Genomic DNA, 71,719 nt, shown 5'->3' with positions numbered 1-71,719 from the left:
GTTTAACACCTGGAGAGGAGTCTGTGGTAATGTACTTCAGAGGAAGACAGTCCTTCAAAAAGCTTGCCTGGCTGGATTTCTCCATCTGGTCTTTAATATCTGTCTTTTGGCTAAGAATAAGTCAACCTCCCATCTGCTCATTAAGCTGCTACCCCATTGGGCCTATTAGCCTGGCAAATGAAAAAAATATGGAAAAGAGTTTATAAACATGTTATTGAATAGCTTTGTGGTGCTATACACATTTGGGGTGTGAAATGCATCATTGACATCCTGGGTCCAGACTTGCTTTTGCTGCCAACTGCAGTCAGGATGCTGTTAGAGGCTGGGTATGGGAATAGGTTCCTGAGTTGGGCATGGAAATGGACCTGGTGATGATGGCTTCAGGGTGACTGGGTGCATCTTCAAAGGCACAGACTGTGCAGAGCTGATGTGACAGGTATCTGAAGGAAACTGAGGCAAGACCGAGGCAAGACCAAGGCATGGAGAGATTAATTCATTATATGGATGTATCAGGGGAGGCTAAAACATAAACCTGTGCAAGCAAGCCTTTAGGCTGCTTCCTTTCAGAAATAAGGGAAAGAGCTGTGCATTTTGGCCCGTGGGGTAAGGCTGGTTGTGGCTCTTGTCCTAAGAACCTCAGCCACAAGGGGTGATACCAAGCCGCAGGGTTACCCCTGTTCACTCCCAGAGGCAGAGCGGAAGCCTTGGTTTTCCTATTTCTCACATTTGTCACCTGTGTGCCTTGTGGGTATTAGGCAACCAGGAGTTTGCATTTGTACTAGGTCTGTGTCCTCATGCATTACCATCTACAGCTGGGTTGCAAATTACTCTCTAAAGAGAGCAGTTTCCCTTTGGCACCCTGCATATTTCAGACTGAAGGGTCAGGAACATGGAAATCGCATGGATAAGTAAGTGCATGACCACCTTTAATGACCTCCGGTCATTACATGCAGCTACAGCCTGGAGTATGGATAATTTTTGGAAAATGGGAATTTGGAGATCAGATATGTGATATAGGCAGTGTTGGTCCTACACATTTTCTGGTCTCTCAGAGAGGTTTGCACAGTGATGGGCAGATGGCCAATGACTCCAGTGGGCCACGGTGTGGGAAAAAGTATTTGAGGGTAGGAAGCATACGAACTGAGTGCACCCTCAGCAAGTTCGCTGATGACACAAAACTGGGAGGAGTGGCTGACACACCAGAGGACTGTGCTGCCATTCAGCGAGACCTGGACAGGCTGGAGAGTTGGGCGGGGAGAAACTTGATGAAATTTAACAAGGGCAAGTGTAGAGTCTTGCATCTGGGGAAGAACAACCCCATGTACCAGTACAGGTTGGGGGTTGACCTGCTGGAAAGTAGTGAAGGGGAAAGGGACCTGGGGGTCCTGGTGGATAGGAGGATGACCATGAGCCAGCAATGTGCTCTTGTGGCCAAGAAGGCAAATGGCATCTTAGGGTGCATTAGAAAGGGAGTGGTTAGTAGGTCAAGAGAGGTTCTCCTCCCCCTCTACTCAGCCTTGGTGAGGCCGCATCTGGAATATTGTGTCCAGTTCTGGGCCCCTCTGTTCAAGAAGGACAGGGAATTGCTTGAAGGAGTCCAGCGCAGAGCCACAAAGATGATTAAGGGAGTGGAACATCTCCCTTATGAGGAGAGGCTGAGGGAGCTGGGTCTCTTTAGCTTGCAAAAGAGGAGACTGAGGGGTGACCTCATCAATGTTTACAAATATGTGAAGGGTAGGTGTCAGGATGATGGAGCTAGGCTTTTTTCAGTGATATCCAGTGATAGGACAAGGGGCAATGGGTGTAAACTGGAACATAGGAAGTTCCACGTTAACATCAGGAAGAACTTCTTTACTGTAAGAGTGACAGAGCACTGGAACAGGTTGCCCAGGGGGGTTGTGGAGTCTCCTACACTGGAGATATTCAAGGCCCGCCTGGACAAGTTCCTGTGTGATGTACTGTAGGTTACCCTGCTCTTGCAGGGGGGTTGGACTAGATGATCTTTTGAGGTCCCTTCCAACCCTTGGGATTCTGTGATTCTGTGATTCTGTGTGATTCTGTAGTCAGTGCTTTTCGGTCTGGTGCAGTGTTTGGGTCTGACCACTGCTGTATTCCAGTGAGCATCAGCAGAGCACCAGTTATTTGCTGCAAGCTTAATAGCTGGACCTTAAGACCTTAAGGGTCTTTTCCAATCTAAATGTTTCTATGATTCTATGAACAAAAAATTATATAAATTACGTTACCTGTTGTAAAATTGCCAATCCAGTTAGTGTGGTACAATTGGGACAGGATGCTCAAACCCATACAGTTCTCAGATATTTTTATGCAAGAGAATTCAGGATTCCTGTCCCGGTAAAAGCCCCTGCTTTGCCCTGCATTAAGATTTGGTTTATTTTATAAGAAATTGAAGATTCTAATGGCCTTGCAGTTGTATTTGTGGGTTTTGTAGTGGTTAGGTAGTTCTCAGAAGAGGATACTGGAAAGCAAGAGAGCTGCTGATGTCATTTTTATTTACCACCACTACGCGAAAAAAAAAGGCTGAGAGAGATGCTGGTGGCCCTATATAAGGTGCACCTCACCTCCTGCAGAGCACATCAAGAATCACTGCAAAGGTAAGGTTTGCAGCCTTTGTGCCTCTCTCACTTTGCCTTGCCCAATCTCCCTGATGCTAACGCTGCTCTCTCTCATCAGTGCTGAGCACTGTAGCTGAACCCTGCTGCGACGGAGGACTTTGGATTGTGAGACATGGCCTCACTGCAGACCTTGACCAAGAGCTTCTTAGGATGGGTCTTCTGCTGCTGCTGTTGCTTTCTCCCTCTTCTTCTCACCAGCCCTCTGCCTCCAAAAGGGGCAGGGGTGGCTTCTACCACCCATCATACCTGCAGGCTCAGGAAGTTCAACTTTCAGCCCTACATCAGGAATCGCACCTACACCTTGGCTAAAATGGTACAGTAACTTGGGCAACCTTCATGTGGGATCTGAGGACCTCCTTCTCCACCAGTGCCCTCACTTCTCACCTTCAGCATTCCTCTCTTTCTCATGCCTTTCTCCAGAAAAAACATGCACTTGCAGTAAGGCAAAGCTTGAGCGTGTGGAGTGGGTCTGCTGCCCACTGGTTATGTAGGCAGGGGAAGCTGCTGACTCTGCCTCTTCCTCTCCTGCTCCTCAAGGGAAAGTCAGTCCCTGGCACAGCATAGCTCCTTCTCTCAAGCGGCTGGTGCTAGACTGGGACAATTGTGAAACCTGAGCTTAAATTTCTCTCTTTGCCCAGGGTGTTTGGAGCTGGACCTGTCCATGATTCCAGCCATGGCCAGGCAGCTCCTCAGGCATCGTACAGTGCGTTGCTTGGGCAGGTTTCTTGGCTGCTCTTATCGTGGGTGGGTCCCGCCTTGGTGTATGCTCCTGAGTGCTGCAGCATCTCCCAGCAGTGCTGTGGGCCACTGTGAGGTTGGCCACCCGCGGTGTCTGGTTTAGTCATCATAGCCACTACGACATCTGATGTTGAAAAGTGGGACAGGAATTCAGACTTCTGCTTATTTATTTTCTGGTGATATTGACCTTAAATCTCACCCAGCTCAGAAGCAGACAAAACATCCAAGCTTATCTACCTGTAAGAAAATGTCTCTGGTGTCATTTCCCTCCTTTCACCTGCTCTATTAATGATGAAAACCTTAGGGTTTATTGTTACTTTTCACGTAAGGTTCCCATCCCTGCCTGACGTTTCCCTTTTCTCATCTCAGGCCAGGGCCTCAGACGAGGACACGGACAACAGGCTGATTGGGCAGCAGCTGTATGTTAACATCAGGGTAAGCCTTACACTCTTATGTGTGAAGACTGATCTTTGCAGACTTCTCTGGCACTTGCTGATCTGTTGCCATGAGTTAACATGACCTCTTACTTGCATACATAGGAAAACAACCGCTGCTACATGATGAAGAGGATTGTGGAGATTGTAGTGAAAGATGTCCTCCTCACCGAGGTCAAGGACCAGTACCCGTACGCTGCAGAGGTGGTACAGTTCTTTGCATCCCTGACCTCGGAGCTCAGCAGATGTGTGAGTAGTGTTGTGTTTCTTTCCCTGACTCTGAGTTGTGACTCTTGTCACTGCTCCTGAATCTCAGAATGCTGCAAACAGTGGTAGGAGGCACTGATATGAAAGGAAACCTCAGATCAAAGATATCAAACTCGAGGTTGATAGAAAGGTGTGCATGTGGGGAAAAAAAAGCAGCGCATTGTTGCATACAGCTGCCACTGTTACATCTGGATTTTGTCTTTTTTTAGAAATTCTCCGGACACAGAGAGCACATTGAAAAGAACCTGGAAGAAATGAAGACCAAACTGAAAGAGGTACCTTTTCCCCTAAAATTTAAAAAGAGCTGTGACGAACTCCAGTGTTTTAGTTGGATTAAGGCTGACCCAATTATGAAACAAACTGCAGAGATTATTTGGGATATGAAGCCTTCATGGGCATTAAAGAGGAGATTAGTGATGTTTCCACTTCAAACTCTCCTTCAGTTGTTAACTCTCTACACACGTTACGGTAATTTAAAGATTCAGAAATCAGGTTGCAGGCAATTCTGTATGCTAGACTAGATTAGAATGATCTAGTTTATATTTTATGGTATAATGACTCTAACAGAACTACTTGAGAGAATAAGGAAAGTAAGTTCTTGATTCAGTTTCTGTGACAAGCCTAATTTCAATTTTCTAAGAAATAACGAGATGCTAAAACTTATATTCTGCTCTTTTCTAGTTGGGAGAGAATGGAAAGACTAAAGCCATCGGAGAGCTGGATTTACTGTTTGACTACATAGAAAATGCCTGTACTGATATCCCAAAGAAGGCAGGGAAAAAGAAGAAAAACTGAAAGAATTTCAGGTCTTCAGTCTTTGAGAGATGTCTCCAAAAAGCTCTTGCTATAATACTACAGACACCCTTCCTTTCCCCTACTTCCCCTCACTGCAGTAATTTTTCACCCATGCCAATAATAGCAAACTAAGTGGGCACAGACAGGATGCATATTGCTGCCTGCTTTGAAAGGAAGACTCCAGGACAGTGTTTGTGGCTCCATTTCAACACAGGACATTAGTTATTTTCAAAAGCACGCCCCTGTGCTCCTCATCTCCATAGGAATAAACCAATTGTTTCTGTATTTTATATGCTGAGATTTCACACATGTGAATCAGCTTTGATCAAGGTAGGCAGTGATACTTAGCCAGGATGTTTTGAGCCTTTTACTTGGAAATCTCTCTTGCATATGTTGCCCCCTTCTGACCTTCACCTGAAAGGTTCAGAGTAATTCAGAAATATTTCTTGTCATTCCTATTTAATAGTAACTTATTTTAAGGTAATAATTATACAGTACTTTTATTTATATATATTAATTGAAAATTATGCAAGGAAATGTATTTATGAAGCTGTACCAGAGGCTTTTAAGTGAACTATGAAATTAAAACTACCGTGTGATATTTATATTATATTCCGATAGATTGTTTTATAAATGCTTATTCTTTAATTTATTATAATAAATATTTTGGTCCCCAAAGGTTGCCATTTACAGAGCTTTGTCTCTTTTCCTCAAACACAAGGGAGATGACATATATTGTGCCTGTGGGGCTGTTGGGCCAGTGGCTATATTCTTGTACCCAGAAAGGATGCAAGCTTGGTCTGAGGACATGCTTCTTTTCCATAAGGCTGCAATTTCAGGGCTTTACCAGGGTTTAACAAGGAGCATATTGGTCAGTCCTTCTTCTGGGGGGTGGTAGGAAAAATAGCATCATTTATGAGAATCATGTGTTTCATTTACTGATTCTGCTTCAGTATGCCTGTAGACAAGATCCCATCTTGAACAGCTGCTGGTGAAAAGTCCCAGACTCTGTCTCCTGAGATGAGATGGAGACAAACAGTCAGTCAGTCAGCAGTTGCTACTGAAAACTCAGAGCACTGTGTTCTGGCTGCCGCATGGGCATGCTGAGCACAGTGCTCTGCAGCATCAGGGATTTGAGAGTGCTTGAGAAGTGCTTGGTGCCTACTCCTGACACAAGCTCCCAGGCAGGAAAAAAAAAGAAAAAAACTCACCGGAGAGAGTTTAATCCATCATTACCATGTCCTACCGCAATGTCCCTGGGCAAAGACAGAGGAGTTGCTTTGGTGCAGCAAGGGACACTGGTAGCTGGACCGAAGTTAAAGAGGTGAAAAGCATCCAAATAGTGAAAAAAGCATTCATATATCGAGAAAGCCAGAGGAAATGTGTAATAACATTGTCAGCAACTGGTGAAGACTTCTTGAGCAAGGCTTTGCTGCTTTTTCATCAGGGAAACATGAATCCGATCCAAATTAAAACAGAACGAAACCAGAACACCATGAATATCCTCAAATAAAGGACTAAGGGTGGCAGTGCAGATAAGGAGGGCAAAGTTTGTAAACACAGCATATCAGGGACATAAATGTAAAAATGCTTGCTGAAAGGATATCAAAAAGACATCCCATAAATAGATACTATAATATGGGAAAAATGTTGACAGGAAATCTACCTTGATCTACCTTGGTGGGTTCATCAATTAAATGCAAAGAGAAACGAAAGTTGGTCCATAAACAGTTAGTTTCAACTTGTATCAGCTGTTGGGGTTAGATGACACTGAAATGGAATTAAACTATCTCATACTGCTCTCAAACAAAAAGGATTTCAAGATAAAAGCATCCCTTCACATCTAATTTGAACAAAGTTTCCATGAGCTGAAATGACAACACTTTCTTGCAGGAGCTCACATACTGGAATGGCATATGACCCATCTGGGTGATGGATGTCTCTTACTGGTCAAACTAGGTGCAATCAACATGGTTTACTTTGTTCCACACTCTCCTTTGCATATCACAACATAGGAATTACATACCTGCTCACAGTCAAAGCAGAAGTGGGCCAACAGTGACAGCCAGCCAGAATTTGGTACATAACAGTGTAGGGGGTGTAACCTTTTGATATATTCAGTAGGATATTTATTTTCTTTCTTGTGGGATAAGAAATAATGTTGTCAAGAGCTGTTGGCTAGCATCCTTTCTCTTATCACTTGAGCTTGTGACAGCTGAAAGCAAAGTGAGGGAATTAAAGCACCAAGTGGAAAGCTCATCTCACTGATCTTTGACAGACACAGTCTATCCCGAAGCTACACCCAGCTTCTTTTACAGTCAGTGAAGGGTAATAGGTATTCTCTAGGTGCCATTAGAGATTTAAAAAGATTGTGCCTTTGGACAGAATAACATGACTTTTCTCTAAAAGTACATGTTTTCTTCCTTGACTATAAATAGAGATTAGACCATGAATCACACATGCTGGTTCTCATTGATATAAACACTTCACAAAAGGATAATCAACTTATTTCCTTCTTCCACTTCCTTTAGGCCTCTTCCACACCATCCTTCTTGAGCTGCCCTACTCAGAAACGTCAAATCAATCTCTCAAGCTTTCCACACTGGGGCTAAACCCAGATAAAAACCCGTTTGTCCACAAAAGTGTAAAAGTGAAGTCAACTATTTATTAGCTTCTCTAACCCTGAAAACCATTCCCTGGAAAACTCTCCCATGGAAACCTCACAAGCTGGAACCCTGAAACTGCGACACAGAGGATTTTGCAAAATTTGCTTCCTAGATTTAGTTGCAGGGCACCTGTGACTTGTGGGTGTGCAAAGGATGGCGGGTGATGGTCAGTTTTGAACAAAAGAAGTAGAAGTTGGAGGAGGTTTCCCTTACAGACAAGGGAAATGTGTGAGACAAGCAACTGCTGACCAGAAGTAAGGTGTAGTTTCAGTTAGGCAAGTTGGGTTTCAATTTAGTCAATAGTTATAGCTCAGAAAAGGAAAACCATACTGAAATATTTTCTGACATTTTCTCAATGAAATATTTGAGGTTTACACTTCAAAGTAGTGTTTTGGTTTAGAATTTTGCGTACATTTTCTTTCAAAGGTTGAAAAGAGATTTGAAAGCAAAAAGAACTGTTTCATTTTGAGTTGGACAAGTGCTTTGGGCTGGCCCCAAATGAATTTTTTTTGGTTTAATTTTTCAGTTGGGTAGCCAAAAAGAAACTCAATTGTTCATGCAATTCTAATTTCTGTTGCCCTATTTTCCTTTCCTTAGCCCACCTCCAAGTTGTGGATTATTTGTAATTCCCAGAGGTCTTCAACCTACCGCTGTTAGGGAAGGCACCTGCTCTACATCCTTCACTGAGGACACCTCCATTGTAGAATCTGGAGGACCTCTTCCCAAGCAAAAAATTGATGGAGCTGTCTACTGTCTGATTGGCATTCTGGTGGTTCTTCCCTTCACTTACATTAGCTGATGTTTTTGCTACATGGATAATTATAAAACATTAAACTACCTCTGAAACTTCATATTGTGAAGACAGAGGAACCCAAAGCATGAACAGAAGTTTCCACATCCTGCTGAGTAAGTATTGCGACAGTTTAAGAAACATCTCTTAAATACATTGCATGGAGTGTTACTCAGTTATGAGATTTATATATTCAGTGCCTGAATATATAGTTTCCTGACCTAGAATAATAGAGGGTTTATATTCCAATTTGCTGCTGGAAGTATGCTCTAGACAATGAAAAGAACCAAAGCTACCCTGATGGTAAACCAGCAGCATATGTTTATGCCAGCCTATGTTTTAAAGCACAATTAGCTAAACAATTAGCTGCTTTGAAGAAGGAGCGTACTGAACGACAGTAAATGACTGATAATCTTTTCAGTCATGGCCATCATCCGTGCCCAGTGGGTGCTTGTAAAATCTAGGAAAGCACTTTCTGTTTAATATTTATATTCCAAATACCTGTCCAAATTCAGATATAAATCGCTATAATTTAATCTGGAATTCACTGATGAATGGTTTAGAAAGGAAGATGTTTCTACATCTTTTCTCCTCTAACGAGAAGTTAAAAAAAAACCCAGATTTTAAGAATGGTTCATATATCTTCAGCAAATTGGCATGAGAGCCAAATAAACATTTTTTGAGTATGGAGGATTAAGGCATAGCATTGAATATTTCCACGATCAGGACATTTTTCTTCTTTAGGATTGAACAAGAAAGGGCAAATCTTCAAACTAAAAGCATTTTCTCTTTTGCTTAGGGCAAAATAAATTGAAATATTTTGAAAAACAGACTGACAAATGTGTCTTTGATCAGCTGACTTGAAACTGTTGCATGGTTGTTTCTGCAAAAATCAGTAAGGTTCTTCAGTGGAAATTGTAGCCTTAGTTTCAAATGACTGAATGTAAAGCATTGTTTTCCAAAACCTGAAAAATTGCACTGATTTAAAGTTCATTTGGTCCTATAATTTTCCAGAAGAAGGTCACTTCTGACTCCTACAGCACATTTAAGGAGTGGTGGCGATGCTCATTAAGCTGTGAAAGGAATCATGTATCTGTGGTAAAATCTGAAAGCTATGAAATCATGAAGATTGACTTTTTGATTTGTCTTTTGCATTAGGCACTGACATGTAAGAGCTCCCCAATGGATTAGCTCATCATTTATCTGGTCCTGCTCCACAGAAGATAGAAAGAAAACTCCTGCTGACTTCAAAGTGTATAAAACCAAGCTTATAGTTTGTGCATCAAATTAATTATATTTCAGAGAAAAGATGTAAGATTTCAGCACAGATGTTAAGATGGAAGTGGTGAAACAAGCATTTCTCTATGAAAGGCTTGTTTCAGAAAAAACATTTTATGACACTTATTGACTGCTTGTCATTGCAGTGACCCCTTCTTTTTTTTTGTCTTAGGTTAATACTTCTTATCAAACATGTCTCTCAAATTTCTGACTTGACCAACCTTTCTCCTTTAGTAGTTACCCTTCGTAATGTGACTCCTGCCAGTCTTGAATGGGAGAAGAAAAATTCAGATTATTATTCTTTTATCTTTTTTATATTTTATAAAAAAAAAATAAATTGGATAACTGGGATTTTAAGTAGATAACCCCAGATTTAGGGATTATCAACTGTGATGCTCATTTTGACTGTGGTAGCTCAAAAACTTAGAATACTTGTTCATCAAGTACAGCATTTGGCAAAAAGTGTGATTATTTTGTAGGCATTAACGTGTCAACTTCAACACAATGATCATAGCTCTTGTATGCAACAGAGGTTTCATTAAGTTTAGGAAAGCATCTTGATTTGATGGGTCTCACGTGTGTTTCAGAAATGGAAGACAGGTACTTGCATATGAAATGTTCAGTTTAACTAGGCATGCAAGGTTGAAGCTTCCAAAACAAGGAGATGCTCAACCTTGGCATTATGCTCTCTTTTTTAATCTGCTAATGATTCATGGCAAAGGTTTCTGTGGCAGCGACTGGGAACACAAATCACTGGCCAAGATTCTGATACTGCAAATTGGCAAACACCACATTTTTCGCTCATTTTGATAATAGCCTTGAATGAATCATCTGCCCCAGCTTTGGTGCCAGAAAACTAGCTAACAAATTCTCATGTGCTGCCCAGAGGCACCCACAGAGTCTCTCTTCAGCAGAATGTTAGGCAGATAAGGGAAGGTGTTCTCTGAGGGCCTGGGCTTGTCCATCAGCACTGGGTCATGAGCACAGACTCAGACATCCAGCCTCCAGTGGTCTATGGTTGTGCATGACAAATCCCAGATGTGGAATTCAGGAAGTTATGCTGCTCACGGGTCAAGCTACTGGCAAGAGAAAGAACCAGAAACAAACAGCTTTGTCTATGATATTTTACTTTGGAAACCTTCTGTCAGTATTAACGTAAACTTAATTTCGTTTTTCATTTTTAACTGTTTTCCATTGGTGCTTTTCACATTACTTGCAGTTGTGAACTTCAGTTTAAGTTGGTAACCCAGTGACACTGGAAATGAATAAATAATAAAGAATATGTTCTAGGTGAGAAGAACATGATTAGGTTTCTCTGAAAATAGGAAGAAGGGCGCAACTCATCTTTTCTTTTCTACACCTCTGGAAAGTAAAACAGAGAATTTCTTAGAGCTGTAGTATGAAGTTTTGGCTGGGACGGTTAGGTTTATGCTCTAACCTGATTATCAGAACCGAGATAAGAGAAAGGTTGCAGATTGATAAATGATGTCCTGTTCCTTGCTGTGTGATTACAAGAGTATATGATAAATAAAATGTTTGTTTTCAGAAGTGACAGATTAGTAAAAACAGCCCCCAGTATGTACAGAGGTTTAGGCAAATATTTCAGACCTAGAATACTTTTCAGGGCTTGCCTGCAAATTTTGAAACAGGTCGGTTGAATAGAAAGGGAATAAATCTTTTGAATTTTATGCAGTTGCTAAGCTTAATGAAGGGAAATCTGCTAGAAAAACACTCCTTGCCAATGAAAGGAATTCTCATGTGGAAAAATTTGCTTACAAATTGTTTAATCTAAGCTTGCAAATGTGGACAGACCTTTCAGAATCCCTGAGGAGCTTATCTGGTGTCCCATATTGGGTCAAAATTCACTGAAGTTTGCAGTGAAACTGCTAAAAGCTTCTTCCCAAATAGGTACAAGTACTGAAAGTTTTTATTAGAGAAGAAGAAAAACATCATGAGAACAAGGCTGACATGTGATTTTCCAAGCTCACACACAGGGGTATAGTTTTAACCTCTTTATGGTGATCTAACATATACAAATAATCAGAAGAATGATGGCAAAGAGTATTTATTTATTTATTCTTTGTAGCAAATGTTGTCTCTGAAGGTTTGATCAAGACTGAAAGCCTTTTCCCATTGATTTCCGCCCCCCCTTCCCTTTTTTTTTCCTGCTGGTAGAAAATGGATTTTGTGAAGAAATGAAAATTTTTGCGGCTTTTCTTTGTAAACATTGATTTTCTTCTGGAAATTAAAAGACTGGAAAGCCCAGAACTGATATTAAGTTGAGGGGGAAAAAAAATAAAAGTCTTCATTGGTGGCTCAATGGAAACTATGGGTCTTTATTTAAAAAAATGAAAAGTAGATCTTTTCATATGGAGAACATCAACAACTTTCTCACTATTTTCACTTCACTCCTACAAATGTATTAGGTGATTAATACTTCTGTCCCAGTTCCAAAATTAATTAGATGTATGGAAGATTGTAAAGTCGATGCTCATGTCTCTAGCTGTAATTTGCGCCAAAGGATGCCCTAAAAAATCTGCAAAATCTACAGGAATGGAGATGGACTATTTCTGATTTGTTTAAGAAGCTCTCAAAGAAGGTGTTTGTTAAAACATCTCTTCCATAATTTGGAACATTATGAATGTTTTTACATATTCTGCTACAGCATAAGTAAAGAGTAAAGCCTAAAAATAGGTTAAAGATTGAAACTTCAGACAAACAAGCTATCCAATGTTAGGTATAACCAGTACTTTACTTTTCCCTAAGTTTCTAACACAAATTACAAATAATGCAGGAAATATGAGCTTTATTATTGTATTCTTGGTTTCTATATTTAACCACTATCATCATTAATATCTGCTGAATAAGATTTAATTATATTAATTGCAATAAGCAGTGCTACCTTTTAGATGGTAATACAAAGTTTCCCATTTTTTTCAACTGGAATTTTTTTCCTGATCTCAAATGAAAATCTCAATGCATATTTTGACTTGTGACATCTCTTCTTTCTCTCTAAGTACTACTTATACTTTGTTATGTTTTCTTTTTCTAAAACTTCTAGAATTCTCTACAATCCCTTTTTTATAAATACTACCAACAAGAAACTCAGATTTTCCTGCACCCTCAGGTACTTCTCTGGTGGCCTGTGCCACTGAACCTCTCATGACTAACTCATTATTTGGCTCCTATATATTCTCTACCAAAATATTGCCAGCTGTGATCATATCTGATCATCAAATAAGTAAATTTTCCACAAAAAACACCCCTACTGATGACATTCATTGAAAGCACTGCTTCACAAAGATGGCAGATACAGAGTGGAAAGAAAGTCCAGAGACATTCAACAGGGTTGAATGAAAGCTGGGGACATGGCACCATGGCAGCAATTTCTGAGCGAAGGTCACAGTCTTCTCATCACTTGAGAACTACTTCTGAGAGAAAAGTAACAGAGGAAAGCACATTTACTACTAATAGGTTTAAGCTCACTGGAAGGAGAATGACACCTTCTATGGAAAAATGCTCTGGAACATCATCTTCCTGCCTACTGCGCATTTCCTTCCCTCATGTTTATTCTCTGATGCTAGTATTGGATAGCCAAGGCTGCAGTCATTCTGCAGCAGTCAGTTCAACAGCAGCCAGGATTTTGATACAAATCTTATTTGGGATAGGGACGCATCCTGAGAGATGGCTTGGCAAGTATTTCTCGTTTTACTGTGCAGGAGTTTTTGTTGGTGTTCGAAAGTAGCAGGGTAAAAATGATGCAGCTTCCAGCAAACAGAAAACCTTTAGCTGGATGACTGCAGTTCTTCACTGAAACAGTGGAAATACACTGCAAGCAAACATTCCCTACGTTATCTTTCTTTTAGTAAAAGACTATCCTCGCCAATAAAAATCAGATGTAATGATTTTTCTTAATGCGGTTTGTTTTGCTGCCTGTGATTAACATGGCCATGACAGCTGAAAGATTCAATGCAAGAACTGTTCACCAGTGTCTGGTTAGGTTGCTCATACCTCTGTATGTCCTTAACACTTTATTTTCTGAATATTGTCCAGAAATTCTTTTTCATTACTATTTAAAATGCCCGTTCAAATGTTTCTCACAGGACACAGCTGCCTCTGAGCAGCCTGCTCAATTCATGTCTTACATAATGTTCTTTTCCAACGCCAAGATATCGTTCTGGACACTGCAGTTTCTGCAGCTTCACAATGTTCTAGCCCTGCTCCCAGCTGATGTTACTGATAGTACAAGCTATGCAGATGACCTGTTTTGGTATTGCCAAGATGCTCAAGGGTGTCCAAGGTTGAAAGAACAGAGGGGAAAAACCTTTAAAAATCAAATTTTGAAAGAGAAACAAGCAAGAATGGGAAAGGAAGGAAGGAAGGAAGGAAGGAAGGAAGGAAGAAAAAGAAAGAAAGAAAGAAAGAAAGAAAGAAAGAAAGAAAGAAAGAAAGAAAGAAAGAAAGAAAGAAAGAAAGAAAGAAAGAAAGAAAGAAAGAAAGAAAGAAAGAAAGAAAGAAAGAGAAAGAAAGAAAGAAAGAAAGAAAGAAAGAAAGAAAGAAAGAAAGAAAGAAAGAAAGAAAGAAAGAAAGAAAGAAAGAAAGAAAGAAAGAAAGAAAGAAAAGAAAGAAAGAAAGAAAGAAAGAAAGAAAGAAAGAAAGAAAGAAAAGAAAGAAAGAAAGAAAGAAAGGAAGAAAGAAAGAAAGAAAGAAAGAAAGAAAGAGAAAGAAAGAAAGAAAGAAAGAGAAAGAAGGAAAGAAAGTCAGGGGGACAGAGATGTGCACAAATGTAGAAGGAGAGAGAAGCTTTTCGGTATAAGAGTGGTGCCATGCAAATTGACCCACTTCTATCAGCGTAGCAGCTGTGGGCATCCTCCTCCCCCAAAACCAGGCCCAGGTTTCCATGCGGTTTGCATTTTGCTGTCATAATTTTAGTGCAACCTTTTCATGAAGCCATGATGAAATTACAAGAGAAAGCAGGTCACAGACTCTTGAACACTCACTCCTCCATGTCTCAAGAGTGAAAGAAGAATTTGGAATAGCTGCCTGCCTACGTGGTTGAGCTGAGCTGTCTGTTACTGCAGAGCACATCTGTACACTCTGCAGAAATACCCCTGTACAGATATTTCCTAGTGTGAGTTTGGTGGTGGCAGATGAATGTTTTCTAAAGAGTCTGGGGACTGAATCACTGTCGTTAAGTGAGATCACTTGACTGGATGATGAGAACGATGGGAACATGCTCAAACACTTTGTTCTATCTATCTTTCATAATTGCTTTTCTGAAATACAAGAACACAACAATGTGACTAGTAAAGGCTATATACATAAAGGTTTCATGTAAAATTCAGTTCTTGTGTAGCCATGAAGTTTACTTTTATATAACTGACTTTTAATTACACAGCTGGAGACATTTGAAAGGTGTCTTGAGATATCTGGGGAGTGCTGAACTTTTTGTCAAAGCAGCTGATTGTTGGCCATAAATATTGCTACTGCTTTGAAAACTAAAACTGTTGTCTATTTTCTGAGCACAGAGGCAAAATTTTAGTTTTAAGTACCCAGGTGATTTCAGTCTGGACCCTGAATTTGGTCTGTAATCTGTCTCTGCAAAGACTGAATGTGCTAAGACATTTCTATTAGCTTGACAGACATTTGCTGGCCATCTATCACCGAACTCACCAAATTCAGAGCCAGGCTAGTAGCACACAGAGATATACCACTTGAACCAGCCTGGACAGTTCCTTAAAGATAAAAGTAGCTTAACAGTCTATTTGATAGCAATTCAGGTTTGAGGCTTACTCAAAAGATGTTACTCATAAAGTGTAAAGAGATGCAAATGCCCAGAGGAAATGTAATTGGGTTTGGTTGCTTTTTTGTTTTCAAGGTTTAGTTTTTCATCTTCGTCTAGGTTTGAGTCTAATTTCTGCTTTACTTAGTACATTAAAAGTTCTCTAAGTCGTAGATTGAAAAAACATGTGAGTGTGGGTTGAAAAAACATCTGAGTGTGGTTATATGTAGTCCTGGTGGTGAGAGTTGTAGAGATAACGTATTGGAGCATCTTCTGTCTGAGGATGGGCAGTGAGAGTTTGGAATGTCCAGCCCAGAGGAGAGAAGGCTCAGGCAGGTCTTATCAATGTGTATAAAAATGTGAGGAAGGGGGAAGTAAGGATGAGATCCAGGCTCCTCTCAGTGGAGCCCAGTGGCAGGACAAGAGGCAATAGGCACAAATTAAAGTGCATGAAATTCCATCTGGACACAATAAGACAGATTTTTAGAATCATAGAATCATAGAATAGTTAGGGTTGGAAAGGACCTCAAGATCATCAAGTTCCAAACCCCCTGCCATAGGCAGGGACACCTCACACTAAACCATGACACCCAAGGCTCTGTCCAACCTGGCCTTGAACACCACCAGGGGTGGAGCATTCACAACTTCCTTGGGCAACCCATTCCAGTGCCTCACCACCCACACAGTAAAGAACTTCTTCCTTATGTCCAATCTGAACTTCTCCTGTTTAAGTTTTAACCCATTACCCCTTGTCCTGTCACTACAGTCCCTAATGAAGAGTCCATCCCCAGCATCCTTATAGGCCCCCTTCAGATACTGGAAGGCTGCTATGAGGTCTCCACGCAGCCTTCTCTTCTCCAGGCTGAACAGCCCCAACTTTCTCAGCCTATCTTCATACGGGAGGTGCTCCAGTCCCCTGATCATCCTCGTGGCCTCCTCTGGACTTGTTCCAGCAGTTCCATGTCCTTTTTATGCTGAGGAGACCAGAACTGCACACAATACTCCAGGTGAGGTCTCACAAGAGCAGAGTAGAGGGGCAGGATCACCTCCTTCGACCTGTTGGTCATGCTCCTTTTGATGCAGCCCAGGATACGGTTGGCTTTCTGGGCTGTGAGTGCACACTGAAGCCGGCTCATGTTCATTTTCTCATTGAGCAACACCCCTAAGTCCCTCTCCGCAGGGCTGCTCTGAATCTCTTCTCTGCCCAACCTGTAGCTGTGCCTGGGATTGCTCTGATCCAGGTGTAGGACCTTGCACTTGTCCTGGTTAAACTTGATAAGGTTGACATCAGCTCACCTCACAAGCGTGTCAAGGTCCCTCTGGATGGCATCACTTCCCTCCAGCGTATCAACCGAACCACACAGCTTGGTGTCATCGGCAAACTTGCTGAGGGCGCACTCAATCCCACTGTCCATGTCATCAACAAAGATGTTGAACAGGATCGGTCCCAACACCGATCCCTGAGGGACACCATTCATTACTGGTCTCCAGCTGGAAACTGAGCCATTGACCACAACTCTTTACATGCGGCCATGCAGCCAGTTCTTTATGCACTGAGTGATCCACCTATCAAATTGATGTCTCTCCAATTTAGAGACAAGGATGTCGTGTGGGACAGTGTTGAATGCTTTGCACATGTCCAGGTAGATGACGTCAACTGCTCTATCCCTGTCCATCAGTTCCCTAGCCCCATCATAGAAGGCCACCATATTGGTCAGGCAGGATTTCTCCTTAGTGAAGCCATGCTTCACCAAGCGCCTTGTTGTTTTTCATGTGCATTAGCGTGCTTTCCAGGAGAATCTGCTCCACGATTTTCCCAAGCACAGAGGTGAGATGGACTGGTCTGTAGTTCCCTGGGTCATCCATTTTCCCCTTCTTGAAAATGGGGTTATATTTCCCTTTTTCCAGTTGTCAGGAACTTCACCCAACTGCCATGATTTTTCAAATACTGTGAGAGTGACCCAACATTGCTGTCCCGGAGAGTTTAAGACTCCCATCTTTGGAGATATTCAAAACCTGACTGAGCACAACCCCAGACAACTGGCTCTAGGTGGCCATCCTTGAGCAGGAGCGTTGGACAAGATGATCTCCGGGAGTCTCTTCCAAGTCTCATTCATCCTTTGTTGCTGCTCAGCAAAGGCAGTTGAGGGGTACCCAAAGAGGCACTATGTAGTGTAAGTGTGTCATGGGAACAAGTGTAGTGATTTTGTGTTTAGAGATGAGAAAGGCACCAAACTGACATTCAGTCCTAGGTGTCCAACATTTTTAGCTTTCTTTATACTATCCCAATTCCAGCTATGTAGGGGTTTTCCCTAACCAGAGCAGTGCATGCCCAATATTTAAGCAGGAGCCTGTTGTTAACCCTTGCTGAAACCGGTGGCAATGAATTGTTGGGTGCCTATGTGCTCAGTTTACATGGGTAATTTAGGTACCTGCATCTGAAAAATTGGTTTGCAATTGTTCAGTAATTATACAAAATCTATAGCAGCTCCAAAAGTTCCTATATAATAATAGAAGATTATAAGAAACAGTGTTTAAAGACTGCTGGGTATTTTGTGCTTACGTACATGCTTATGTTCATTACAACTGTGTTTAGAAAACTGCAGAATCAGTTTTGGAGGATTGGAGCTGCTCTGTTCCAAACTTCTCTCTCCAACAGATGCAGCAGTTATCTCATTTTTTTTTTATGTCCTACACCAGTATTGTTACCCTCATGTTTTGGAAAATCTCAATAGACTTCATTGTTACTCATCAAATCACATTTCTGAACACAAATGCTGCTGCTCTTTGTGCAGATCTATTACTTTTCAGAAAACCGAAGTGAATTAATGGATAAAGGAACAAAAGAAATAGTATAGTCTTAAAAGGCAGCATAACATTAACAGCAGCTAGGCATATATGAGTAACATTTATAGGAAGTACACGACTAATTTAGTTCTAGCTATACTAACAGGAAATAAAATAAACAGAAATGTGAAAGATGAGAAGATTCAGGAGTAAGAAACGAGACAAAGCTTTTTATGGATGGAGATCAGAAAGCGAATTAAGCTGCAAAACAATCAGTAGCTATGATTGTTACTTTAAATAGACTAACAGAACTTTGCAGCAGTGGTAGATGTATTGACACAGATCAAAAGAATCCAAAGTACATAATATCTACTGAACTCATATAGATCAAGACAATTCCATGATTGACAATTAGAAGGTGAAGAAAGGATCTGTTTCAGGCTGGTGGTGTCATGCAGTCATGTGTAGCACAGGTCAACACACAACCATCTTTGAAGCTTAGTCCCCAGACAGGGCAAATCAGGCAACATTTTCTTTAAAAAGTTGGTTACTCTCTTTATTTTTCTTATTCTTTCTTCTTAGTTATTTTATTCCTCATTCATTCTCATTAAAATAAACTTTACACATTTTATGTTAACGTAATACGGGAACTTTGGACGTGTTATCAGTATTGTATTGTTTCTTAAGTATTCATCGATTCAGTACATCTGACAGTTTCTGTATGCAGAAAGCCCGTTTCCTTTGGGGCAGTCTCCTTGAACTCCCATGGTTCCCAGCCTAGGTCTGGAAGTCAACATGCTTGGTGGTGTGTTTCACTGTTGTCCTCAGACAAGCTCTGGATATGTCAGGTCCACTGCCCTTACCAAACTTGGCAGATCTTTTCTGCCTTCATTGCTAAAAGGGCTAGAGCCTCCCCCAATTTGTTATTTCCTGTGCTTCATATAACTTTAAAATACTGAGTAATACCAGCTTGTTTGTATTCTGTGTTAGGGTGATGAGGCACTGGAATCGGTTGCCCAGGGAGGTTGTGAATGCTCCATCCCTGGCAGTGTTCAAGGCTGGGTTGGACGAAGCCTTGGGTGGCATGGTTTAGTGTGAGGTGTCCCTGCCCATGGCAGGGGTGCTGGAACTAGATGATCTTGAGGTCCTTTCCAACCCTAACTATTCTATGATTCTATGATTATTTATACAATAACTATATGAATGCCAAAGTGACACTAAAATCCAGTGTACAAAGCTTTGTGTGGTACCCCACTAAAAAAGACCATCTTTGTTCTGAACAAGTGACAGATGAGGAAGTTAAAGGATATTGACTATCGTATGACCAGTAATTAAGACAGTATATCAAAAAAGGTGGAAGTGTAACTGATTTTACAGCATCATTTATTCAGTGATACCTACCATCCTTCTATGACAGTGAAGATAGGAAAGCCCTATTTCCTTTTTATTCTTAATTTTTTTTAAGATATTGTCAAGATGCATCTGCATCCATCTGCATCCTTTACGTTACTCAGTTGAAAAGTTAGCTAATTCAGTAAGGTGTTTGCTGATTCACATGCAGAGGTGTCTAGTGGCCAGTGCAAGTGTCACTGCTACAGCCCTCTGAGTATGATGATAAGAGCTCACAGAACAGACAAAATGAAACTTGTGGGCTCAAGGGTTTTCCAGCAAGATCAGAGGTTTCAGAGATGTTGAAAATTATTGATTTTCTTGTGAAAAGCCATTACAGACTGGCTACATGACCCATTTACTCCATTTAGAGAAAAATTGTTGACCAGGGAGTACCGCATCTTGGGGAACCCAAGGCCGTGTTGTTTTCTGACTCTACTCTTGCTATTGCCTGAGATCCTCTTCTAAGAACAAACTAAGTTTAAGTGGCTAAACTGCTGTCCACATACCTTGCATGCTGAGGTTTCATGCACCTTCTCTGGGAAGCCTGAAAGCATTTAGAAAGTTTAAGTGCAGACCACAGTTCAAGTGAGACCTAAAATGCACATAGGGCCTCAAGTCTATCATCTCCACTTTCCAAAAGTCTAAACTCTCCTCCACATTTTGGTCCTTTTTGTCTTTTGGCACTCAGTGCTCATGAAGCTACTAGGATGTGTGGATGGTTCTGTGCTAAAATCCTCCCAGAGCTATTACAGGACGGAACCTTGAAGCTGGATGTGATTCCGTCTTGGCCTGGAGGCTGCACATGTGTTTGTGTAATGTTCAGTGGGATTAAGGCTGGGGTGACTTTATTGTCCAGCTTGTCTCACCCTTCCTCCCAGGGCTGGCTCATGCCCCTGGTGCCACAGAAAGGCATACAGCTCTGCTGCTAGCTCAGGCAGCTCAAAGTTCCTTTGAGACATCTCTGCTGCACTTTAAACCATTTTATCTGTTCTGTTTAAGCACTTCTGAGTTGCTCTTGTAACACTGAAGGAGTGAAAAAATCTGTCTGGGGTGAACATTTCAAGAGGTTGCTCTTTACTTCCAGCAAAAATGATATCACAGTGGGCTGAAGTATTGCCATGCTAGACCAAAATCTGCTTTCTTCCTCTTTTTGTGTATACCTCAGCCAGTTCCAGTGGTTTTGACGTTTGACTTACATCCATCCTTTGCTTAACAGCCTCCCATCACTGGTGTCACTTCAGGATTTCCAAGTTTATCCTTGGTGTGATGTTCCTTACATGTCTGCAGTGGTACCTGAGAAACTTTCAGCATTTGGGTTGAAATAGGCCAGAGACATAGATTGACTAACCTCTATTTGAGCATCTCTGTAGAAGAGTGACCATCTGATTCTATGGTTTTAGTTTTATTACCTCGATGATGGGTATGCACATTATTTTCCAGTTCCTGTGGCTCTCAGTGAACTCCTAAAGCAACTTGACAGCCAAGCATGGTCTGGCCCTTGAACAAAGCCCTCCGTGTAGCTCTCACTTTCACACTAAGCAGCCTGCTGCTTCTACCAGGGCAAATTCTGCCCTGGCAAAAGACTAATTACAGAGATTAAAATAGGCAGCAAACACTTTGTTACTATCTGCTGGGCTCCTGAAACAAAACTCTTTTCAAAGACTGAACATTAAAGATTTAAAGGCAGTGCAGTCCAACTTCCGTACAGATAACACACAGGTAAGATTTCTAATGTTCTTAGGGTAAATTAGTAAAGATTTTTTTTCTTTCCAGGCCATCACCTTTCAGAAAAGTGCTGCCATAAGTTTTGTGGAAAAATTAAAAAAACCAAAATTCACACATTTGGTATACTTTGTTACGAAACCAAACTAACCAGCTCAACTACTTTTTCCTCACCTGACCACCACTTAAATGAAAGAAGACTTCTCACATGAGAGGGAAGTTCTTCTTTCTTGGAAACCTTGACCCTGCTGCCAGTAAATATGGAGGTATCGTTTAGAAAAACGTCACAGATGATTGTGGTCAAATTTGTTGAAAGTGGAGCAAGATGTATAAAAAAGCACAGCAACAACACTGATCAGCCAGCACACGAGCAATAGGTTATCTACTTGAGCATCTCAGCACAGAAGCCGCTTTGAGGGTTAAAAGAATTAGGTTAACCTCTGTCATCTAACCAGTATTGCTGTATCACATACTCTGCTGTGAGTGTAGAGGCATGAAGATTTGGGAGTGAAGATGAAAGTATATTCTATTTTCAGACCTGGGCATTTTTTAGTTCTACTTTGTCTTTTCACTGTGGAAGGCAAAAAGTCACCAACTGTGAAGCATACCTGCCGAAAAGGACTCCTCTCCCAAGTGACAGAGAACCTGTATATCAAGGCAACTAGTTTAAAATCATCTGTTCCTGTAAGTTGATTCCACTAGTTGAAAAGTTTATTTTATTTAAGAATGCTTCTTTACCAGCTTCATTACTGAGCACCTGGAAACTTTAATAAGCTGAATAATCTCTACAGTCCTGAGAGACAGGGTAATGCCGCTAGCCCTTTTGTAAAGATGAGGACAAAGAAAATGCATAGAGAGGTGGAATAAGTTTGCCAAGGAGTCTGACATGGAAGAAGTTTGTAGCTAGGCTGGAATTGGAGCACAGGTTTGCTGAGTCCTCATCCTATGTCTGAACAAGATGATGATGATTATTATTATTACTACTAAGTTTTGTACAAACCAGACTTAAAACTCTCTCTCCCTTCTTCTGCTTAGGTTAATACTAGCACATTATATTTTACAGAAGGATCTGATCAAGAACACGAGACTGCTTAAAAAGACAACAAAAATGCTGTTTATGGTAAGACTTATTCTACTGGTTTTCCATTTTCTTACTTTGATTTTCTTTTGGTCAGTAGAGATAGGAATGTGTGATCAAAATGAATGACAGCCAACACAAAAATCACTTGTGTTTAATTGGGAAGGGCGTTACATTTATGAAAGCCATATGTTTAATGAAGTCCTCCACTTAGAGTGTTATCTCCACCCTGTAGAAAGGGATATTCCCCTGTGACATGAAGGGAGACTTGAGCATGGTATGGGGAGAAAGAGGTGGATTTGGAAAGACTGCCTGAAGACACTTCTCTCTAGGTGGTTGCAGGGGGGTTTTCCAGGGCAACCTGGGGTAAGGGCGTTTGCTGTGTTGGGTAGGGGTGTGCTTGTGGTATCACTTGCTCCTCCTGTGAGTACCTGGATTTGTGTGATCCTCCTCAGCAATGCTTTCAGGCGTCAGCCTATTCACATGAGGGCCAGGGCCACAGCTACCATACTGGCAGCACAGGCACCTTCTGCTGTGGGTATGTAGTACCACAGGTAGCCCAGGGTTGCTGCAGAGCAGTTAGGACACCCAAGGAGCTGCTCTGGGCTTTGACCTCTGCACGTAGACAGGAAGAGGGACATCAGAGTTGCCTAGCATGGAAATGAGAAACTAAACTTGCTGTGCCTATTTGTAAGTGACTACAAGTGTGTGAGATATTTTAGCTTCCTTAACACAGAGATCTAGTCAGCAGGACCAAGTAAGCCAGTTTAGCCTTAAGTAGAGAACCTACTGGCCTTTGAATTCCCTTGCCTCTCATTGATTAGCTTGGGAGTGAAGGCTCCTTGCTTGCCTGTCGGACTTCCACATGGACACCTGCATTTGGGTGGGTTAATCTGCATCTGAATTATCCTCCTACTGGGAATTTCACACCTGATGCTTGGTTCTATTGCCTAAAAATAGGCATACAGCTGTTTGAAATACCTTTGGGTATCTAAGAGATCCCACAGAACAGACAGATATGACATAGGATATATAGGATGACTGATCTCTTCTGGAGCAGTAGCTGGGGATGGGTGGGATACCCTACAGCATCTCAAATGGTATGGGGAACTGACACAGAGAAATGGAACAATCTCTTACAATTTGGCCAAGACAGTCTGTCTTAATTCCCCCATTCATTTTCCATTTATTCTTTGTTACCTAGATTTGTTGCTGACACTCCTGTTCAGGGCTGGTCTTATCAGTACTCCTTTGGTTTGCCAGCATCCTCCTTGCCTTTCCTCCAGAAACCACAGGGATACACTGAGCTCTTTAAAATGAAAGGAAGCAGTCCAATGGGATACCAAAATTTATAAAAGTCTTTTTTACTGATCTTACCCTTTCTAAACACGCATAATTTTACAAGGCTGAAGTTTTAGGCCAAAGTGGACTTGTGAGGTTTTAATTTGCTAACTCTACTTTGTTTTCAGACAAACTGCAGTGTTCGAAATCAGCTCCTCTCCTTCTATGTGAAAAATGTTTTCGGTCATCTTGGAGTAGGAAGTGACAAGTTGTACATTATTAGTGCCTTCCAAGTCTTGCAAGCGAACATGAATGCCTGTGTGAGTATGTTCCTGAGAGCCAAACTAACTTTGTCGAGATGAAAGGCTAGAGAAGGGTTCCATCACAGCTTTTCAGCAGATAAGAGAGGGTGATTCAGAGTCATGCTGTATCCCAGATCACAGAGGACAGAACTTCCCAACAAATTCCCACTGGGGCTGGATAAGTTTAACACTGCCCATTTCCTCAAAGAGTGAGCTTGCAGGGAGCAGGCAATGTGGTGGAGATACCATGGAGACAAGCTACTTTCCTGCTGCTGATGTGTTGTGCTGCCCTCTCAGCACCAAAGCTACAAAGGGGCAGGGTGATCACAAGGAGAACTGTGGCTCTTCAAGTTTCTGTGGTGTAACACCGGTTATGCTTTCCTTCTTCAACAATGTACCCACTGGACGTGTGTAATCCTTACTAACATGTCATATACTCCTTCATACTGAATTTTGAAAGAGCTAGTGGTGTCTCATAAGCAAGCAATGGCCACAATTATGAAGCACATTGGAGCAGTTCCCATGTGTTGACTATGCCTGCAGTCGCAGCAGGTTGTCAGGGAGTGATGCTGCCCACTGACAAAATGTCCCTAGAGTGGATCCACGTGATTCAGAGAAGAGACACTTCACCAACACCATTGAATCACCCCACCCTGTAAATAATAACAGGACAATAGTTAGAGCACACTTTTGCCCATGCAAATATGCATACTTGCATACTATAGACACCTAGCATACTAAGACAACACCAACACTCATGTCATTTCTCTTCTCATCTTATTTTTAAGGATAGATGAATAACCACAGAATGTGCCTTAAAACTTTATCTACTAGAGCAATTTTCTTTTCTCCCCTACACCTGCAGTCCTCACAAGTCACAGTGTCTCAGAAAATGGAGCATGACTTAAGGTTGAATATAGTGATGGATATCCAAGCAAATGTCTACAGTAATCTTAAAAAGTGGGTGCAGGATGAGAAGTCAATGAAATGGTAGTGAATTAAAACTGTATGGCATGTATATACTACATATATTGTGTACATATACACTACATGTGTATACACTATTACACACATGTATATACTACATGTGTGGTAGCATGAAAGAAAAGGAAATTGGTTCTACATGCACACAAATATTTGCAATGCAAAAATAAGCAGCTTCAGAGGGCTCTTGGCAGTTATAGCTCAGAACACAACTGGAATATTTGTATAATAAAAAAAGATTCAAATCTCAGTGGTAGAGAACTCAACCAGTTTTCAGGTTCTGCATTTGAAACCACAATAAATAGTCGCAATTTACTATCATTATTCACAGCATCCATGGCAGTGTGTCAAAATTTCAGATACTGTGTAGTATGATATACTTTACAGAGATTTCATTCTTGTCCAGAAAAGCAATTGCACCCTATGCAAGTGCCAGTACACACTGAGGAGTTCAGGCTGTCAACTGAGACTGAATTCAAAATATCAGTTATTCTGAAATGCCACCAGTGACTGGAGTTTGCTTTATAACTTAATAATACATCTGTTTCTGTGCTGTGTGGAGACAAAATGCTGCAGAATTCTCAGAGCTCCTGCATTCTTTTTCATAATTAGTGACAATGTTTTACTCAACACAAGTCTAAACATAACAATATCCTTTTCTGGACCTTAAAAAATACTGGTAGTAGAGAAGAGACTTTCTCTTGTAGTAGAAAACCAGTAGCTCTTTGAGAAACAATGGCTTTCCATGATTTTTTAGGACACATCTAATTTCTGGAAACCAGCATTTTTTAAAAGCATTTATATTCTTTACAAAGCCGTCAGTACAGAACCATGTGAAAGAATAATAGAAACTGTGAACAGAGTGAAAGTAATGGATCCTTTGCTAATACCAACTTTGGGATTTCTCCGTCATATTATTCCTCTATAAATTAACAAATTCGTTCTTCCATCTGCATAAGCTGTTTAATTTTTTTATCTAGCTGAATTAGAAGTTATTATCAGAAGGGATTTCCACCATGGCAACATACTTATGTAATGAATTGTTACCTTTCAAGGAGAAAGTTCTTTATACAATTGAGGGAAACAGTGATACCTTTATATACATACCCACCCTACACCCTTTGTAAACTCAGGCTCTAATTCAGTCAACTAGAGGCATGCACCCTATTTGAAAATCTTAACAATACCTGTCCCCAAGCCACTTCCAAAGACTTTGTAACATATTATTGTTATGATTCTCACCCTGCTAGTTCTTGGTTTTGTCCAAACAAGGAAACTTTAGTATTTGCCAATGATTTAGGAGCTCAAGTCCTGTTTTTCAGAAATACATAGCTTCTAAAATCTCTAAATCTCTAAATTCTGCAGAGAAATCAGGTTTTTTGATTTAGAGTATGACTGCATGGTAAAGGGAACAGACATTTTCCTTGGACACTGGGGCATCTGCCTTGCAGCACCACTGACCTATTTACTTGCTCGTGTGCCCTAGATGGCAACATTGCCAAAAACAGTACGAAGTGGCTTCTGAGGTTGGACTGTTCCTGCATCAGTAGCAGGTTATAGAAGTTTTTTCTTGCATTTGAGTAGAATACATAAAGGCAATAGATTAACTGCAGGATTTTTAATCATTGCTTTATCGCTGTAGTCAGAGCTTGTAGACCTTGAGCAGAGATTGCAGAATTGCTTGCAAGCTGGCTTACTTGCTTGTTCATTTGTTTACTTGCTCTTTATGCAGGAAGATCAGAGTTTGTAATGTGTATTACCACTCAAGCTAGCATAGTCATTTAAAGTCAATTCTGTTACTGAATGATTTCTGTGGAAATATGCATCATACAGGCTGATCTTAACAACAACAAAAAGCCCCAAATCAGAAAGAACTGCCCTAGTCAGACTTTAAAAGGTTTAAAAATTAGAGTTCCTTTTATTTACACTTTTATCCTGTGAGGTGACTTTAAGAAACTTAAAAGGTAACTTGAAAATGTTTGTGCACTTTTTAAAAGCACTCTGTGCCAGGTAGAGAGAAGGATTAGCCATCTATTTCAGCAGAGACTCTTTTCATACAAGCATCTCTTTTCATACAAGTTGGGGACCTTTGCATTTTTCCTTTTCAAACACCTTGCTCGTAGATTGGAAAACATCAGATTTTTACTTTTTTCTTTTTTCCCTGAAAGAATGATTCTTCCCCTTGGAAAGTCTGCAGAGCTGGGAGTCAGCAAGATGTATACCTCAGATAGCTCAGTCTGGCAGCTCCAAAGGAACCCAACTGGAATAGTTTTGGCTGGCCAGCACTGGTCTGCCAGAGTTGGGTGGTGAGGAAATGGGCTGAGCCCAGCGTGACACCCTGCGGTGCCAAGTGTGGGGTGGGTACATGGTAGCCCCTGAGCACAACCTGATGGCTGCTCCCTCAGTATTCACTCTCCTGCGGCCCTCTGGAATGGAGCACCAACCCACTAACACTGTCAGCTACGTCCTGGATAACTGGGTTAAACCCAGGGTGCAACCTCTGGGTCCTATAGGATGAACTGATTGACTCTTAGTTTCCTAGAACTAGTGTCCACCCTTAATCTTGCCGTGATAATACAGTCCTGTGTCTCTGATATCACAGCAGAGGTAGAGGTATGCCAGAATTTGCCAGTAATAAGGCATTGTTGACTTATTTGCTTGGGATGCCTGAGGGCTGAGTAAAGTCTTGCTATCAAAACTCCCAGGGACCTTAATGGAAAACTTTGCTTGACAAAAAGGGTGCAGGAGTAGCCTGGAATTAGCCAGACACTGTAGGAATGGGGAGGAAAATAGGGAGAAGCATAAAATAACTTTATAAATGTGTTTGAAGGGTTTACAGAAATGTGAGAAATTGCCTTCTGTGCTTTGCAAAGGTCTTTGGTCCTTAACCTCATCTTCTCTGAAGGTTCAAAGTTAAAGAACCTTTAAATCTTAGAGCTAGGAAGCACTGTACAAAAGCTGTAACTGCAACTGATGAAAAGATCCCTGAGATAAATAGGAAGTGTTTAACAAGAACACTTAAATATTACCATTTTCTGTGCTGTGAACTCAACAGGAGATGAGTTTCAACAGGAGATGCTGAAATGATGCTGAGTTCACACATTTTACCAGTAGTCCTGTGGTGCCACACTGTGGGTTGAACTCTTCCTCATAACTGTATCTTTATATAAGTGTCCTTGCCACAATAAGCTCTTTTGGTTTCTTTTCACCCCTTCAGCTTCCATGTGCTCCATCCACAAGGTTAACTTCTGTGGTCAAAAACTTCAGGAAAGCATTTCTTAAGGTAAGAGCAAGAGGCACTGGCTCCCAGCTACACCGTTCAGGGGCTGTGGGTGGCTTCTTTTCTAATATCTTTTCTTCTTGATAGCTTGGAGAGAAGGGAATCTACAAGGCCATCCATGAGCTGGATATTCTCCTTCCCTGGATTCAAGAATACATACAAACCATCATATGAAGAATGAAGAAGTGTAACAGAGAACATGCTGCTTCTGTGCTAAGGACAGATCCTTACCCAAAAGGCCTGAAAAGCAACCAAGAGCTGGAGGTACAACAGGCCTAGCAGTAACTCTGTCCCACTGAAAGGGATTCTCTGTAATACAGTGGTGTAAAGAGGGATTTTCGAGAGCTTTCATGGCTGGTCTGGCAAATGAGCTATACCTGTCCTGCAGCAGAAGAGCAGCCTCTGGAGCAGTTACAGCATTCTGATGTACTTCTTGTCCTGCCTGCCTCCCACCTGCTTCACAGGCAGCCCCTGGACACATTGCATGAGCATAACTTGAAATCTGCTGGATTCCACGTGCAGATACAATGTCTCACGTGCAGTGGACACGATCTTAAACAGGGGAAGTTTATATTGGATATAAGGAGGAAGTTCTTTCCTGTTAGGGTGGTGAGGCACTGGAATCGGTTGCCCAGGGAGGTTGTGAGTGCTCCATCCCTGGCGGTGTTCAAGGCCAGGTTGGATGAAGCCTTGTGTGGGATGGTTTAGTGTGAGGTGTCCCTGTCCATGGCAGGGGGGTTGGAACTGGGTGATCTTGAGGTCCTTTCCAACCCTAACTATTCTATGATTCTATGATTCTATGATTCTATGATCTAGCCATGCCTTGTGCTACCCTGTGTGCCACATTTTAAAGCAATGAGGACCACTTCTGAAAATCCCTCCCCTAAAATATACGTCCAAATTTTTTTGCTATATCTATATAACAGTTTAGCTATATAACATCTTTTGTTATAGCTATGTAACAGTATACACAGAGTATACACAAGTTATTCTACATATAAATAAGAAAATTCTTTACTGTTCTTACTATTTACAATTATATACTGTTTATCATTATATTATTAATTTAAGGTAATAATTGATTCTTAATAAACATATTCTAATTAATGTCAAAGCTTTGGTCTACGACTCATTCATGATCTTCAGATGTCACAGGCTCTGCATGAGATTACTCAGTGCAGAAAACACAATGAATGGATTGGTTTGACTAGGATTGCAAAATGGTTTGAGGGGGATTTATGGGGAGTTGTTACTTGAATGATGGCAGTAGTTTCCAAAATATCTTTCATATAGTACAGAATGAAGATAGAGTTCTTGTTTTCCCATGTTTTTAAAGATTTACCAGTAGAAACTGTCTAGGTGGTGAAAATATTCCCGATCTGTATGTTTGTACTTCCACAGGGTTGAGATTCTGTAATATTTCAGTTCTCAAAGTGCTAGTATGGCAGAGGCTTTGAATACATTGGTGTGCTGAGACCGAAGAACCTCAGCCAGTTCCACCTCTGCATTGTGGCCTTCTGCAGCCCAGGGGTAGTGGTTGGTCTCTGGCAGGGTCCAGCTACCTGTGCTCTCTGAACAGGCTATTATCCCATCATTTTTATCCCGTCAGGGACCACTCAGAAACTCTCTGGTGTCCCTGCACAGGTGGGTAGCTAGAGCAGTAGGAGGCAATCTAGTTATTCTCACTCCAGAACTCTTGAAAGGCACACCACTACTGCTAATGGGCTGTTGATCTTAATTCAGGTGAGTTGTTAGTGGCTGTTGAGGCTTGAGGAGAGAGAAGAGCATCATCTCCTCTTTAAACTTGCAAATCACTGCCTAGCATCCTGGAGGGAAGAAAGCCTGAAGCTATGAGTGAATCCAGCTTGTAACCTGCCAGCCCATACTCCAGCAGTTCCTTAGAACCCCACCTCATCTCTCCCTGCCCACAAGCTGTGTGTGACTTTTCCTTTCTGCTGCCTCAGAGTCCTGCAGTGTGGTTGCTTCCAGCTTCTTCCATAGCTTTGCAATACACTGCTTCAGCACTGGCCACTTGTAGCAAAAAGCCAAAGAAAAGCATTATTAAATTGCCATGTGGAAGTTACTCATTAGTACCCTTTACTTCATAAAAAAAGAAGGATGCCATTATTTTGGGAACCTGCCAAAGAATTCAGCAGATCTCAGCAACAGCAACTTCTGATAACAATATGCTATTTGTTGTGCTTTTATTTGTGCTTAAGTTTAGTATGAAGAACAGTGGAATGAAGACATCAGTATCTCAGCAAAAAAGCACAAGCAGTGACATGTCATACCACTGACTTTCTAGCTTTGCATTCTACCAATTTGTGTCAAAGAATTATATTAGTTATGTGTTGAAATGTAGGACAGTTTTCTGTTAAAGCACAATGGTGGATTCTCCTGGGATGTACTATAGACTGACCATGGTGCCAAGGCAGCAACAACAGCATGCACTTCGTGTGCTCAGTGTACTCTGGAGTTCAGCAGTCAGTGCAATGACACTGGTAAACATCTTCTGCAGAGGCCTCTTGCTTGATATCCCTGTGTTGACTTTAGTCATCACATATTAAACAACCCAGTTCAGAGAAGCTGACAAGGCATTCCTGTTAATGCATTAGGATAAACACTGGAGATGTTTTAGTCTAAAACTTATGTAAAGAAGTGTTCATAGGTGGTAGTGTCTGTTTGCTGAGTATTTTCTTCTGTTACCATGATTCTACCTGACTATGTATATCCCACAGGTCTGGTGAAAAGAAAGGCTGACTTGAACTCTGAAGAAGGAAAAAGCCCAACCGTCTCTGCCATGGACAATTCTCAGATAAATTCCATTTCTTCTTACACTCCTGAAAATGGGAAATCAGCTGTGCAGACAAAACAAAATATGATACATGAATAAACAAATGTTGCTTCTCACTTAACAAGTCAGATGGTGACAAAGCTTCCCTGTGCAGAATTCGTACTGGTTTTGACCTGTATAGTTTTCACATCCTCTTTGATCTCCAGCTTCTTCAGACATTGGCATGAAAGGACAGAGCTTGGGGATAGATTTCCCAGGTGACCATGTTAGGAGTAAAAGAGACAAGTGAGCATACTTTTAAAGACAAGTTCAATTGCAGACTGTCCTGTGAAAGCTAGTCAAGAAATAATTCTCAGAAAAGAGAAAACAAGCAAACAAAACAAAATAACCAAACATAAAAGGACCCAGACAGTGAGGAATATATCATCTGCTAAAATTGTTCCTGATACCATGGCACTATAAATTTAAACCTGTTCCTTGTGAAGGATAATAGAAATCCTGTCAAAAATGTTCTTCTGCATATACTTTCTTACCCTGGGAGACAGCAAACCCCATGTTCCATCCTACATAGTGATTTTAAATTTGACAAGGACCTGCCAATCCAGAACCTATTTGGAGGAATGCATTAATGATCCAGGCTAGGCAAAGAAAGCTGCCTTATGCCTTTTATTTCAGAGGAATACCAGTGCCAGCTGAATGTCTTGCCTGTTTAGTAGTGAGACACAGATTTATCCTTTATTTTACTGGTTCTGTTTTGTTATTGTTATATTATTTGTTATTTTATTACCAGAAGGAGTTGCAGCATGGGACACACGAGATTTTGTTGCAGTACTTTACCGGGCAACTGTATGTTATTTGAGCAAACTATATTATAAAACATAGTCTTAATACAGTGTTCCTGGCTCTGAGGACTCACCTCCAGATTATTTAGATTTTACTGGATTTCCTTTTTTCACTGTTTTGGAACACTCTTCTTACACAGTAAGATGACACCCAGGAGCCTAACAAGACCAAAACCCAGTCCTAATTCTCTTTTTTAGATTTCATGAAGCCAGTTGTTGCCAAAATAGTACATTAAAGGAGAAGAAGCAGAGAAAGTCAGCCTGGTGCTTGAATTAATGGGAGGTTGTGGAGGCAGACCAGGGCAGACACCAGACCCCACTGCATCCTGGGCACACATGGCTGAAGCAGGAGTCAGAGGGTTCCCTGGGTTTGTTCCAGGGTGAGCTGGACAGCAGGGGAGCTGAGGAAAGGGAGTTGTAAGTGGCTGAGGGTACGTCCACTTGCTCACCCCTAAAAGCGTAAATTCATTGTTTCAAATGTACACCCTGCAGACAAGCAACTGTGTTGAAGTCCCAGCATCCTGTGGAGTCAATGCTCAACATCAGCCTGAAGTGTCAAGGCAGCTGTCTAACTAATATAAAGGGGTTGTAACTCAAAATACGTTTTTTTTTTCTTCAATTAAAACTGAAGTGTCTAATTAGAGGGACAGTGGCAAAGGTGGTATACTTAACATCATGGTCTTTTTCAGGCACATAATTTTCATTTAACACAGTGTCCTTCTTCATGGATTTGTTCACACAACTCATCCATTTGATTGTGATATTTAGGCTTGATTTCTGATGTAGTGTTTTTTTGTCCAGACTCTGGTGTGTAGAACAGAAAACTGACTGCGGGCATGTCCTCACCAGCCTTCACCAGACATCACTGTCCAGTTCTTGCTGCTGGCAGGGAGAAATAGCTGGGAACAGGGGAGTCAGCACGGGAGCTCCCATGGCTGCAGGAGCAGAAGGGGCTGCTGCTTCACTGCCACAGAAGGGAGCCACTGACACCTGCAAGCAGAGAAACCTCCACACTTAGTTGGAAAGATCCGTGTGCACTGGTTTCAGGTGATTCAGGTTGCCGAGGATTTTTTCTTGTGGAAATTTTGCTGAGCTACCACATCATTAGCGGGATTTCTGATTATTTGTTTTTTCTTTTTCTCCTTTTGTGGATGTTCAGTGTTGAAAAAGAAAAATTCTGGAAGCAGTTGCAACAATTGCATGAGAATTATTTGTGTTTTCTGCCGTGCTAAGGTACAAAGGTGGATATGAACTCTGTGGATAAAATGAATTTCACAAAATGAGCACTGCCACCTGTTTTTCAAAGGGATACAGGGGTGCGTAGGTGACACACAAAGAGGCAGATGAACTTTGGAAGGGGCCTAAGTGGATCAGATAACTAATTCTCTCAGAACGTAGCTAGATTTCAGTGATTTGTCTAATTATTACTCAAGTCACAAGTAGCACCTTCTTCCCCAACTATCAGCACGATGCCCCATGGCAGAGAGGTGGTGAAATGCAAGCCCAGCCGCCATGCTGCGTGTATGGGGCTCAGCTCTCCAGCAGGGATGGGCAGCCTCCTGCAGTGGGGCTTGAGGTCAGGTTGCAGCAAGGCTCTGCCCCATTGTCTCAATCCATCTGACAGGGAAATCAACTTACTTTAAGGCATAACTCAGGTCTTGATGGTTCTTCCCTCCATTTTTCCATACAGTTTAGGACACATCATGGACTTCCATTTGCCTTGTTTATAAAATGAGAGCAGTAACACATCTAGACTTGGTATATCCTTTCATGCAGTAATGCAAATCACACTTCCAAACCAATTAAACATTCCTAAATGAAAGGCCGAACGTAACACCTGTCAAATAAAGGTCTTAATGTAATAGAGAAGAGTGATAAGCAAAACATGCCATATACAGGCTACTTAACAAATACTGCGCTGCATCTTCACAAAAACAAGTTAATTAGTATTAAATATATTTAACTGACAATTCAAAGTAATAATTATGAACAAAAACCTATTGCCTTTTAAAACCAGATGAGTAAAGGAAAGCCTTTTAATTTTTCAGATTAAACTCTAGGTGTCACTCTTAGAAAACAAGACTCGTGTTGGTCTCTACTTCTGACTCCAGCTGATGTAGAAAGCGTTACAGTATGTTTCATGAGTAGCTTCTTTGGAAGGAAAACTGTGATACATACGCAGCTGGATTAATTTTGGTTTAGTTTTTTAAAATTTAATTGCCACAAACTTAGAATTTAAATTAAAAATGGGAGGGGAAGAAAGATGGGCATATAGTCAAAGACTAGGGTTATAGATCAGATATGAATTCAGTGTCTGTTTTTACTACTGATGTCCTATGTGACTGAAAGCAAGTTGCTTCATTAAGGTACTAATCTCCTTTGGCAAATGGAAAAGTTGTCTATCAGTTATTTGCCTAAGCTAACTTACTTTTGCTTTGTATACAGAAATCCTCAGAAAGCAGCTGATACCCATGTAATGTTAATTGTTGCCACTTGCTTAGCGTGCCTTGTCTTATCACAGTGTTTTGGTCTTTTTTGAGTCTTTGGTCTTATTACATGGAAAAAAAGGTATTTTATAACTGTTACTGCAAAGGGAAGAATGAAAAATATGTGGCTGTGTAGTAAAATTGTCACTAGCTCATAACTTCTTGAAAACACTGATCTAGTGGAAAGTGGCAGCTGCACATGCAGTTTTGGCAGTATGTAAATAATAGAGCAACAGTCAGCAAAGACAACAATTTCCATCACAGACTATGTATAATGTTCTTTATTTTCCCTGAAGTGCTTTTTTCTCTGAAGTGCAAAATCTTCAGAGCAGAGACTATCCCTTAATAAGTAATTTCTGCCATAACCATAACCGTCTACAGCAAACTTCTGATCTCAGCTGGAGCCCTGAGGTGGTGTTAAAATGCAGTCCTCAGTAAATGCTGGGCTAGATTTCCTCAGAGGGCATGAGAGAGAAGAAAATTTTTCCTGAAACATGGGAATAGGAACAGGATCTAGGCAATGATGTAACATGCATCATCCCTCAAGAGCAGTGAGGATGATCAGGGGGCTGGAGCACCTCTCATACAAAGTCAGGCTGACAAAATTCGGGCTGTTCAGCCTGGAGAAGAGAAGGCTGCATGGAGACCTCATAGCAGCCTTCCAGTATCTGAAGGGGGCCTGTAAAGGATGCTGGAGAAGGAGTCTTCATCAGGCACTGTAGCAACAGGACAAGGGGTAGTGGGTTCAAACTTAAACAGGAGAACTTCAGGTTAGATATAAGGAAGAAATTTGTTAGTATGGGGCTGGTGAGACACTGGAACAGGCTGTCCAAGGAAGCTGTGAATGCTCCATCCCTGGCAGTGCTCCGGGTTTGATGGGGCTTTGAGCAGCCTGGTCTAGTGTGAGGTGTCCCTGCCCATGGCAGGGGGGTTGGAACTAGATGATCTTAAGCTCCTTTCTAACCCAAACCATTCCATGATTCTATGATTCTGTGCGTTGATTTGGCCATTTGGTTACTGTTTCTTCATGTCTACAACATACAACAGTTTCTAAGAGACTAATAGCAGCCTTCTCACTGCAAAGACATTGTCTCAAATGCAAAGACATGTGGCCAAAGGTGAAATGTGTGGACTTTTGTTGATAAATGAGATACTTTGCAAAACAGCCCCCCTAGCCACTTAGTCCAGGTACAGCTGGAGTCATCTTTCCGCTCAGCATCTGAGGGGTGTTTGATGGTAGAGGGCTGTAAAGAGAAAGCAGGCAGTGCTCTTACTGGAACAGTAAGGTTACAGTAGCACTCACACAACTGTGCTGTGGTCACCCTGCAGCTTCCCCCATCTCTAGCCAGCCTTTTTTATTATGCAAATAACAAATGCCACAAGGGTACCTGACCCTGAAAACTGGCAGGACCTGCTGAGGTCTGGGCAATTCACTCTCCATGAACATATGTGGAGAATGATTTTACCTTGATTCAGTTTTCATTAGCTCAGCATTCCTATTCTGTTAGCTCCAGTGAAAGAGAGATTTGGAAATGTAAATCTCTGTGAGGAGATTTGTCAGAAGGAATAAATATAATTAATACCATTGAGTGAAGATGGAGTCTATGATGGCATAAAGATATTGGCAACATATGTCTGGAGTAGGCTGGAATGCTAAACTGCAAAACATTATGGATAATGTTTTCCCAGTTCTGTGGGTGGGATTACAGCTCTGAAAGGCAACAATAACCTTAAAGCCACAGGACCATAGGGTAAATAAGTCTGACAAGAGCCTCTGGAAGGCTCAGGTCTGACCTCCCACTTGAAGCAGGGATCACCAGGAGCTCAGACCAGGCTTTCCAGGGCTTTATCCAGTTGGATCCTGAAAATCTCCAATAGGAGCCAGAGAAGCTGACTTTGAAGGGATGCAGCCACAATGTGAGCAGTGGGACTGTGCAGAGATGCTCTCCCATCAGTAAACCATGCACAACATACTCAGTAGCCCCCTCATTTGACTGGCAAACCCACCTTAGTGTCTAGATGTAGCTAAATCAAATACAATCCTGTAGTGACTGCTGGCTGCTCCGTCCCTCCATGAAAAGGGCAGTTGAAGGACAAGGGGCTTTGCTTCCATAATAGAAAGGAAAACTACGAGTTTCTGGTCAGAAAGTGTTTGTGCAACATGAATGACAAACTGCGGGTCAATGTCAAGTCCTGCAAGAGGAAAGGGTTGAATGAATTTTGAAATAGAATTAATACATTTGGTCTAAGGTCTTGTGGGAAGAAAAAGGCCTGCTCCTGCTCTTGCTCCCACTCCTCTCCCTATGGCATGGGGAGTGACAATGAGGTGATTCTTCTGTGGCGCACAAAAGAGTCATGCTGATCTCCCTGTTCCTTGGACATTGACTGTGTCTGGCTTCAGATTGCCTTGCCTCCTCGCTCCAAGTCGTAATGCCTTTTTTCAGAGATGTCCCACCTCCTGATGGGGGGAAACCAGCTTTCTGGATTAGCCAGCTGGAAGAGCAGTGGAAGAACATGTCATGCTAACATATTTAAGTAATAACAGCTATCTGACTACCATTTCCTGTTTTTTTTAATAGCCAAAGATAAAAACCTGAGAAGATCTAAATTTAACGTGGTTTAGTGGAAGAGGATATATGAAGAGAGAGGGAACTGGAGGAAACTGGCATGAGATTGTAGAAGGGCGATGATGGGTGAGTAGACAAGTCTGGGATGTCCAGCTCCTAGCTGTAGTTTCAGCATGTTGCCGTATTTTGCACATAAAAAAAGTCTATTTAAAGACAGCAGGGAGTGGAGCTTCCAGCAGCTAGAGCTGCAGAGAAAAGAATGATGTTCAGAGATTACGAATTAGGCTGTATATTGATATTTAGGTGTATGTAGATACTATAGATACCAAGATACTGGGCTGTGGGCAGGTTTGGTTTTGCTTTTCAAACAGCTTTTCAATTATATTTTTCTTCTCTTTAAGGCCTCTAAAAGATGTTTACACATGTGACATAATAACAGAGTTTTGGGTTATTAATGTCCATCACTTCTTAACATTAACTGGTTGATGCTTTTCCTTCCACTTTCCCCCAGTGCTGCTTGTTGAAGTCGTTCTGGTACCCATGGTGCAACCATGCTTTCGACCAAGCTGATGAGTCGGAAACAACTTCCTTGAAGAAGCAATGGTGCAGAGGGTTTTATTTTCTTGTTTCTCATAAAGATTAGATGAGTAGTGGTTAACAGCAAAATACACCATGGTGGGTTTGTCGTTGCAGGTGAAGCTTAGTAGCCCATGTCCATTGTTAATAAAACATCATCAATTATTTCCTGTTATCTCCCTCCCTGTGTGAAAGAAGTGGTTTGTGCCAGCCCAGCTCATTGTCCCTAACCACAAGCGAAGAACCCACTGACGTCTCCTAGACAAATTTTGTCATGTCAGTGTAAACGTTTTCTCTGTTCATGTATCATGAATAGGGAATAACCAGTAGCACTTTCCAAGTGATGAAGAAAGCTTGCAGAGATAAACCACAGGCACGGTAAATTAGTCACTTGATAAAACTATTTACAATCGAGCCTCCTAGATGTGAGGAAAAAATTTTTCTTGTCGGTCAGAAACCACAGGCTGTCAGTGGAAAAGGCAGCCTGTTTTTCTACCCGCAGCAGGGGAAAGAGTGTTTCATGTGCGATGATGCCTCACGAGGGCTTGCAGATGTGAATCCCAAGCTGGTGGACAACTGTGGCAGTGGTGGCTGGAGAAGGGCAACCCAGCCAACTGTCAATTCAGAGTTTCTCGGGTGGGTACCAGGCTTCACACCTACTCCTGAAAGGCTCCCTTGCTCTCTCCTTCCTCCCTTTCATGAAGGCTAGCTGCAATGTGAGTGGTGGCAGGGTGGCCACACAGCTTCTCAGTTCCAGGCTATTCCTGATGTTCTGGGGCGACCTTTACGTCAGCGTGGGAATGGGAGAGGGCTTCTCACTCTATGAAATGTTAGGGGCTTTTAGAGAAATTTCCCATTCCACTCTAGCAGAGCCAAGGGATTCAAAGTTTGGAGAAAATTGCAGGGTTGCAAATTACTACAAAGAGGGGGTGCAGCATCGGATACAGGGCTGCGACCTGAGTCAGTGGATCAGCATCTTGAAGACCAGCAACCTGGGCTTGCATACTTTGTACTCTGATATGCTTGCTGATACCAAAGGATGATTGAGGCAAATACCTTGCTGATATGAACCACACTCAACTGATAGATACGTTCAGCATGATCTGATTTCAGAAAATAAGATCCTGGCACTTATTGCTCTGAATAGAATGAAAACAAGTGAATCTTTCAGGAGGTTTTATATATGAAAGGAAAGAAGCCAGCTGATGTGCTCTAGTGAGGAGTAATTCCTAGACTAAAACTCTAGGACGTGTTTCAGCAACTGTAAAAAGACTTATAAACTGCCCATGCTGTACTATGGCAAAGAAGCGTGAATATAGGTACTCAACTTGTCTGTGAATGAGGACTCATGAGAGGAAGCAGAAAGACATAACTTCTGCATGAGGTTTCACTATTCATTTTCTGAGTTTGCTTCAACTTTCTATTTCTTTGAAACATTGGAGTATTGAAAAGGATTTAAAGGAGAGTTACAAGAAAATGTACCGTCTGGGAAAAACAAGACATTAAAGGTATCAATTCAATCTCCCCCATGAGAGGGAAGATAAAAAAACAAGCAGATTGCAGTTAATCTACAGAAGTGATTTCCTAAGAAACACCATGTTTCTTTAGTCATACAGAAGCAGAAAAAAGCACAGCAATGTTTTACTTTTCAGTACCAAAATCAAGAAATCCAGTTTGCCTGGAACTAACAATAAGACAGCCATTCACGAGGCCAACTGATACAAATAATCACTTTTAAGATTGTAAATGGAAACTGTACATATTTTTTCATAAGTTGGACCCAACAGATTCTGATCTCAGGGGTGGAATGAGATGCTTTGAAGAAGTTTTGTACCTATGAATGTTTCCCTAATCTTTCGGGAAGGCTATTCCAGAATCTCACACTCCATATTCTGGTCTAAATTTACTCAAGGACAGTTTACAGCCATTTAATCTAGTATCAGTTTATTCTGCCAGTTTACATGACTTACTGAACTTGCAGTTTTCCCATTTTAATGTAGTTCAGGTAGCAATTACATCTTCTCTCTGGTTTTGTTTTTCTGAAGCTGAACAAGTCAAACTCCTCCAGACTTCCTTTATAAAACAGGAGCTCTTTACTTGTCTGGACCATTTCTATCTTGAACTCATCTGTATAGCACAGGGTTAACCCACAACTGTACATTGGCATTATTCTCTTCCTCTGTCTTCTGTGAATATCTTGCCCAGTTAACCTTCACAGCATCCATTTCCTTCTCAGCATTGGCTTGATGGTTCCTGCAATGAGCAATGGAACCATCGGGTTGTTCTTCTTCTCCAAAGGGTGCCTTCCTAGCTTCTTCTGGCTAGAAGCCACACACCTGGACTGTCACTTGCACAGTCACATTTCTACCTATTTTATTAATTCTATCCTCGAGTAAATCAGGTTCTTCTCACTCTAATCTACCTTTGATTGATCCCACCCTGCATTTTATTCTTTGCCCTCCTTGTCTTTAGTGGTTAATTATTTCATAATTTGTTCTAAAACCTTGCACACCACTCTTGCCAGATAACATTTCTTCCTGCCTTGCATGTTATCTCCCCCTTTCCTAATGACTGCAATTGCATTTGCTGTTCTCCAATCTGAAAGTGCTACCACTTATTTGATAGATTGATTAAAATTTCTCCTTTCTCCAACTGGATTTGTATGTGCCCATTTGTTTGTTTTATTTCCTTGATGGGAAAACCTTTAACTCTACCTTCTCACCTGTGTTTTCGCCTTAAAGCAAATTGTTTCCATTCCTGTCGCTATCATTCCTTTTGACTTTGCTTCTGTGTTCTCTGTCAGCAGCTTTCAAAATGAACTTGCTCGCCTACTACATTCACCAATGCTTCTTAATGTCTTCGTCCATATTAAAAATTGGGATGAATTGCCTATTTAATTTTTGGTCTACAATGTATACAATAATCCAGCCCAGTCTTAAGCTACTCCAACCTCATTTCTTTCCTTGTGCTCCACTTGTTTACATGATGGCATCCTTTGCTGATTTTCTACTTCTGCTTTTATGGGGACTGATCTGGTGTGAATTTTGGAAGTTCTTTCACACCCTTTTGACATTCAAGATGCAGTTATCACCCCTTATCAGTCCTTCTTTCTGTCCCTCAGGGCACTGCTATATTCCTGCTATTCTTGAGGAGGTGGTTGGGTTGGCTGCTCTCATCAGAATAGGGTCACAGAAAAGCCCAGATTGAAAGGGAGGTATGGAGATACTTGGTCCAACCTTCTGTGGTAAGTGAGGCCTTAGATAAAGTTATCTAGGGCCCTGTCAAGCACAGCACTGAATACTTGAAAGTAGGTTCCACTACTTCTTTGAGCAACTTATTGTGATGTTGGTGCCCCTGGAGCAACTACAGCCTTTGCACCTTGTCCTTTCACCATGCATCTGTGTGAAAAGAATACCTCCATCTTCTCTGTAACCCCCAAACCTTCTTGCCTTATGGTTGGACAAACCCAGTTCCCTCAGTCTTTATTCTTATGTAGAGGTCTCCAAACCTCTAATCACATTGGAGGTCATTGGATGAACCTTCTCTCAAGAGTGTCTCTCTTAAGCTGTGGTGACGAAGTCATGTAACAGCATCTAGTTGTATTCAGAAAATTAGCATTTACCACAATGATACCTTGCCCAGTAATACTTGCCTTCTCAGTCATACTCTATTTTATTATACTTTATCCAACCAGGAGACTGGATAACAGACACCTTGCGTGACTTCAGAAGAATGTGTTTTACTATGATATTTTACTCAGCCCCTTTTATTTCCTCCAAGATATTCTTTCAGACATTTTGACTACTGGTTCCTTCTGCGACATACAAAATTTCTTTATCACTCCTGCTTTTACTTCTGCTTTTCCTAAACTTTGTTGTCTATGATATAGGCACGTTTGCTACTTCACTGTTTAAATGTCTTTATTTCTGCAGCAAATTTGGAGTTACTCTAAGACCTACAGATTTCCTAAGCAAAGCATAACCTTGTGATTTGAGGTGATTAGAAAAACAGAGTGAATCCATTCCTTCTTCAGCTAATCAGGACTTTATTATCACTAACTCCTTGACATACAGTTCCTACAAAGACTTTCTTGGAAGCAGAGGAAGAACTGATACAACCCTCCACAGCCTTTTATGAGTGTAATTCAGGGTGCAATGTCAGAAATCATAGGGGTTTTTAGTAGGTTTTCATGTGTGCCCAGGTAGGAGATTTATGACTACTTGAAATATTTAATTGCTTCTTGCAGAAATATAAAAATATTTTTATATTTTAGTTATTTTTATAATGACTATTGAACCAGAATTGCTGGTTTTCCAAAAGAAAACATCTCTTACAGAAAAGGCAGAGCAGTTCAAGTCTGCCAGTGGAAACCGGAGTTGGCATGCCTGAACTCTGAGCCCTTGGCCGTTGAAATTCAACTTGTGCATGTGCTTTTGCAAAGCTTTGAAAGGACTGTTATACTTTGCCTGTGTATGTGGAGATAGAGATTGTACACCACAGGTAAAGCTTGGTGTATTATCTGCTACTGATACTCTGCTACTGACTAGATACTCTACCACTCACACTGGGTAGATTAAAAAAACCCCAACCCTAGCTTTAGTAGCACTTGCTACAGTTTCTCCTTCAATTTCACTGCACACATATGCTCAAAATAGGCTGATGTGGTACCGAAAAAGAATGAAATAGAGTGTCCAGAGCCCTGTACCTATTAATTTGAAACAATAAGATTAGTTGTAGTGGCAGAGTAAGGTTCCTTTCATAACTTTTTTTTGGAAGTTTTGTAAGTTCTTCATAACTGGCATATAGACTTTCCTAGATATTAACTAACTCTTGAGTAATTGATGGAATGAATATGTTTTTACAACAATCAAATAGCTGTGTTAGGAAAGCTATTCCCCTCCTTGGTAAATAATTAATATAGACACTTTAAAATATCATATGTGGTTCACAATTAGTAGAACAATCTTGCTGTTGTTTAGTTGTCAATTTTAATGAAAGTGGCAGGAGCTAAATTAGCTGTGAGACTTTGGATCAAATTGCTGACTCTGTTCAAAAGTTACTGACGAGGAAGGAACTGACAGCTAGAGAAACTGCCTAAGTTTCGTTTCCTTAGGAAAAAAAGATTAGCAACCCAACCTGCCACAGTGCTTACATTTTGATTACTTTAAAGTATGCTACTCAAGACTGCATTTGGTTCTTCTCCAACATTTGTTTGATTTGTTGCCTTTTTAGAAACTTGTTTTATTTTAGTTTTGGGCAGAGACTTATTGGTCCCTTCAAAAAAGAAAAAGAAAATCGATTTCTTCGTTTCTTGGTCTTTTAAGTATTTATTACTAGGTGATTAAATCATTGCATTGCCTAAAGGGTGTCCATCCAGAGCACTTTATAGCTGCTAGTCCAGGCCTTTAAAAAATAAGATATGTGACTTTGAAATAAAGTGCATCTACACTCGACCCACAGTAGCACTTCTATAGGCAGCCTTGTTTCCTGTGGAGATGAAAAGGAAATGTTTGTTCTTAGGGTGTGAAGCACTTCGTTTTTAACTACTAAAAAGCAAATGTCTTGCATATTTCTCCTTTCACTTTAAATTCTGAATCTAACTGGAAAGTCTTTGCAAGCAAACTGCTCTCAAGAGGTCCAGTTCTAAGTAAAATGTCATCAGTGGATGGATTGCTTGTACGCCTGACTTTTTGGTGTGTTCATAGTGTTCTGGAGGCAGAACAGAAACAGGTAGGACTAAAACTGCATACTGATTTGCCTTTTTCTGTGAGTAAAGATGACTGGTTTGCGTAGTCACACAATTGTGAATGGCTCTAAAGAAAATGATGGGCAAGGGGAATCCCCGCCAAACTGCCTTCTGGATTCTTTTAGAAGAAAGGATTGTATCATGCGGCAGATTTCTGCTAGGAAACCTCATGTGGATGTTTCCAGATGGTTATGACAAAAAATGCCCAGTCTGTAGGCTGGTATGAAACATTTCATGGATATTTTCTTACTGATGTCTGAAATAGATCATTGAGGTAGCCTCCAACATATGCCCACACCTACACACTTGTGTTTTCATGTACATAAGTGATAATTAATTATGATAAATTGTGTGGATAACGTGAAAATAGTCAGATTTTTTCCCAAAATGCTCATGTTTTGACTTAGAATATCCAATGAGAAATTAAAGCATTACAGGACTGCTTTCACTAGTGTTTTCATTCAAATTTAAATACAAATATTTAAACAAGTATTATTTCCAAAAATGTGTTTGTGCAATAGTCACTTAAACTGTGAAAACAAATGCAACTGTACAACGAAAACTTGAAAGGCACTTGAATTCTTTGTTAAAAACTAGACCACAAAACTCCAATGCAAATAAAAGCCCACAACTCAGAAAATCAACATAAAGAGAAGGAATGAATCACAAATCTGAACACGTGGAGATAATTCAGTATTACAGATAATGGGAGGAATTAGATAATGGGAGCAAGATGAGTGGGGCTGGATCACTGACAGATTGAAAGTCTGAAAAGGACTCTTTGGATATAGTATTGAGAATTAATGGAAAGTATTAAGTTGATTAATAAGCAACAAATTTTCAGCGAAGTCTATACTATTCAGGGAGGTTGCAATCTGGCCTCTGATGTGGTCAATGCAGATCTCTAACTGAATTCACCCAGCACATACAGAAGCGAACAGCTGGTCCAACACTAGCATCCTTTGATCTTCTCTCTTTAAAAATCACAGAGTCCTTTTGAAAAGGTGCCATTTGGTATTATTGCATATTCCTGGATGCAGAGGTTTATGTGGCTTTTCGGCTTCTTTTGAAGGTGGATCTGATCCTATGAGAATGAAAATGAATAAGAGACTGTGAAAATACCAGAGGTCTCTAAATTGAGAGTTAATGTATACAGGAAAGCATACTCCCACTTATCAGTAAATGGGGAATGGCGTTGTGAGCAAAACATGATGTTTTTTCTATAATATACAGCAAAGGCAGATGTATGCATATTCACAGGATACCACAGAACATGGTCAAGCCAAATTACAGTGGAATTATTTTCTTAATGAATTAGTTCTCTTAAAGAGATTTAAAATGTTACCTTAAAACGAACAGATAATATTTGTGGAAAAGGCAATGGAAATAATAGCGTGCTGGTCTTATGAAGTGCAGGGCTATTAGCAAAGACTTAGAAAACCTTGAAAGATCACTTTGGGTTGAACTATTTTAATAAAATATGTCTTTGTTTTGTAGAAGACTTCACACCCACCAAAGCACAAACTGCCTTATCTGAAGTCAGTATGTTGCACTGATAGGACTGGATTGTTAACCTTGCCTGCTTCACGTTACAAATCAACATTATGAATGTTGTAGGTGTCACTAGTGCCTACAAAGCCTGGACAGAAGTATTTCAAAGGTCTTTGGGAAGAACCATGAAAATTTGCATTTAGATTGTATTTTTTCTATTATTTGCCTTATTATGCTTTTAGAAATTCTTTATTTCAATCTTATCTCTGCAACAATGATGATAAAAAAGTGATTAGAAAAAAATCCCAACCCCTAAACTCAAAACTAAACTCTGAGATACGTGAAATCACATAAGACAAGAAGCTGGGGCTTTTAAAGGGAACAAATACTGTAAGATTCATGACATAAAACTGGCAACACTTCCAATGGATATTAAGGTGCTGAAAACGGAAAACTTTCAAGAGTAAGTGTTTTATATTTCTTGGAAGAATGAAGAAGAGCTGGTGAAAATGAAAGGTTTTATGCAGAAAAACCCGTAGTCATTCTGTGGTTATATCACAGGAGATATTTTATGCAACAGCAACCATACTTTGGGTTTGGGTTGCTGCTGTGCCAGCAGTTCTGCTGCTTTTCTATTGGTAGGAACTTCAGCTAAAATTGGGTAAGATTTGTAATTTTCTTCTATTTTATGTGTAATAGATTTTAATCAGGAGTTGGATATGTGGAAAGATTCTGAACAGTAGAAGCACAGAATAAAACCGCACACCATGCTTGTCCATTCCTGTCTTCTACATTGACGTCATTGTTTTCCATATTTTTCTACAAGCGAAACAACATTTTAGAATGGTGTCTGCCTTTCTTATGGTTAGCTCCCACTGGTAGCTCATAGTTTCTTAATTGCTCATACATGCAGACTGTGTTTTTTGAAGAGCTAGAAAGCTGGTTTGTACCAACAAGAAACATGACACAAGAAATGAGGAGAAACCTAATGTCTTCATTATGTATTGCTGTCCATGCACAATCAACAATGAGAAAACATGTTATATGTCCCTCTGTCCAGTTTCAGAGTTCCTGACATAACATCAATTCAAGGAAAGGGGTGATAGCATTATGCTCGTTTTTATAAACAGGGACATTAAGTGGTGTTAATGGGGACAGATGTTCTGAGAAAAATATTATCATCTATCTCCATACATTCTTCCAGAAAATAATTTTAATATGAATCCTGAATATTCATATTATGCTATTACTGGAGTCCCTAGGCAATACAGAGTTGACAGTCATACATTTAGGAGTGGCCAAAAAGTCCACAATAGTGTGTGAGAAAGACCAACCCAGAACAACTATTCACAGCTACTCTCTTCTTCCTGGACAAAGTAAAAGCTTGAACTCTTACTTAGAGGATGAATAAGTACTCAGACCATGATGGGGCAGTTATTTCCTTTTACTAATTCAGAAAGTAATCATTAGTGTTCTGTGGGGAAAGGTTTCCCAACCAATAAACCTTTTTTTCCATCCTGCATGGGTTTACCAAACTGAAATTCTGAAGGGGAGTATGAAACAGATGTGCTGTGAAAGTCAAGGTACCACGGCTTTAATAATTCTGAGCTTACACTGCTATCACTTGAAGTTGTACCCACCAGCTCGTTATCTATCTGGACATGTGTCTCTTTAGATGCCTAACTCCACCAGGTGCCAGTTTCTTCTCCCTTCCCCGTCTTTGGAAGACTCAGCAGTTAAAGTATGTGAGAAATTTTGTGAGTGGATAGAGGGATCAATAACATACATTTTCTCATTGATGACTGCATGCAGACAGGAGTATGCAAGGAGGACAAAGAGTCTTCCTCATGTCATATTTCAGATGGTACAAACCGGTTCTTCAGTACTGTCAAACAATAACATTTCCAAAAAGTGCTTGGAATGGGCGGAATAGAGCATTTTTTAAGAAAGATGTTAAAACTGTTAATCTTGAGAATTTCAGAACTTCCCTCTGTCCCAAATATTTTGTTCTTATAAAACAAAGAAGTTGTTTAATGCCAGCATTATCCCTAATAGTAATTGGGAATATCCTCTAATTCACAGAGATCTGTTGGCCGCAAGGAGCAGACAACTAAATCCTCCATGATGTGTAGCTCTGAGGAAACATCCATATCTGTAGGCGAGTGGTCATGAGGCCTGATTATCAAGAAGCCTACTTTGCAGATAGTAGTAACTCAAATCAAAATGTTTAGTAATCAGATAGCACTGGCACAACGCGTACATGCTAACTCTAATCACTTACACACTTAATGACCCTCCACAGCACTGTGAAGCAGGAAGCGAAGAAATTATTTCTGCTGCTTATAGGAAAGGGAGGCTAAAAGATGAAGTGTGATGTAAGTTCAGAATGACAAGTCAGAGAGGGTTTTCCAACTCTGAGCTGCTTTCCTTATGCAGTGATGATAGAGGAAGCCACTGAGTTTTAGAGAAACTAAAGTCTTTCAGAGATCTGCTGGGCTGGTAAGGGCAGTTCCTTACTAACCACTCAGCCAGCACGCTGAGGAGTATGCATAAAACAAAAAATGAAAGGGAAAAACCTTTAATCAGTGGTCATAGTGAAATATGACATGACTTTGCAAGGACATCATCGGGTAATTGGTGTAAGGTGTTGTGTGAACAGAAAGGTGTGAAACCTCTGCTTTGCATGAAGAGTCAGATGACTTCCAGGCAGCAAAATGAAAAAAGATGCCTTGGTTTCATTTCCTACTGTTTGGAAGGGATGACAGTCCAGCTGTGACTATGGAGCCACACAGAAGGACCACTCCAATTTAATGCAACACAAGACTTTTCAGTAATATTCTGGCATCTCTTTCAGCTAGATTAGGGCTCGTGCTCAGACAAAGAGCTTTTTTAAGTGCTGAGTGTTCAGTCCCCTCCAGCATGCACTCGATAGATATCTACTAAGGAACACGGATAAAAATTGCATGGTCTTTGTCCCTTGGCTCTGTCTAGTAAAGGGTAGATATTTGCAGGATACACCCTATTTTGTTTGTAACCATGTTGATGTTCAGGAAAGGCAGTGCAGAGGAGCCATCTCAATCTGAGCCTTCCTCAGAAGCTGACCATGATTCTTGGGCAGCAAGACATACACCAGACAATGGGGATCTGTTACATCACTTTCTGGTGGAATGGGAAGCAGAACAGGGCTGGGAGGTGCACAGGACCCCAGCGACTGAAGGACTGTCATGTTCTGACCATCTGCTGTAGACTGTTGTCTAGGATCAAAACAATTTGAAGAGATGTGATGTTATGGGTCAGTAGAAGAGAACACGAAATGAGCATGTCAGCTTTAATATGGTGCTACTTATTCAAGTGTAAAGATCTGGAAAAGGAACTCTATATTTCAGTATTAGAACGCATTACTGTCCAGCTGATGATTTACCACAGATCATTCAACCCTTTGTGCGAGAATTTGAATGTAGATGAGTAGAAGGCCTGAATCTAGCCTCCGTAGACAAAAAGAGGTACCTGGAAGACAAACCTATACTCAGAAGACAGCATGACAGAAACACGCATCATGGCTTTCTTCTTCTTTACTCTTTGCTTTATTTCCTGTCTCAGTCTTTATGAAGACTTTATGAAGAGTCCCTGTCTCTGTTCCCAGATTTGCCTTTTCTAGATGCTAAATGATCATAAACCATCCCATTGCTCTGTGATGCCATTTTCTTACCTGCAAATTTGTACACTTGACAGTGGCCTCATCTGAAATGTGAGATTGAGTGATAAAATTGGCTACGTAAGCCCCTAAAACTTTAACTAGTATCTATAAAAGTTGAATTGGGAAAATCTTTTCTTTCTGATATTTTATCCTGCTGTTATGCTTAAAAGTTTAGTAGTAATAAAAGGCCAAATGCTGTGAATGAGATACGTGTCTGATAGGTTTAGCAAAGCTGTTTAATCCAGTGCATTCACTTGGAATGAACAGTTGTCTGCAGAACTGACTTAATCTTTCAACTCCTGAAATTGTATCTTCTTCCTGGCTGAATAACTACAGCAATTAGTTGTGTTCGGTTGTGCCAAGATTTGTCCTCAACATGTTAAGAAGACTGAGCTGCCTGAGTAAATAATATCTCTCAAACTCCTTACTTGCAGCTCTTCTTTGCACACTCTCTGGTAACTCAACAGGAAAGCACTGCTCAAATTGGAACCTGTGATGGCAAAAACTGGGCTTGATGACCCAGTTCCTTTTTCAGCTTTATGTTTCTGAGAGCATAAAGAGTGCCATACGTAACAAGAATAATTTTCCTTCTACTTCATGGCACCTCCCCTTCCTTTGCCAAAGGAGAGCTCCATAGACTCATGGCCAGTCGATGTGCCTCAGCGGGTGTCTCCCACCTTGTAAAATATGCTTAATTTTCCTATATGTATAAAACTACATTTAGCTGTGCCACAGCATGCCATTTGCCTGTGCTTGTCTTGCAAAGCAATCCAGATGTTTTAACATTATCAATAGGTTTGTTCAGTGTGTTGTCATTTGTGAATCCACTTTGAATCTTAGTGGGACCTCCTTTTTGTCATCGTCCCTAGAGGTATTTAAAAGATGTGTAGATATGGCTTTTAGGAACATGGTTTAGTGGTGAACTCAGTAGTGTTAGTGGTTGGACTCAATGATCTTAAAGGTCTTTATCCAACATAAATGACTCTGTGATTCTGATTGTAATCATAGAAACATAGAATCAGAATGGTTTGGGTTGAAAGAGACCTTTGAAAATTGTCTAGTCCAAACCTTCTGCCATAAGCAGGCATAACTTCACATTTTTTTTACAGTTCTTTGAGGCATCCTTGAATAGCATTATACCCTTACCTCCATGTAAACACTTCCAGCAATCAAGTTATTGTTTAACCAATTTTAATTTATTGAACTAAAACCAAAATGGGCATTGCATAGTGCTACTACCCCAAGAACATTACAGGCCTAAATTTTTTGCAGCACTGCACTTGTGAGATTTGCCATCTTTCTACACTGCTATTCCCAGGGAGTTTTAGCATACAGCTTTTGGGCCTACCATTGCGGGTGAAATTTGATTTTTGTCTTTGCAAAATGGAAATTCCCTGTTTGTAACGCTAATAGTAGGCTAGATCTGTTCCAGATGGAGGTCCTCTTTCAAGCTGCAGATGGTAAAAATGCTTGGTGGTGTTACTGGTCATTTGCTGAGATTGAAGGTGCTGCTGAGGAAGGGATCAGCTTCTTTCCAGGAACCAGAAGAGTCATCTGGGGCTGTGCTAGAGAGCTTAAATCATACCTGTTGGGGCCAGTTTAATTTTCAGCTTTTTCTGATGAGCTACAGTCATCCTCCACTGCAGTCTGTGTGAACTGTGCCCATAAGTGACCTCTTCCTGAACCTCTCTTTCTTTTTTTCCCCTATGGGCTCCTTTGTTTCCCTTGGAGGCTCCTGGCTACAATGCAATCATATACTACGTAGTAGAATTACTCTGATTTCTTCATGAGACTCTATGCAGTAAGCTCTTTTACCATGATAACAATCAAAGCAGGGTTCAGCTCCTATACAAAACCCCTTTGCCTAGCTATCCTCAATACATTATTTTTTTTCCAGGGGTCTATATGCACTTGGAGACCATCCTTTTTATCTCCTTCTAATGGGCTTTTTTTTTTTTTTTTTTTATCCATGCCTTTCTGTTTTCATCTTTTACACACAGAAGTGGAAATTAATGGATAAATGGGGAACTTTAATTATTGCCGAGTAGAAATTAGTGTCTTGAATACTAAATACTTTGCAGATAGTAGACAATCACAAAGGAATTAATATGATGCATTATTGCATCCATGCTGGAACCTCATTTTCTCTGATCCTATTCTGAATTTGGAGGTGAACAATGAGAAAGTGGCAGAAATGTACTTTAGACTATGGAAAGAATGCAAATAGTGTTTCACAAAATGACAGCAGTAAGGAGAGCATTTAGATCTCTAAGTGACTCTGAATAAAGCCAGGGAAATCTCAGTGGTTACTTTAAAAGAATACCAGAAATGAGTTGACTGCTAGACTGACCCTTTAACCGCACAAATATGATTTTTATCTGATACGGTGTAAGAATATGCTTGAGCCACAATGCATACTCCTCAGTCAGTACCATAATTTCCCCCTTTTCCCCAGCCATGTGTAAAAGAAACTTCAGAATCTGCCACGTAAATGTTACCCCTTGGTGAACCACTGAAAATTTTTCCAGGACCATACTTTTAGAAAGATGCTTTCGAGGGATTCCCTTGATTAGCCAAAACCAAAGGGTTCTTATCTAACACTATCTTGTCTAAATATACACAGCCTGTGATGACGAAATGAAAAATTTCAAGGCCAGGTATAAATACCACTGAGAGGCAGATGAAGTTCATTCGTCTACTTTCTTCTAATAGAAGACTGTACTATTAGAAGTTGAAGCTCGCTGCTCTTAAAACTGACATCTCCCAGAACTTATCTGAGCATTTTAATTGAGCCATCACCAAGAAAATGACTTGCCAGACCTACAGCTTATTTGCTCTGTCTGTCATCATGATTTATTTTGGACGTTTTGGAAATAGCTCAATTCTTGCTCACCTTCAAAATGATATAGACCAACTGAAAGCTGACTTTGTAAGTATGGTGCTCTACTGCATTTCTCTTCTCCTTGTGCCTTAGATATAGCCCAGGATCGATCACTGCTTGACATACTCAATGTGTACCAATAGAGGGTAATCATAGAACAAACCTTTTGCTTTACCTTTTTTTAAACAAGAATATGTACAATTTCTTTGGCTTTGTTAACCTCATTCACTAACATGATATAATTTTTCAATAGTTATAGTAAATAATAGTAGTTTGCGTTAATTTCAGGGGCATTCCTCCTTTCACAAGAGCTTCTACTAGCTCTATGAAGCCTTTGATTACATGGAATGTTTCATAACAAGAAATGTTTATGCCACTTATGATGAATGATTTAGTCTTGATTCAGTTCTGAATAGATGCAGTTTACAGACACTCTTAAGTTTTAGGTTATTAATGTTAATGGGGGATTTAGTAATAGCAATATAAACAAAACAGAGAAGACCTTTTGTTTTAACAAATGCATCTGGTACTTACTAGTAGTAGTGTCCTGCCCAAAGGTGGTTCCTGCTGCTTATTCTTTTGCATCCTGCAGCTATTCTGTTTACATATCTATGACTGTTATCTGGAATAGGAGTGTTACCTACCTACCTACTTACTTCTTTTCATTTTGATAACTTGATAACTGCAATGAACTCACCTATCTTCATCTAGGTGATGAGGTGAACTCATCTACTTCATCTAAGTACTTCACAATTGACTTCAGCTGGGATTAGTCATAGCGATAACAGATTCATAACAGAGTCACTTCTAATTAACAGCTTTTATTCTCAATATATTTTTCTTTAAATGCATGAAACCAATTGCAAGGGTTTGCTCCTGTTTTCAGCCATCATTTTGTCAGAATTTCATGTGTATAAAAGTTAAAATTTAGTCGTCAAAGAATCACCCTGAAGTATCACATGGAGAAGCCTAGTGTGATACTTCAGTGTTTGCAGAGGGATAGCAAACTGGCTGTAAAACTGGCATTAAATCTTAAATTTGTCATTAACACAGATCAGAGAGATTCTCACTAGAATATATATAACTCTGTCAGAGACATCCTGAGCTGTGGTGAGCTTCTTGCACTGACATTAAAGACTCTGGTCCACAGCAAGTGCTCCCCACATTTCAGAAGAACAGCAAAACAAAGTCTGGTGGTAAGCTCAGCATGGGGAGCCAATCAGCCTATGAGGTTTCTGTCACCCTGCAAGTTTTCCCTTTGCACTCACTGTATTTAAATTACCAATCAGACGAGCAAGGAAATAGTGACTGTTGTATACAAAAAGAAAAAAAAAAACCCCAAAAAACGACACACAGAGAAAAGGAAATGATTCAGTTTACCTCTCCTTGGTAGGACAGTTGTATTGCTCTTTGTTTCCTAGAATCTGCCACTGTGCGTGGCTAACATCTGATGGTTAAACTCTGTCCCTGCGAACGTCTCAGTATCCCACTAACCTTGTACATCCCCATACCTGTGGGCTACCGGGCTGTTTTCCAGTTTCACGAACTGTAGTTTTATAGTAAAATTAGTTTGTTCTTGTTCCAGATGAGATTTATTAAGCCTGACTAAATTCAGGTGCACAGACCAAATACTGGTGGACTTTGACTTAAAACATGCAAAAATCAGATCTGACAATTTGCTAGCCAGTTGCTATGCTTCTGAACTTTGATATTCAGCTGTCAATACCACAACTTGCAAGGCGTATTTGATAAAATAGACAGAGCTAAATGTCTTTATTATAGCAGGAGAAGACACTGAAAAACAGCCTAATGCTGTTTCTGATACTGGGCAGTCATACAATGCAATTTGGTGCTTATAGAATTGAAAGCATTGTAATAGCAATAGCAATAGCTATTACAGTGGTGCAAAAATCCTGTCTCTGGTTTTTACTGCTCATTCGAATAGAGAACACAAATTTGCCTTGTAATAAGTATTGTTTGTATAACAGATATATTTGTTCTTTGTTGCAGAACTCAAGCCATTCCGATGTAGCTGACGGTGGACCTATTTTTACAGAGAAACTGATAAACTGGACAGAGGTGAGTTAGAACCAGATACGACAAAGCATCTTGCGCACTTTGCTGGGCGCTTTTGGTACAAGGCAGCTCCCAGAGCTGGTGTAACCAGCTAGGGAAGGACAAACATGAGCAGAGGCTGCTTCAGTATCTCTGAAATGACAAAACAATCATGAAAATATTTCGCATAAGGACCAAGGTGCTTCATATTGCACCATGAACCAATCCTGAGGTACAGCCAAGCCCAGGACATGAGCTGCAACATCTTATCCTGTTTTAAATGACAGTGAGAACCTCTGTGTGCTGCATTTTAGCTTTGCTTTCCTGCTGATGGGCACTTATAGACCTTTCTTTCTTTCTTTCTGACTGTATTTTTCAACAGAGAAATGAAAAAAGAATCATCCTGAGCCAGATTGTTTCCATGTACTTGGAAATGCTTGAAAACACTGACAAGTCAAAGGCACACATCAGGCACATATCTGAGGAACTCTATACTCTGAAAAACAGCCTTCCTGATGGCTTGAAGAAGCTGAAAGACCTCAAGGACCTTGAAAAGCTTCAGGTAAGGCTCTTCCTCTGCCTTCAAGACTCATGACACTACATTTTCCAGTTGATATTTGAGTGTGAGTCAAGCCAATAATGCTTTATAACCCATTGGGTAATCCCCATCTAGCTCAGTTCACACTGGAAAACCTGTTGTTTCCAGCTGCAGGGGCTGCTGCGGGTCTGCAGTGTGGGGTGTCAGCATGGGGGCTGCTGCCCTGAGCCTTGCTAGAGTCTGTCACAGAGGTGCTGGCAGTGCTGTCATGTCATCTGCCCACCAGAGCTGCCACTGACACAGCCATTTGTGGTTTAGAAATGGGTGAGAGAGTTGTGCCTGGCTATGACACACCTCCGCATGCTTTGGAGTCACTTGGCTTATCGAACTATTGCCGATGGCATGCACTACCGATGTCTGCAGAGGTGTGCAGCCAATACCCTGGCGGAGTTAGCTGCTTGAGTGGGCATATGCCATCACAATAACTACACAGTAGCTCAGTTTTACAGAATATGGCTGGTCTGTAGCATGTCGCACAGTAGTACAGAAAGTGGAAAACAAAACTCTGTGACAATGTGGGTGTTTGTTGTAGGAATTAGGGAATGGAGTAATTGGAAACTGCAGATGTCCATCTGGTTTATCCTGGTAGCAGTGTAGCCTGTACGTTGTGATCAGTAAATAATTATAGCTCTCGGCATGACCTTCCTTCTGTTTGTTTCTTATTTATAATAGATGAGTGACTTGAAAATTCAACGCAAAGCTGTGCATGAGCTGTTCAGTGTCCTGCAGAAACTAGTGGAGACTCCAACTACTCTCAAAAGAAAAAGGAGCCAGTCTCAGAGGAGGTGCAAATGCTAATGACATTATATGGCATTTTGCACAGAGTTATTGTGCAAATATCGTTATGAGGCACATTTTTTATTTCAGTCTTTTAACTGAATTTTTATACATTTATTTATTAATATTTAAGTATTTTAAATAATTATTTATAACAAAATACTGAAGTATTTATACCTCCTACTACTAAGGAATGCCTTCGTCTTAAAATTCTGTCTATCTGTTATATGTTTGTTGACCTGAAAATACAGAATGGGGCAATGTTTACTCAGTTTCCATCTGGAAATCCTGAAATGACATGATACGGTACCCAGCTTTCCATCTGGTGCTGTCTTGAGAGAGGGATGTTATAAAATTAGTCTCATCATTCATCTATTTGTCATGAAGATGCAAGCACCAATATGGGCAAGTTTCTGTACTCGTGAAAATATACTCATATCTGCTTACTTCTAAGCATATCTAAACTCAAATCAAGCAAGTAGACGTGCTTAAAGGTAAGCAAATGCTCATGCACTTTTCTGAACTAGGGAATTGATGATGATGACAACTATGCACTGAAGTTACCAAGAGGCCAGGCTAGTTAGCAGCTCCAGGAAATGTGACTAATTCTATTGCACTTACTTAACTACAACTCACTGATTTTGCGAAGTTCTGTATTCTTTTGTACTGAATTGTTTAAATGTGTCTGACGTCATTTTATTTATTTGGAGGTAGTAGTATGGAAGTTTTTATCTCAAGGACTATATTTTTGTACTGGAATATTATTTAAACCTTTGGATTTCTCAATGGAAATTTTTTGAAGTTTGGCTATTAAATAAAAAATAAATAAATATTGAAGAGTGTTTGCATGATTATTTGCCAGAATCTCTGTGCAAGGTAAACTGCTTAACCTTGCTTTATGTTGTCATAGAAGATAGCCCTGCCAAGATATGTAAGCCACATTTTATCTCCTCCTCCCTGCCCAAGATTTGGGAAAGGACAATGTTTTTGAAGAAATATGGCAGAAGCGTCTAAAATTCCCAAGCTCTTCAAATTCTGCTTTTATCTGCATGAGGAAGCATAATTTTGCTTATAAGAAGGCTTTGACCATTTAAAACTTGTTGTTACGCTGATTTAAAATAAAAGACACTTTTCATTTCCTCTGCAAGTCAAAGTTATGGAGCCTAGATTGAGGTCAGCTCATCTGCTGGACCCTCTGTGAATTGTACAAGCTGGAGGCCTGCGGCTGCCTGGGCCTTGGCCAGTCTCAGAGGCTTGGGTTTGTGCTTGGGACTGGGGAGGGGAGTTGGTGGGGCTTCTTAATTCTCAGGTCCTCAGGGGTTTAGTAAGCAAATTATCAGAGGGCAGACTGGTCGGGCTCACTGAGAGTGGTGCAGATTTTCCTTAGTATTCCTGCCAACATAGGACCTCCAACTCGCCCCGAACTTGAGCTGAATCAACAAATTCCAGAAACACCACCCTACAGAGCCCAAAGTTTAGTTGTAATTGTTGTAATAAGCCTAAGGAGTTTAGCTGTAATTGTTGCAGCCCTTCCCACTCTTACGGGCTCAGCTGTCTCCTCTGTGTAAAATACCTTTTCTCATATCCTCATTTTACAGTCATAACAAAGTGACTCAGTAATACTGGAGACTTGAAGTAATTTTGAAGGAAACAGCTGTTCTTGTTTGTACTCATCAGAGACATGCATATGCATGTGAGATACAAGTGAAATAATGCTGTGGGATTTCTCCTGTTCCAGGACTAAGCGTGACAATCCTCAGTTTGTATTTAACATAGGCAATGTGTCTCTGTGTACATGCTCTTTCATGAGGTATTAGTTAAATAAGAGACAAGCTGTCTTCCTGGGAAGTGAAGCCAGCTATAGCAACTTCTATTGAAAAAGAAAAAAGAAAAAAGTAAAAAGAAGAAACAAAAGGAAAATGGGAAGAGAAAGGAGAGAAGAGAATAGAGAAGAGAAGGGAAGAGAAGAGAAAGAAGAGAAGAGAAGAGAAGAGAAGAGAAGAGAAGAGAAGAGAAGAGAAGAGAAGAGAAGAGAAGAGAAGAGAAGAGAAGAGAAGAGAAGAGAAGAGAAGAGAAGAGAAAAAAATTAAATTAACACTCTTTTTTTTCTTTTTCTTTTAATTTAAAGCCAGAACTGGTTGGGAGCTACTTCATTAGATTATAAATCATAAAGTCTACAGTCCTTCCTCACCTTGCCACAGAAAAGCAATTAAAGCCATTGCTATACACCCAGCAGGAATAATATTTACTCATCCATCTTAAGCCCAGTTGCATGTAACTAAGCCTGTGCCATTTCCTGTGCTGTGCTGTCACATGCATTCATCCTGTTACCTCACCAAATCTGTCTCAAAACAGCAAGAGTACTGGATAGGCACTATTGAGTAGTCACATAATTTCCCAGGTTCTTCTCATCCTAGTTCTGGGTAGCAGAGGCAGAGAATTAGGGAAGAAATGAGTAGCCGAGAGTTGGAGTAGCAGCTGGCACTGCTGACAGAATGTGTTTGTACACTCTGATTTGAGTAGTTTGGTGTCTTGGGTTTTGTTTGTTTGTTGGTATGTGTTTTGGTTTTGGTTAGGTTTGTTTTGGGTTTTTTCCCTCCTTTCCTCTCCTCCTCCCCCCTAAGTATCCTTATTTCAACTAGAAATTTTTAAAGCATCTTTAAGCCTTTCATGCTAAACTTGACATCATTGCAGATTCCCCAGTGCTGCCACAGTTATCTAACCAAAGGAATCCAAACAATCTGTTTCTCACGTTTCCCTTCCTCTGAGTTTTCCCTACCCAATGTAAGTCTGTGAAACCCATTTCTACAGGGTGCTTAACATAAACTGCTGAATTAATCATTCCTCACTTTGCCCTGTCAATGTGATAATAGTGTCAGAGAAGAACATCATAAAAATCAGCCTCCGCAAGACCACAATGTTTCCCCTCAGCTGTATACCATACAAATGAGGTGAATAATTTTTAACATGAAAATCTGTCATCTCTTCTCTCACATCGGGGGGAATTCTGGGTCTCCTCTTTTATGGCATTCCTCACTATATCCAAGTGAGGAAGACATTTCCAGCTAAGCTAAATTCAAGTGTGAAATTAATTTAAAGACTACCCTAAATATTTCCCAAGAGAAACATAATAGAAGCATTGGACATTTCTTACAGAAGGTCAGAGCAATTTTTTTCAGCTACACAGCTTGAGAGAGTTCATAGATGCACATGCACAGGAGTGAAAAAATATTATCTACTATCTAGTAGTCAAAATTAGAAAGGGGAAAAATCAAAAGAAAATGCATAATTGTCTCAAAAAGTCGCTGCAGTTTATGCATCACTTCTGCAGCATATTAATCTATCCTTACTCTCTATTCCTGCATATTATCAGCACTGATTTTAATCTGATATTTTATCACCTTGCCACTAAGTATTTGGAAGTCTTTTAATAGTTTTTTGCAGCCAAACCTCCTTCCTGGTATCCTGAATAACTCAGCACATCAGCAAATTTTATTATGAATATGAATAACTAAGCTGATATTAATATCTTAGCACATCAGCATACTTACTTATTTCACAGCTCACCCCATTTCCCAAATTGCTGATGGCTAGATTAAATGGCACAGGCCCCAGGCAAGCCCCCTCATGACTGAACCCACTTAACTGCAGAAAACATTCACTGATTCCTACCCCTTACTTCTTATCTTTTAAGCAGTTGCATATACATGTAAAGACTTCCTTATAACATAATACCTTAACCTCTTTGGTATCTCTATGGTGAGACTCAACTGAGATTCTTTTGAAGATCCAAGGACACGATGCTATTTTGTCTCCCCCTTGTCTGTATATTCACTGCATTGGCTCTTCAGTAAGCTCTAGTATAACCAAGAAGTGTGGTATATCCTGTGACGAAAGTCATATTTGATAATCTCTTGTGCACCAGATTTATACATGGGCCCACTCTATCTCAGTATTGTATAGGGATGGTTGGGATGCCAGCTTTACTGGTCTGCAGTGTTCTGGGATTCCACTGAGGCAAATAAACCCATTTTGTGCATCCCTAGTGTAGGGGCAGGTTCCAGAGCAGGCTGTATCTCCCACACTCCACAGCTGTTTCACCCTTGGAGCCTGAAGGACTCTGGGTGAAGGTTGTCAGTTCAAATCTGTGCTTGTGGTCATTTCCCTTCTCTAGTCTATGAGTGACCATGGGGTTTTTTGGTCAGTGGGAAGCAGGAATAATAAAAATGTCTAAAAAGGTCAGGAGGTGGAAAAAACCCAAACCTGGCAGATGTGTGTGGGATTTTCATCCCAAAACAGCTATTCATGCAAAAACTCTCATCTTTCTGTTGTCTTGTGTGGGACAGAGAAGTGATAACTTCTGCAACGCATGGGACGTATGTAGGCTGCTCAAGTAGGTGGCAGACTGCTGTCTAATAACAGCAACAAATACAGCTTCTGGGTACTGTATGTAGCAGTTGTCCTGATGCAAAGCAGCAAAATAAGGCCACACATCTTTCAGCTTCCTCTTCTACTCTTCTTTCCAAGATTCCCCCTTACAGTGAGCAAACTCTTCCTGGGAAACAATCAGGAAGGTCTATGCCGAAAAACTACCTGCAGAAGTAAGCAAGGTAATTGTTTGATCCCTGGCAAAACGAGTTGCGGCTGTATGGTGGTCACATCATGACAGAGGGAAACAAAAATGGAAGAGGGCTGAGTTCCCCTCTGCACAAATCAGGTAGGACCCTCTTGCATCACTCCATGCTCACCGCTACCTCAAAGGCAAGTTGTCATTTGTGGGATTTCCCTCTAAATCATAGGTCTAAGTGACCTTGACCTTTCAAAACAGAAAGCAAGCCAGGTGCGTAAACCTGCTCTCTAGATCAACTCAAGGCTGTGAATTACTGCCACTCCAACATGCACTTAATGCTTCACAGGATCAGGTCCTGTACAGAATTTGATCTCCTTTTAAGTCGTACATCTGCTGAACATGTGGAGATACACAGCATGCATGTATGATGCAATATACAGGTTTTGCTCAGTGATACATATAGGGGTATATTATTTGGAGATGTCTGAGGATTTCTCTGTGTTCATGGCTGGATACTATTTTTTCCAGTGTGCTGTCTATAGGATCATACTCATAAGGAGATGGAAGTTTTCTAGAAGATGCTATTAACAGGAGTAAATGACAGTACTTCTTCACAGACTGGTTCTATGTTATTAAACAAGATGCAATAATATATATCTATCTGCATAACCAGTTCCACAGAAAAGAATTTTGAAAAGTGTATTATCGTATACAGTGAGCGCAAAGGCAACGACACTTTGCAGGAAAGTCATTCCACAACTTACAATTTTATGTTATCCTCAGGCTGTTAATGTCACCAGTGGTAAGGAAATTCCCCCACACTCACCCTTCTTACAGGCTCCTGAAGGTCAAACAACAGATGTTGCCACTAGCATCTCCCCCTCTATCAGGCATGCACAACTCTGTTTTCAGTCCAGTTTCATGTCTCCCTGCATTATCATCCTGTGGCCTCCTCAGATTTCTGATTGCATCCTCAAAGACCGTAGGTGTCCACGGTTTATGCTGTTGTGACAGCAAATTTAGACATCCCATTTTAGCTCCATCATTAGAAGGGCCACTGAACAGAAACATTATGCAAATAATGCTTTCCTATAAATTAAAAATTTATTTTTAGGGATTTATAAAATGTTTCGTCCCCACTCAAGTTGTATTTACATGACTACTCTACTCCAAGGAACCACAATGCTAAATTGAGTGGTGCAACTACTGTTTAAAATACTTACCTGAAATTAAAATTTGTCTACCAGGCTAAACAAATGCTAAAGAACTCAGTCTTACCCAATCAACTGCAATGAACTTGTGCAGTTCTTTCCTATCTCTAATGAGAAGTCAGTTGTATGCTGTTCACTTGAAGTACTTAATTCCTCATGCAGCTGGTGCCACTTGAGGTTTCTGTTACAGGTTGATTAAAAAATTCAAAACAGTCAATGGAAAGATTCTTTGATGTAGAAGTGATTTGAATTAAGCAACTGGATTCTGGAAATTGGGGTTTTTTCCCTAACCTTGAGTGGTGGGCCCAAACGAATGTTTCCAAGAAAGAATATAATAGATGTTGACACTTTAACATGGATCTTGAGCTTCATGATTTTGTATCAAAAAGAACCACTAGTGCTCACACTATCTGTGGAGAATTTTCCCTAAATAGCCTCAGAATTCCTTACATTTGCACCTAATATACAGTCTTGAAAAGTATGAACATGGGCTGTATTTAATTTGGACAAACCAGGCTTGCAGTCTTTTGGTTCCCGGATAATGCTTCTCTCTTGGCCTCTCCAGACACTCAGGGAAGAACTTTTCCTTACTGCTGGTAAGATTTTATTAATCAATATAAATCTAAACTGTTTTGGTTTTGATTATAAATAAGTATGCTGAAGTCCTTCCCCTCATTTAGCTCAGTGGAAGAACATTCAGAAAAAAATGGCTGTGAATTTATGAAAGGGCCCTAATTTATTGATAAATGACAAAATTCTCAGGAGGCATAAAATAACAGAAAACAGTTCATTCAAAATGTGTACAGTACTTCTTGGAGATTTATAGAATATAGATGAAATGTTGTCATTTGCCCTATGTCATTCATGTGCTTGCTCTCTTAGTTTGTAGATTAACAGAGAAGTTTAAGAAAAACGATGTATGAACTAACAAATTGTTGAGATTTCTTATCTGAAACAAATGAGCAGTGATGAAAGTCCACACATGCCACCCAGCTGGTGAAGTTCATGTTGCCTATCCAGCAACGGTTATTTTTCCATCGACTTCGTGAAAATCATTTGCTTCTTGAGCACTGCAAAAAAGAGCTTGGTGTACTTCTGAGATGGTATTTATCACAAGTGGCTAGAGACATGGATATAAATAGAAAACACTATTCATTTTAAAACCTTAAGCTAGTCTTAGTAAGCAAGTTCTTCCTTTCCAGAGAGTTCTTATGAATTCTGAAATTACTTACAGACCAACTGCACAAATGCTACATGAACACACCACAGGGAAAGAGCAGAGATTAAAAGAAAAAAGAATCTCATGCATTTGTAAATGTGTCTCCAGCATGAGCATGTCCATCCACAGGTGGACAGAATAGGCGTATTTTAATCTGCGCAGAGAAAAAGAGACTTTCACATGAAAAGTAAAAGTCACTTTGGCTAAGTAGTTTCTATCCAGTGACAGAAGTTGTCTCCCAATAAGTATTTCACATGCCACAAAAAAAAAAAGACCCCCCCACCCAACAAACAACCACCCCCCCCCCCCGAAAAAAAACATCAACCCAAACACCACCAATAAAACCAAGGCAACCAAACAACTGAACCAAATATTTAATTTGCCCTTTTTACAGAAATGATGTTTGACTACCCTTGGAGCCCACCTTCTGAAAGCCCTATCTCAAACTAGAAGTGCTCTTTGAGGGTGTGAGAAGGTCTGTTGACTCTGACTAGAGCCAAGGTATAGGTCCATTCTGAAGGACTGTCCTCCTTCTGCAGCTGTTTAATAGCTCTGTCACTCTTTATCTGTACAGCATTTATTTCACTTTTTTTTTCTTTTGTTAGACCATATACCATATCAATTCACATATTTTCAGTTTTGCTGAGCTATTTTCTACTCCAAAGGGTCTTTTCTGATAAACTTCCTGAAACTCTGGGAGAAAATGGCTGACAATAAAGGAGAAGAATTTTTCAAGAGGATACTTTTAATACTGGATAGACTTTTTTATTTTGCTTATTTGTCAGCATGATCTACAATTTCCAGGACAAGGGTTGTGTTCATTTCTCTGTGGGGCACTTCTGAAAGCACAATGCAGTGATGTGTCAGGGATCTTGGGAAGTACTGAGTCAGGATCTCCGTCGGAGTCAGCACTCACCTCCAGGTGAGACAAACTACAAAATACATCTGTCCTGCCTCTCTTCCCACGCGGAAAGCTCTGCTCCTGCTGATGCCTGTGCTCCCCAGTACCTTTTCTGGTTTCATATTCAGAGTGAATGATCTACAGCTGAGGATTCACTTAGTGGTTCACATAGGAAAGTGAGCAAGGTTTTGGGCTGCTTTTAACATTCCTCCTCTGTCTTATTTCTGTTCCAAATTTTCACTGCTTTCCTGTGACTTCTTTGTAACTAGGCATTTTTCTCTCTGGTCACCTGGCCCTCCTTTTCACCCATTCCCAGGAAAGTTATGTGGTGTTTTACCCTGCTTAGCCCTTTCCAGAGCCCAGCCTTCCTGAGTTGATGAATAAGGGCCAGAACTCATGCTTTCTTACAGATCTCTTTTCAGGACTTACTGCTTCCCATGACATGCAACTCAGATAATGCTGGCTGAGCGCAAACGAGATGTCTATGAGATGAATGTATTGGTGTTTGTATTAATACATGCATGTCTATTTTTAGAAAAGTCCAAACCACCCTTTCTCCATCCTCAGCACCCATATTTTAAGAAAACTGCCCATCTTTCAGCCTTTAGCAGTTCCTAAAAATAATGATTTAACTTTATTATGACCATCTTAATCTTCTCTCTATTCTTTATTCTTTTTTACCACACTCACTTTCATACTGAGTTTATGAAGCTTAGTAGCACTTTGTGAGCTCCTATCAAGTACTGTTAGCTAATGCAGTTGAGCTGATGCTGTTATGCTCTGTCCCTTTCATCTTTTGTGGTATCCACTAATTGGAGAGATTCTTACTCACCCACATAAGAAATAATGAGTCTAACAATTAAGTGTGTGAGTTTTAGTTCTTGCCTGGCTATTTCTTACTAGTAGCTAATTGGTTTTATCTTCATAGGAAAGTCGGCAGGTTTTGCTCCTTTTTACCGTTATTGTTTTCTTCCTGGTAGTTATTCTTAGTTTGTCTCTGAGTTAGAAGAGTTGTCCTGTACAATACCTCCCTAGCCGCAGGAATGTGCAAATACATGTGTAACATATTCAGTATCAAAGTAGCTTTTCCTTTTCTGACATGTCAGCATGAGCACTGTTACTGTTTTTTACCTTCAAGGAAGACTGAGAGGGGTTAGATGGCTTGGAGTTTAAAAGCACCTGACTGAGGGTTAGCCCAAGAAGAAAGGTGAATTTCCTTTCATAATAGTCCTGTTTTGCCACCCCAAAGTACAGGCACACAACACTTTCTCTTACGGAGAGATGCACACAGTCATGCAACTTGGTCAAACCCCATTTTTTCTGTTGCAGAGTTAATTCATTTATACTTAGCACTTGGACTACACACTTGAGTGCAGCCGTTAAATAAAATTGCTTAAAAGGAAACATTAGCTATCATGTGTTTGAGAAGGCTGTGGTGAGGGGAATGTCTGTGACAAAATTTAGAAGAAAGATCCCATGCAGTACCACCACCTGACAGCCTGGTTTTGTATCACCACATCTGTCTCAGAGTGCCAGAGGCAAGCCAAATTTTCTTCCCCTCAGACACACAAATTCAAGAATTCTGTGTGGACAGAAATTCACTTCTGCACTGAGCAACAGAGGACCTGCCAGGAACATTGCATGCAGCTCAGCTCCAACCCTGCCTGCCTCCAGCTTGCACTGGTGGCCAAAACAACAGAAAACCAAACCATAGACCTTGTGAAATGGAGAGTAACTGCTACCATAGCTCACAGTGAGGTATGGCTCAAAGGAGCTGTGGATTCCCTGTAAATCTGTAACATACAGCATTACATACCTGATCTTGCTGGGCTGCTTGCAAGGAGAGATGGTCTAACCTACTATAACAGTCTTGTTGTGAATAAACTTCTATTAAGAAGAGGAATGAAGCCCATCATGATCTTACTCACTTGTGGTCAAAGGTAAGCAGCGAGTACTGTTTGCAGCAAGGAACCAAGAGCTCAAACACAATACATTAAAGTAGCACTTAAATTCAGACGCTCTTTGGTGTAGCTGTTTGTAGAAAAAAAGGCACTAAATTAGTCATGGGGCTATTGATCAAGTAGTCTGGCTGACTCATACAAGCAAAATGACAATAAAGTTATAAAAAATATGGGCGGAAAAAACAGTTTGTGGTTACTTTTCCAAGATAGTAAAGAAAACAGTGAAAAGGAGTGTCAAGGGTGATAACTACTACAAGGGCATAGACTATATCACCGATTGATTCATAATGCTTTACAAGAAAAATGAAAAGGTTCACATTCTTTAAAAATCAGATTAAAAATTGTATTAAAAGGCAATCTCTCATGGTAATTAAAATTGGTCAGACACATCTGTATTGCAGGTGTAGAAAGGCAGGGCAAATGTACATCATGGAAATGGGTTCTTTCAGCTGAAGAATGAGAAGGAAAATGTGGCTGGAGATGAATGTGTTTTGGCACAAAACAATGGTGAGTGTTCACCTCACAGCCGTGAGTCAATGGAGGAGGACTTTTCAAGTGAGCCCATCCAGAGGTGGATAACCATGACGGAACAGGTCTGTGGAACCCTGGGGGACTGAGAAAGGTGACGTAAAGCTCTGGGGTCATATCCTGATGAAGGCTTGGTTGCCATGATCTCCTTTAATGCTGCAGGTGAATCATTACCTCAACCACCAAAGGGTAAACTGAATCCAGCTCCAAGGGCTGGCACCAAGGATAGTGTGTGTGTGTGTGTGTGTGAGCATGTGGAACATTACAGCATCCACACTCAGTGCCTGCTTCTTCAAGAGAGGGTGAATTAATTGAATGTTTCTATCCAGCTCCTCAAGACTTCCTTTCGCACCCCCACCTGTTTTCCAAGGAATATAATGTTTTTCCATGAGTGGAAACCTGTGATTTATCCATGTTCCGTGTCTTACACTAATAAAGCAATGTATGTCCATAATTAAATTAATTCTGTACTTTCTAGGCTGGTTTACTCACTTGCCATTAAGCTGGAGCGGTAATTACATGAATGACTTCAGCTGTAAATGACTCATTTTGATATTCTTGAGCAGTTATTACTGCCATGTTGGTGTTACTGTTCTATAGTAAACCTATTTGCTGTGCAAACAGGATTCCTAAGAAATGACAAAATGGACTGCAGAAGCTGCGGGAATAGTTTCATTACTCTTGCAGAATTTTAGGATTTGTGAATTTATATTGTATAAAATCCAAATTTTGTGCCTGAGCTTACCTGTCAAGACTTACTTATTTTTGTTCAAGGTGGAATTTACCAGTTGGAGCACTGGGTCACAATGTTTCAATGTGATCATTTTTGGGAAGGATGAGAATAAAAAGGGAGTTTTTTTCTTAGGCTCTTTCATTCCAAGTTGCTTATGCAATAGGGTTAGATATTTAATATTACATTCGTATTCCTCTTAAGATAGATAGCAAGGTGGATCATATAATCGTAGAATAGTTAGGATTGGAAAGGACCTTTAGATCATTCAGTTCCAACCCCCCTGTCATAGGCAGGGACACTCCACACTGAACCATGTCACCCAAGGCTCTGTCTAGCCTGGCCTTTAACACTGCCAGGGATGGGGCATTTACCACTTCTTTGGGCAACCCATTCCAGTGCCTCACCACCCTCAGAGTATACTACAGACATCTCAAAATGAATGTAGCAAGGTTGGTGAGATTATTTACAAGAGAAATTTACGGGTGCAACAGGACTCATGGGAGGCTTGAATTTCAGTTCTCCACTCCCTGATTAATAAAGAATTTGTAGAAAATACCATGGATTTACTAAATTGGTTATTTCTGTTGGCTAGAAAATGCCAGTCTCTTGGAGCACTTTTTGAATTCCCAAGGCAAAAGAATTGCATGTCCTCCAGTTTTAGATACAGGTACTCTGCCTCAGCTTTATGCTGTTAGGAAACATGATCAGGGTGTGCCATATGAGGCCAACCAATTTCCCCATAGCAGAGGCTTCAGTTCTGCAAGGGGTTTTTCTGTAAGAAAAAGTATCTAGTGGAACCACAGGCTGCTCCTGAGCCTTGAGCATACAGTAGACTATGGGGTCAAAGGCACTTAACCAAAGGCCAGTGCTGATTTTTTATTGCAAGCACAATTGCCTCAAATAGTGCACTTGTCATCAAGGGAGTTGCTAAAAAAAATGCTTGGAAAACATACGAAAAATGGTAGGTCTGGTAAGACCCTGATAGGTCTCATCAGCTTGTGTACACACATTTGTCTCAGCAGCTTTTGACTGAAACATGCTAGCACTGAGTTGAGAACACCAGTTTGAAACAGATGTATGGTCCTATAAGACTTTCATCCCCAAAGTAAAACCACTATTTGCTGATAACTTATACCAAAACAGCAGATATGTAGGTGAGTGAGGAAACGCCTGTCCACTTTCTCATACTGCTAGAAACTGGACACTATCAGGTTCTAAATCAACCCAGATATTTTCTTAGAACTTAGGTATAACCATGGTATAGTTCAATGTGTAAAGCAGTAGAAAAACAGTCTCCAGGTAGAAGACGTCTCTACAATGCACAAAAGATGAGACGGAGGGTAAAAAGTCATGCTAATGCATACAGGTTGATTTTGATGCAAAGGAGAAAGGGAATTCTGTTGAGGGATGCAGTGGGGATGGCAATGGAAGTATCACAAAAGCTAAGATATTGAGGCAAAAAACAGCAGTTAACTGTGGGATGAGTTTTGGGTACTAACGATGAGTCTGGACAGGGAGAAGTCAGGAGAGACTGACAACAGCTACTTCAGTGGAGTACAGAGGGCAGAGATGAAACTATCATTTGAAAAGGTGGATGTTTTCAAAGCACACTAGCGGCTCTGTATTTTGATAGGATCATGAAAATATGAAGCCAGGCTTTTGAACCCTCACGGAATTTAACAGATATGGCATGAAAAAGCATGAAAAGTACGACCAAAGAAATATCAGATAAAGAGAACCTAAGAATGAATGATAAGCATCAGCTGAGGTAAGTGAAAATGAAAGCTAAATGGGAAATGATAAAGCCGTTGAAATTCAGAATGGGTGAAGTCAGATTTCATATTTGTTTACTCCACTTAAGGGTCAGTCTGATAGTGTACATTTAGCCTGTGGCACAAGGATCCTGCTAGATCTTGGATCAAATTCTTCTAAATTGTAACTTTAATGTGAACTACAGAGGTGTGCTTTTCAGTGTAATGCCAAATACAAAACTGCATTTAGTGGGAGTTGTTGGTGTGGTGCTTGATAAAGCATAATGCAAATCCCTTGTGCATGCCTGACTTCCCTATGTCCTTTTTACATTTGTGTAAAATGCTAGAAAAGGGATCACTGAACTCTCCCTGTTTCATGGTTTCTACCAACTTTGGAGGCCAATGGCTGGCTATCAGCTCTCACCTCTGCTTGCAGATCACCATGCCATTCTGCTTTAATAGTCATGCAACCTCTGCTTTGCCTGCTGAGGCCACTCCCCCTGCTGTGTTGTTATGCATAGTATGACCTCCTGAAAGTACTCTCACCTAGTTCATCTTCCCCAGTGAGTTCATCAAAGATGCCTCCTCCTTCCGCCCAGATCAAAATAAAAGTCTGCTCTTCAAGTTAATTATACACTGAGAAGTTCACCTTGTGACAAGGAAAACAAGGAGTCTGCAGCTCAGGTAGACCTTGGAGGCAGCTTTATCCTCACCCAGGACAGATTAGAGCTTTAAATAGCTATAGTCCTTTACTACTTCCGGAACAAGGCACAGTCAAGAATTTGGAAAGTGCATCCAAAAATCTCTCACTTGCAGAGTCTAGGGTGAATCTGGGCTACTCATTGTCCTGGGTTCAGCAGTAGCAGTCATTTTTCTCCTTCTTAGTAGCTGGTGCAGCGCTGCGTTTTGACTTTCGGCCTGGGAACAGAGCTGATAACACAAATGTTTTAGTCTGACCAAGGACTTTGTGAGCCTCATGCCCTGCCAGGGACAAGGGGTGGCCAGGAGGAAGCAGAGACAGGACACCTGATCCAAGCTAGCCAAAGAACTATTCCATACCACAGCATGTCATGCCCAGGGAGATAACTGGGAGTTACCTGGAAGGGCACGGGCTCTCTTCAGGAGGGTTGAACTCGTTTGGCGGTGGTATTGTATTCCCTTCTCTTGTTATTTTCTCTTATCATTATTATCATTGGTGGTAGCAGCAGTGGTTTGTGTTATACCTTAGTTACTGGGCTGCTCTTGTCTCAACCCGTGGGAGTTACATTCTCTCGATTGTCCTCCCCATCCCTCCGGGAGCGGGATGGGGGGGTGGGGGAAGGAAAGAAATAAGGAGAAAGGGGGGCAGGAGTGAGTGGACGAGCTGCGTGGCTCGGTTTGAACCACGACAATCATATATGCCCATATGTGCATGTGTATCCACATGATGACTTTGTCTTTGGGGTTTTAGTCATACTACTAAGGTATTGAAGGTTTCTACCAGCAAAATCTCTTTGAAGCATATGGCTTCTGTGATACTGCAGGGAAGTAATCCACTTTCTCAGGAAGCTTCCACCTTCTGCATGAGGGAGGCAAACGCTGTGAGAACTGCATCGCCAAATCTGGGTGCCTAAATTGACAGTACCATGGTACCAGTTAGCTCCATGCTTTTGGATACATCCCTTTACGAATCTGTTTTCTGTAACACACAGCTATAGTAACATGCAGTCATAAATTCCTGTGAAGGATGAAGCTAGTGAAGCTCTTTTTCCTGTGGTTTCCAGTACAGCCAGGATGCAGAAAATGGTCATGAAAAGGTGTATGTTCCAGGCCATCTGGAGCAGAAAGGTTCACAGTGCCATGCTCTGGGAGGAAAGCTGCTGGGATCTTCTGCAGCCCCCTCATCCTGGCACAGCTGCACATCATACACTGCCCTTGATGGTTCAAGAGCCCTTTGATGACTGATCTAACTCAGGCCATGGAACACAGAGATGTTCACTGCATCTGGGAACTTCTGGAAGGCGTCCAAGTTTAGAGTACAGTCCCGTGTGGCCACACTAGCCCCAGAGAGGGTACACCATCTCCCAGGATTTGTTTGACCCCTGGTACCCAGTTGGGAAGGCCAGTCAGAGGGTGTGCATGGCTGGCATGGTGCAAGTGATTATTTCACTCTGCTCTACATTTCTAGTCTCATCCTTTACTGCCTCGCGCTGCTGCTCTAGCTGTGTGTGGGATGTGTAAACAAATGGTTTTCAAAAGGTCAGGTTGGAAATATATCTAAAACACAAATACACCCAAGAAAAAGGAGCTTTGAGTGTTTTCTTGCTGCCCACTTTCTGTCAGCCTATTCAAAAGCTCACCAGTGCCTTTGCCACGTGACTTTCTGCTATTCTAGGCCACAAAGCACAGCCATTTAAAGCAAACGTGCAGTGTTCCCAGGTACCTTTGCACTGCAGAAACTATTTCCTCCGAGCAAAAGCAGACTGCTCAGCAGATATGTGCTGTAAGGCACTGCACAGCTGCTTTCTTCACCCAACTATGCAATGCTCACAGGTGATTATCGAATCGGCACATACCCTATACTTTGGCCAAACACGGCACAAAGCACTACACAACGTCAAATGGGGGGGTCCTCAAATCTTTTTACATCAGCCAGCTTGGGCACAAACTGAATTTAGGCAGTGATGCTTGGATTCACTCCTTGAGGCAGGTGATGTGCTCAGCCAGATCTATGGCTGCAGGGTTCTGTAGTCTCTGCCTCCATCTCTAATGAGCAGTGAGTGCTTATCTTCATCTGCCTGATTATGAAAGATCGCATTGAGGAAATATTGACAGCTGAGAAAAAGGATTTCACACTTTTCCTGGCTTCTCTAGTCGATGTAGAGCAAAGGGTTGGACAGACTGAAATCTCCTCTCTTCTGGATGGTGAACATGGGGACATAAGTAAGCATTCTACATAGGAAGGACAAACCAATATGGATGTTGCTATTTCTAATCACTTTCCTTTTTCCCTTGGAAAGGAGAAAAATGTGATTTTCATTACCAGCATTATTCGTTACATGTATCACGGTAGGGAATCTCCAGTCACAATTGAAGCCTTACAGATTGAAGTTTCAGCTACATACGCTAATATTTATTCATACCCTATATTGCCTATACTTAATGGCACTGGCCACTTCTGTTTAAGTCATATAAAGCTCTTTTGGCTTTGGGGACTACGCCTTTAGCTGCTGCACACATAAATGTAAGATAAGACATAGGAGGTGATCCTGCCCCTCTACTCTGCTCTTGTGAGACCTCACCTGGAGTATTGTGTGCAGTTCCAGTGTCCTCAACATAAAAAGGACATGGAACTGCTGGAACAAGCCCAGAGGAGGCCACGAGGATGATCAGGGGACTGGAGCACCTCCCGTATGAAGACAGACTGAGAAAGTTGGGGCTGTTCAGCCTGGAGAAGAAAAGGCTGTGTGGAGACCTCATAGCAGCTTTCCAGTACCTGAAGAGGGTCTATAGGGATGCTGAGGAGGGACTCTTTGTCAGGGACTATAGTGATAGGACAAGGGGTAACAGGTTAAAACTTAAACAGGGGAAGTTTAGATTGGGTATAAGGAGGAAATTCTTTCCTGTTAGGGTGGTGAGGCCCTGGAATCGGTTGCCCAGGGAGGTTGTGAGCGCTCCATCCCTGGCAGTGTTCAAGGCCAGGTTGGATGAAACCTTGGGTGAGATGGTTTAGTGTGAGGTGTCCCTGCCTATGGCAGGGGGTTGGAACTTGATGATCTTGAGGTCCTTTCCAGCCCTAACTATTCTATGATTCTATGATGTTCTCATTCTTATGCACAGCTTTGATACACAGAGCAAAACACAACTTTTGCAAGCTCTTTCAGAGCTGACTGATCACTAGAAACATCTCCACCCATAAAGCCCCACAGGGCATCAAAGTTTAATATGGCAGAGGAAAAAGTCTGTGAATATCTTAGAAATTATTATTTGCCATATGCTTTTTCATGCTTGGCACAAGCTGTGTTAGGACATCAGCTACTGTTATGAAAACCCACCAGCCACAAATAAATCAAATCAAATAATATTTCTCATTTGTTAGAATGGGCTTGCTTGCTTTCATTTTGTATTGCTAGCCCACGGAAGGCTT

At 40.9% G+C, this 71,719-nt stretch overlaps 3 protein-coding genes across 3 annotated transcripts; all 3 read left to right on the top strand.

Moving 5' to 3' along the window:
• The first annotated feature begins 2,745 nt into the window (after window positions 1-2,745).
• On the top strand, window positions 2,746-5,051 carry IL22 (interleukin 22). Its single transcript, XM_065665031.1, has 5 exons — window positions 2,746-2,946; window positions 3,741-3,806; window positions 3,911-4,054; window positions 4,282-4,347; window positions 4,754-5,051. Exons 1-5 carry the CDS (start codon window positions 2,746-2,748, stop codon window positions 4,865-4,867), a joined length of 591 nt encoding a protein of 196 aa, XP_065521103.1. The 3' UTR covers window positions 4,868-5,051.
• Window positions 5,052-21,797: 16,746 nt separating this feature from the next.
• IL26 (interleukin 26) lies at window positions 21,798-28,383 on the top strand. The gene is made up of 5 exons (XM_065665029.1): window positions 21,798-21,968; window positions 22,348-22,404; window positions 23,832-23,963; window positions 28,147-28,212; window positions 28,297-28,383. The coding sequence occupies exons 1-5, from the start codon at window positions 21,798-21,800 to the stop codon at window positions 28,381-28,383; spliced, it is 513 nt and encodes a 170-aa protein (XP_065521101.1).
• A 22,831-nt stretch (window positions 28,384-51,214) lies between these two features.
• IFNG (interferon gamma) lies at window positions 51,215-54,740 on the top strand. The gene is made up of 4 exons (XM_065665028.1): window positions 51,215-51,337; window positions 53,300-53,368; window positions 53,727-53,906; window positions 54,615-54,740. Exons 1-4 carry the CDS (start codon window positions 51,215-51,217, stop codon window positions 54,738-54,740), a joined length of 498 nt encoding a protein of 165 aa, XP_065521100.1.
• Window positions 54,741-71,719: the final 16,979 nt, after the last annotated feature.

The sequence above is a fragment of the Lathamus discolor genome, chromosome 1 (genome assembly GCF_037157495.1).
Source record: "Lathamus discolor isolate bLatDis1 chromosome 1, bLatDis1.hap1, whole genome shotgun sequence".
Lineage (NCBI taxonomy): Eukaryota > Metazoa > Chordata > Aves > Psittaciformes > Psittacidae > Lathamus > Lathamus discolor.
Note: the sequence above shows the minus strand (reverse complement) of the source record. Positions and strands in the feature narration are given on the sequence as shown.

Bases quoted from the DNA above. Each gene is read 5' to 3' on its own strand.
- IL22 (XM_065665031.1), top strand. From the start codon at position 2,746: ATGGCCTCACTGCAGACCTTGACCAAGAGCTTCTTAGGATGGGTCTTC. The intron at 4,055-4,281 runs GTGAGTAGTGTT...GTCTTTTTTTAG, and splicing joins CCTCGGAGCTCAGCAGATGT to AAATTCTCCGGACACAGAGA. The intron at 4,348-4,753 runs GTACCTTTTCCC...GCTCTTTTCTAG, and splicing joins TGAAGACCAAACTGAAAGAG to TTGGGAGAGAATGGAAAGAC.
- IL26 (XM_065665029.1), top strand. From the start codon at position 21,798: ATGAAAGTATATTCTATTTTCAGACCTGGGCATTTTTTAGTTCTACTT. The intron at 23,964-28,146 runs GTGAGTATGTTC...TCACCCCTTCAG, and splicing joins AAGCGAACATGAATGCCTGT to CTTCCATGTGCTCCATCCAC. The intron at 28,213-28,296 runs GTAAGAGCAAGA...TCTTCTTGATAG, and splicing joins TCAGGAAAGCATTTCTTAAG to CTTGGAGAGAAGGGAATCTA.
- IFNG (XM_065665028.1), top strand. From the start codon at position 51,215: ATGACTTGCCAGACCTACAGCTTATTTGCTCTGTCTGTCATCATGATT. The intron at 51,338-53,299 runs GTAAGTATGGTG...TCTTTGTTGCAG, and splicing joins ACCAACTGAAAGCTGACTTT to AACTCAAGCCATTCCGATGT. The intron at 53,907-54,614 runs GTAAGGCTCTTC...TATTTATAATAG, and splicing joins AGGACCTTGAAAAGCTTCAG to ATGAGTGACTTGAAAATTCA.